Source organism: Trachemys scripta, chromosome 8, assembly GCF_013100865.1.
Source record: "Trachemys scripta elegans isolate TJP31775 chromosome 8, CAS_Tse_1.0, whole genome shotgun sequence".
NCBI classification, from domain to species: Eukaryota; Metazoa; Chordata; order Testudines; family Emydidae; genus Trachemys; species Trachemys scripta.
In genome coordinates this window covers 99,734,085-99,806,173 of record NC_048305.1, presented here as the reverse complement: position 1 = coordinate 99,806,173, position 72,089 = coordinate 99,734,085, and the positions used below count along the sequence as shown (strand labels likewise).

The 72,089-nt window shown below is 42.1% G+C and overlaps 1 long non-coding RNA gene across 1 annotated transcript; it reads right to left on the bottom strand.

Moving 5' to 3' along the window:
• Positions 1–36,480: 36,480 nt before the first annotated feature.
• Positions 36,481–52,458, bottom strand: LOC117881855. The gene is made up of 3 exons (XR_004646875.1): positions 49,162–52,458; positions 48,806–48,893; positions 36,481–36,655 (listed from the first exon to the last, which is right to left on the bottom strand). It is a non-coding gene; the product is annotated as an uncharacterized LOC117881855 (long non-coding RNA).
• Positions 52,459–72,089: the final 19,631 nt, after the last annotated feature.

The window sequence follows — 72,089 nt, the reverse complement described above, 5'->3', positions numbered from 1 at the left end:
TGCCTCAACTGGTTGAGGCCACTCCCCCGCTCAGAACTCCGGCATACTGGTAAGTCCTTTAAGTTACTTTCACTTCTGTTTATGGTACATGTTACAAGGGGGAAGAGGAATCTTTGTGTCCATCAGATTGGCGGCCAACCAAAGCCATTCAAAATTGTGAGTCAGGTCCCCAAATAATAGAAGGTTGGCTTAAAAATCATATGCTTTAAAAGATAAGATTTTTATTCATTTATTTGCCTTCTTAGGCTTTAAAGTTCTTGTTTTCAAGCTATTCTGTGCAACCATGAGTACTAGAAACTTACTTTTTTTTAAATGAAAGCTAAGATTCTCACAAAATAACATGACTCCAGGAGCTAGGGCTTTAAAAATAAAATAACACATATTGCAAGACTCACTATAAAAGAGTTGGCAATACTGCAGCCTACCTCTCAAAATATGAGATTTCATTGTCCCTGTCTTAGCATAAAACTGCAAATCTTGTTACTGGTCATAAAGTTACCTGGCCTCTTTTTAGATCCAACTTTTGGGCCTGTCACCACTGGAGCTTTATGCCAGTGCAGCTCCATTGAAATCAGTGGAGTTACACAAGCATAAAACTGAACTAACACAGTGAAGAATTAGGGCCAAGCTATTAAAAGCCACAACCCAGCGTTTTCTTTTGGATTGACCCGTATCTAGAAAGAGAACTAATGCTCTGTTATTTCCCTAAATTAGGGATGAAGATGAGTTCTCATAAAGCACTATTGCCGGCAAAGAACTCCTTACAGAGAAGGGAAGACATCCTTTTTTTTTATTTTAGAAGTGTTGGCCAACCCATATTTACAGGCGGTACCGAGTGCCCCTTGCTTAATAAAGGGATGTGAAATCGTTCCAATTTGTAAGAGTGCCAAGACCTTATCTGTGTTTTGAAAGCAGGCTACAACCTTGGTCAGACCATGATGGCCCACCAGAGATGTACATGTATGGTCCAGACCACCTAGTATCAATTCACTTAATAGAAAATCCCACAATGGAAAAATTTTCAGTGCCACCAAACCTTTTATTCACTAATGTTGTACAATTGTGCCCATTTAATATCAGTTGTCATTAAGTGATTTTTCTGTTTGACGTCAATTGAAAAATCACCTATTTCCTGCTCCAAACAACAATTAATGCCCATTAGCATTTTGCGGACGATACCAAGCTGGGAGGGTTACAAGTGCTTTGGAGGATAGGATTAAAATTCAAAATGATCTAGACAAATTGGAGAAATGGTCTGAAGTAAATAGGATGAAATTCATTAAGGACAAATGCAAAGTATTCTGCTTAGAAAGGAACAATCAGTTGCATACATACAAAATGGGAAATGACTGCCTAGGCAGGAGTACTGCGGAAAGGTATCTGGGGGTCACAGTGGACTACAAGCTAAATATGAGTCAACAGTGTAACACTGTTGCAAAAAAAGCAAACATCATTCTGGGATATATTAGCAGGAGTTTTGTAAGCAAGACATGAGAAGTAATTCTTCTGCTCTACTCCACGCTGATTAGGCCTTTACTGGAATATTGTGTCCAGTTCTGGGCGCCACATTTCAGGAAAGATGTGGAAAAATTGGAGAAAGACCAGAGAAGAGAAACAAAAATTATTAAAGGTCTAGAAAACATGACCTATGAGGAAAGATTGAAAAAAATTAGGTTTAGTCTGGAAAAGAGAAGACTGAGAGGTGACATAAAAACAGTTTTCAAGTACGTAAAAGGTTGTTACAAGGAGGAGAGAGAAGAATTGTTCTTCTTAACCTCTGAGGATAAGACAAGAAGCAATGGGCTTAAATTGCAGCAAGGGAGGTTTAGGTTGGACATTAGGAAAAACTTCCTAACTGTCAGGGTGGTTAAGCACTGGAATTAATTGCCTAGGGAGGTTATGGAATCTCCATCATTGGAGATTTTTAAGAGCAGGTTAGACAACCATCTCTCAGGAATGGTCTAATACTTAGTCCTGCCTTGAGTGCAGGGGACTGGACTAGATGACCTCTCGAGGCCCCTTCCAGTCCTAGATTCTATGATTATTGTATGCAGAACCATGTGGTGCTACAGGTTTTTCAATTTTCCACTTAACTTCACTATGTAATTTTTTTCTAGTGTCGTGGTTTTCAGCTCTGTGAAACAAGGACTTGAGTGGGCTGCAGTGGTGATTTCATTTTTGGCTGTTAAAGAATTGAAAGCGCTCAAATATTGCAGTGGTGGAGGCCATAAAAGTAAGTACTTAGACAGATGGAAAAGAAATGCCTCTGCTCTGATTATTTCTATTTTAACTTGAAGAAGTTCAGTTCACTGATCAGAAAATCCAAGATAAGGCCATGTTACATTGAAATGCACGGTAAGGCCCTGTTTACACTACAAATATAACATGACTACAATGCTCTTGTTCCTTAACCAGGCTACACACTTGGGGGCCCAATGCTAATTACTATTAACTTCAATGAGATTCCTTACAGTCATAAATTCTGTGCCCTCAAGTAAACGCCTTCAGGATCGAGATCGGAGCTTGAATTTGCAGAGATGACTAAACCTAAATGGTGTTTTGAAATGGAGCTAAAGGCTTGGTTTGACCAAGCCTTAGTCTATGGGTACATCTACACTACAGGGGGGAGTCGATTTAAGATACGCAAATTCAGCTACGTGAATAGCGTAGCTGAATTCGACGTATCGCAGCCGACTTACCCCGTTGTGAGGACGGCGGCAAAATCGACTTCTGCGGCTTTCTGTCGGCGGCGCTTACTACCACCTCCGCTGGTGGAGTAAGAGCGCCGATTCGGGGATCGATTGTCGCGTCCCGATGGGACGCGATAAATCGATCCCCGAGAGGTCGATTTCTACCCGCTGATTCAGGCGGGTAGTATAGACCTAGCCTGACTTGCGCAAGGCAGGGATAAGGGCAGGAACTAGAACCAGTTGAAATTTTTCCATCCAAACATTTTTTGATAGAAAATTGGTTTTTCGATTAAATGGAAATTTTCACTAAAAACGTCCTTTTTTGTCTATTTGGAGATGTTGTTTGTCAAAAACAAAAAGAGTTGGGGTTTCAGTTCATCAATGAAAAGGAAAGCATTTGAATTTTTGCTAAAATGTTTCAGAGAAAAAAATTCTTTTTCTAACCAGCCGCAGCTGGACCCACTTTGTGTTCCATTTGATGTGGGGTTGTGCGACTCATAGCTGCCTCATTTCCCCAGCTCTGTGCAGTGTAACACACTCCAGCCTATGCAGGGCAAGTTCTGATGCAGCAGTACCAGTGTACTGCAGACTGTGGTCCTTATACTTCTGGGAGAATTTCACCCTCAGTGTCTAAAACAGTGTAAACATCTTGCTTCAAAAAATTTTTTAAACAAAATGGCAAAACTGCAGACCCTTTCTTCATTCTGGTGGCTAAAGTCCAAAAGCACAATCTCTGTAAATAGAGTTGAACTTATTTTTTTGGTGATAAAGCTCTTTGAGCTCCTTTTCAAATAAACATGTACCGCTTTAAATGAATAAATCATGCAAATACATGTTAATGTATACATGAATTAACACAACATAATAAGGAAACCGAAGAAACAAGATTACAAATTTTCTGCACCTCCAAAATATGTGAGTGATATTTGCTTTAGAAAGAACAAATTCATTTAGAGGAAGAGCTTATCCAGATACAAACAAACACGAATCACCAGTGAAAGTTAATTTTATGTTCTGCAAAGAAGGAAGATGTGCTTCCCACTACAATAGGCAAAATCCAATTAAATTAGGCAAATTTAAAAACACAGAAACAAAATTTAGTTTAGTAAATAAAGTCTAAGGGCTAAATTCTCCTCTTATTTGCACCTGCATAACTCTGCTGAGAGAGCTGGAATAAAGGTAATTGACAAGAGAATTTGCCCCAAAGAGAAAAAGTTTTCAAGTAGATTTTACACAGAAATGAGACCTTTCTATTTTTTTGGTCCTTTGAATTGGTTTGAAAGCATTTAAACTAAGGAATGTTAACTCTCATGCCTGAGATACTTGGAGATAGCTGTTAGAAATACATGCTTTTGTTACACATTCTCAATACTCAGTGTTGTACACTGGGTGGAGATTTTCAAAAGTCTAACTCAGCACCCATTGAGATCAATGGTATTGATTTGAGCGGATGCAGAGGTCAGCGAATACTTTGTGCTTTTGAAAATCCTGCCCAGTCCTTCTGGTATAATTGCAAAGGTTACAGCCTCATTGATTTTAAGGCCAAAAGGGGACATTATGATTATCTATTGTGACCTCCTGCATAACACAGGCCACAGAACCTCACCCAAGAATTTCTCCATGAAGCCAAGTTCTAATATAGAAGTATGACATATAATATTTCTGTAAAGTATTACAGTAAATGATCACATAACTGATAAGCTATGATACTCCTTCTGTTGTTATTACATCCTGATGAGTTAGCTATATGTACCCTGTGAATTTTGACAAAAAACAGAGCACCCAGTTCTCGTCAGGTGCTAATTCTAAGGTCCAATCCAGTGCTTAATTTGTAATGGAAGAGGTGCCAGGGCTCAAAGAATTTTTTTGCATTCATAACTGATGCAGCAAGCCCAGAGGTGCCGGGGCTATGCACTGCCAAGCCCAAAAGGTGCTAGGGCACAGCTCTGGCAAGCCCTGGCACAAATTAAGCACTGGTCCAATCCTCCTGCCTCTCTAAACACATGCTTTCTGTTGCTTGGATTCTAGAGCCCTTTGGTGACAGGCATCAGATAGAATAACAAAGGATGCTGGACAGTCATGAAAGATTCAATAAAAAACATAACTTAGGTCAACTGGCCACATTGTGTGCTTTCACCCCATGCAATCCCACTGAGTGCAGTGCAAAATTTGGCCATAAGATTTCTTGATAATCTCGTGAGTTTGGAGAAGTTTGAACCTGGCAAGCAGAGTCTAAAGTAAGGATGTCTATCAAGTGTAGCTAAAGCTGTCTGTCTAATGCATTTATAAGGCTCTCATGACCTAGGTATATAGTATATGGAGCCACGACTGACTCCATATACTAATCAGTCTTGCTATATGGCCTCAGAACATAATTCTCCCTGTTACTCCTTAATCTCAGTGTTTATCCAGGAAGACCCATCCTGTAGAATAAATTCATTCTATAGATTCATATGAATGAATCACACCAGTGCCAAATACAGAGGTTAAATATCCTCTCTACTCCAAGATTCCCATTTATGCATTCCAGGATTACATTGGCTCTTTTGGCCACAGTGTTACACTATAAACTCATGGTCAGCTGATTATCCACGATGACCCCCAAATGTTTTCCCAGTACTTCTGTTAGTCTCAAAGGTGCCACAGGACCCTCTGTTGCTTTTTCCAGAGATGGAGATTCCACAACCTCCCTAGGCAATTTATTCCAGTGTTTAACCACCCTGACAGTTAGGAAGTTTTTCCTAATGTCCAACCTAGACCTCCCTTGCTGCAGTTTAAGCCCATTGCTTCATGTTCTATCCTTAGAGGCTAAGGTGAACAAGTTTTCTCCCTCCTCCTTATGGCACCCTTTTAGATACCTGAAAACTGCTATCATGTCCCCTCTCAGTCTTCTCTTTTCCAAATTAAACAAACCCAATTCTTTCAGCCTTCCTTCATAGGTCATGTTCTCAAGACCTTTAATCATTCTTGTTGCTCTTCTCTGGACCCTCTCCCATTTCTCCACATCTTTCTTGAAATGCAATGCCCAGAACTGGACACAATACTCCAGCTGTGGCCTAACCAGAGCAGAGTAGAGGGGAAGAATGACTTCTCGTGTCTTGCTCACAACACACCTGTTAATACATCCCAGAATCATGTTTGCTTTTTTTGCAACAGCATCACACTGTTGACTCATATTTAGCTTGTGGTCCACTATAACCCCCTAGATCCCTTTCTGCCATACTCCTTCCTAGACAGTCTCTTCCCATTCTGTATGTGTGAAACTGATTTTTTCTTCCTAAGTGGACCACTTTGCTTTTGTCTTTGTTAAACTTCATCCAGTTTAACTCAGACCATTTCTCCAATTTGTCCAGATCATTTTGAATTATGACCCTGTCCTCCAAAGCAGTTGCAATCCCTCTCAGTTCGGTATCATCTGCAAACTTAATAAGCGTACTTTCTATGCCAATATCTAAGTCGTTAATGAAGATATTGAACAGAGCCGGTCCCAAAACAGACCCCTGCGGAACCCCACTTGTTATGCCTTTCCAGCAGGATTGGGAACCATTAATAACAACTCTCTGAATATGGTTATCCAGCCAGTTATGCACCCACCTTATAGTACCCCCATCTAAATTGTATTTGCCTAGTTTATCGATAAGAATATCATGCGAGACCATATCAAATGCCTTACTAAAGTCTAGGTATACCACATCCACAGCTTCTCCCTTATCCACAAGACTCGTTATCCTATCAAAGAAAGCTATCAGATTGGTTTGACACAATTTGTTCTTCACAAATCCATGCTGGCTATTCCCTATCACCTTACCACCTTCCAAGTGTTTGCAGATGATTTCCTTAATTACTTGCTCCATTATCTTCCCTGGCACAGAAGTTAAACTAACTGGTCTGTAGTTTTCTGGGTGGTTTTTATTTCCCTTTTTATAGATGCGCACTATATTTGCCCTTTTCCAGTCTTCTTGAATCTCTCCTGTCTCCCATGATTTTCCAAAGATAATAGCTAGAGGCTCAGATACCTCCTCTATTAGCTCCTTGAGTATTCTAGGATGCATTTCATCAGGCCCTGGTGACTTGCAGGCATCTAACTTTTCTAAGTGATTTTTAACTTGTTCTTTTTTTATTTTATCTGCTAAACCTACCCCCTTCCCATTAGTATTCACTATGTTAGGCATTCCTTCAGACTTCTCGGTGAAGACCGAAACAAAGAAGTCATTAAGCATCTCTGCCATTTCCAAGTTTCCTGTTACTGTTTCTCCCTCTTCACTGAGCAGTGGGCCTACCCTGTCTTTGGTCTTCCTCTTGCTTCTAATGTATTGATAAAAAGTCTTCTTGTTTCCCTTTATTCCCGTAGCTAGTTTGAGCTCATTTTGTGCCTTTGCCTTTCTAATCTTGCCCCTGCATTGCCTATATTCATCCTTTGTAATCTGTCCTAGTTTCCATTTTTTATATGACTCCTTTTTATTTTTTAGATCATGCAAGATCTCGTGGTTAAGTCAAGGTGGTCTTTTGCCACATTTTCTATCTTTCCTAACCAGCGGAATAGCTTGCTTTTGGACCCTTAATAGTGTCCCTTTGAAAAACTGCCAACTCTCCTCAGTTGTTTTTCCCCTCAGTCTTGATTCCCATGGGACCTTACCTATCAGCTCTCTGAGCTTACCAAAATCCGCCTTCCTGAAATCCATTGTCTCTATTTTGCTGTTCTCCCTTCTACCCTTCCTTAGAATTGCAAACTATGATTTCATGATCACTTTCACCCAAGCTGCCTTCTACTTTCACATTCTCAACGAGTTCCTCCCTATTTGTTAAAATCAAGTCTAGAACAGCTTCCCCCTAGTAGCTTTTTCAACCTTCTGAAATAAAAAGTTGTCTGCAATGCAGTCCAAGAACTCGTTGAATATTCTGTGCCCTGCTATGTTATTTTCCCAACATATATTTGGATAGTTGAAGTCCCCCATCACCACCAAATCTTGGGCTTTGGATGATTTTGTTAGTTGTTTAAAAAAAGCCTCATCCACCTCTTCCACCTGGTTAGGTGGCCTGTAGTAGATTCCTAGCATGACATTACCCTTGTGTCAGACTAAGTGTCAGACTCCAAGCTATTATCATACTGTTATATATTGCTACTTCAGAGTCCAATCCTGCTCCCAAAAGAAGTAAATGGCAAAACACATATTAACTTCCAAGTTACAGCATCAGATTCTGGTCCTCAAAGCAATAAGCCATGAGGTTTATGATTCTCTGGTGCTCATATGTGTTGGTTAAGGATAAGCATAGAAAATAAAACCTTGCATTGCTTTACCCTCCAAGCCACCCAGTTTCCACCCATTCTCCTACCGGTATTAGACAAAGCTAATTTTGACATGTCAGAAATGTTAAAATATATTTATCCTGTGATACAAGGACTATACAATTTTCTGACAGATTTCAGTGCTGAACTGTCAACAAAAATATTGCTACAATAGAGCTGCAAAGTTAACAGTGCATTTTGTGATTTCTGGAGATGTCAGTAGTTATTACAAATGACTTTCCAGTTAATTACCTGTTCTGGAAATTAAGGAGATTGGGGGTTCACAGCTGCTCCAATAAGTAGCTTCAGTGCCCGCCTCATCCCACTGAGTATGATAAATAATAGATTCTCTACCACCCAGACTACCAGACAGGGGTTCTGTCCAACCCCCCGGAGAGCTGGCTTTGTCTGCCATGTGTTATGGGCAATATTAATGATAAAAGTAGAAATTAGATGGTGGTTAATCTTGCTTCTCTGGGTCTGTGTGGTTTGCTGGACAACTGTCAAAAAAATTACCTCAGCAAATTGCATGTGCATCAGGATACAGCACAGGGAATATTCTCAGGCAATGATTTTAGGAAAACTGAGCATTGGGCGTGCTCTTAAAAGAGAGGCTGAATGACACAGAAGAGCAAAGACTTTATTTTTTCCCTTATAAAAGCAAATATTACACTACAGTTAGGCCACAGTCAAGGAGTGAATTCATAGTGCTCTAGGTTTTTAGTTTGCTGCCTATTACTACTTAGACTATTTAGCTTCCATATCATAATGAGATACTCTGTTCTAATAACTATCCTCCCAGTATAACAAATAATACTAGAATGTACAGCAGCAATGGCCCTGAACTCTGCATCTCTCGTGAGATGGAGAGGGCCTGATTGTCATCTCACTTACATAGGCGTAAAGTAGGAGTAACTCCAGTGAAGTCACTAGAGTTGCACGATGGTGAAAAATCAGCATGACTGAGATCAGACTCAGTCGCATAGTTTGAGCCATTGCAGTACAAGTCAATAACAATGTACAACACCAGTGGAAGTTTTGTCTGACGGAGGACTATGCGACAGATCCCCAAATAAGCTCTTTCTACTTCTAAATCAGATTTGTTTCAATCTCTACAGTAATTTAAATTGACCCTGCCCAGTTCTGATTTCCCACTGTACATTTAAAAAAATATATAATTATAACATGAAAATCATACCAGATAACATCAAAATCACATTAGAATGTCGTAAAGAAATCTTCTAGTTGCAGATTCCATTCCCACCATATGAGGAGAGGTGGTGCAGCTATCCACCAATCAGCCTGTATGTTTTACGCTTCACACCACATACATGATACCGTTCCTTACCAAAAAAATTCCATTTACGGCTGGTGAAGCCACTCACTCTTTGTACGCCTGCTTCCCATAATGCCCAGGATGGGCACCAATGGAATGGAAATATAAGGCTAGACATATGTCTCACTCCATAGTAGAACAGTGCAACTTCTTACCTAGACTGTAGTTTGTCAATGGTTGTTCCCAGTGCTGCTCACCTTACCCATGTGAACAGTCACACTGACGTCAACGGGATTGAATGAGGGGAGAAGGTTTTGGCTCCTGGATGTTTTGCAAAGAATAAGAACAAATTAAATTAACATCGATCTGCGAACTGCGGGTTGTTGTTATCCTTCACAGGAGTTCAACAGGAGGAGCAATGGGAATTTGTGCCTTTACTCAACTGAATTTTTTTTAAATTTTCAATGACTCTCAGGAACCAGAACAAAAGCCAGTGCCATGCTTGGGAGACAGCTAGCTGAAAAAACTAAACCGCTCATCTAAGGACTGTTACTGGTCTATTCTACGGTCCCTTAAAAGGGGTGAGGGATAGCTCAGTGGTTTGAGCATTGGCCTGCTACACCCACGGTTGCAAGTTCAATCCTTGAAGGGATGATCTGGGGATTTAGTTGGGGATTGGTCCTCCCTTGAGCATGGGGTTAGACTAAATGATCTCCTGAGGTCCCTTCCAACCCTGATATTCTATTCTATGGTGTTGGTGAGGTTCTTTCCATTCCTGTGGGGCTTTTCCAAGTTTTCTCCTCTCCTCTGTAATGCCTGCATATCTGGTGGTAGGGGCAATGGCTTAGCACAACTGTCACAACCACCCCATTTAGAATGACCTTAACCACCCAGCTAATGACTTGAAAATTTAGCATACACCTCTAGCCTTATACAAAAGATAGCTTTGTATTTTATTACTGAAAAGCAACTATCAGCTCAGTTGTAATGAACACACCGAGAACCTTATGTACACTGCATCTTTCACTCTGAAGAGGCAAGACTTGGGTAGAATGGGATTTGTGCTCCTAAAGCCCTTTGGTTGTTTAGAAATCTGCCCCTCAAGCCTCAGAGACTATATAAAAATAATCTCTTAAAAATAGAGGATCTGGGATAACTAAAAATGTGCTACAAACAAAGCCACCTTGTTGATACAAAGGCTCAGCATAAATTTCCTCGTAGAAAACATGCTTGTTGCTGGAAACTGTTCAGGAATAATTACAGTTTATTTTATTATGGGACAAGGTTAAAGGGTTGTACCTTTTAAATAATGCTCTGCTTGTTACCCTGAAATCTGTTCATTAATTTTCATTAGATAGATCTATCCTTGCGCCCTTCACTGGTAAGATACAAAATTTCCATTTTTGCTTTAATTTCACAACATAAGGACTTTAGCAAGGTTGACAACTTTGGTCTCTAAGACCGTAAATATTTATCTATTCAAAGGCAGTATTTATCTTACAAAAGCACACATACCAGTTTTGCCTCTGACAAGTGTCTTGTTTATTTATTACTCTAATAACAAATAGACTGTCATCCCTGCTGGGCCTCACAGATGAACTAAATCTGCTGACACAACTGATTGGGAGCGGCTGCAAATTATTTTATTAAAAAATGTGCAATAGCAGATTCGTGTTAGGGGAAAAAATGCTGAAATCATTATTTCTGATAGTGACCTATATATTCTGGAGTAACAATGTTCAAAGAAGCTACAAACGCTTTTGTAACCCGTGTGCTTATACTGCAGTATTTGGTCTTTGTTTTGTCCAGGGAGGGGAGAGAAGCAGTGGGGAGGAGACATGGATTTTTTGTTGTTGTTGTTGTTGTTGAATCCTCTGTCTTTGTATACGTGCAGAGACTAAAGCAGGGCAACTTAGATAAAAGGGCCTGGAGGTAGAAGAAAGGAGTGGTGGGTGGGCAACAGCTGTCTCTGAAGCTAGGGAGAGAGTTTCCATTAAGGGCAAACAGTCCAGCAGGTTCCACACATCTACCATCTGAGAGCTGAGCCAATCAGACCTCACTGGGGAAAAGCTTATAAATAGGAGTTGAAGACTCAGACAGCCGGGTGGATTTAGCTACTCAACAATGTAGGACTAAGATGTGTCTGCTGTGAGGGCTGCATCTCAAAGCCTGTGTCACTTTAGATCCAGGCTACAAACTCGCTAGCTCAGTGGAAGCTGGGGAGACCAGATACTCAACACAACATTAACAAGAAGATGAAGGAACGTAAGCCAAAATAGGGAAAGAACAGGTTAAAGCTGTGTTCAATTGGCAGGGCCTGGTAGAATTCATCCCATGGTACTTAAGGAACTAGCTGAAACAATCTTGGAACTGTGAGCAATTATCTCACGGAGAATGGGTGAGGTCCCAGAGGACTGGAGTAGGCAAACATAGTACCTATCTTTAAAAGGAAACAAAGGGGACCTGCAGTATTATAGACTAGTCGGCCTAACTTCAATACCTGGAAAGATACTGAAACAAATGATTAAACAATCAATTTTAAGCACCTACAGGATGATAGTGTTATAAGGAATAGCCACCATGGATTTGTCAAGAACAAATTGTGCAAAATCAACCTAAGTTCCTTCTTTGACAGTGGATGAGGGGCAACCAATACATGTGATATAGCTTGATTTTAGTATGATTTTGATACAGTCCCACATGATGCTTTCATAAGCAAACTAGAGAAATGCAGTCTAGATTAAATTACTTTAAAGAGGGTGCACAACTGGTTGAAAAACTGTACTCAAAGAATAGTTATCAATGGTTTGCTGTCAAACTGGGAGGGTGTATCTAGTGAGGTTCTGTAGGGATCAGTCCTATGTCTAATACTAGTCAATATTTTCATTATTGACTTGGATAATGGAGTGGAGAGTATGCTTATAACATTTGCAGATGACACCAAGCTGAGAGGGGTTGCAAGCACTTTGGAGGACAGGATTAGAATTCAGAAACAACCTTGACAAATTGGAGAACTGGTCTGAATTCAACAAGATGGAATTCAATAAAGATAAGTGCAAAATACTTCACTTAGGAAGGAAAAAATATCAAACGCACAACCACAAAATGGGGAATAAGTGGGTAGCAGGTAGTACTGCTGAAAAGGATCTGGAGGTTTTAAATGGATCACAAATTGCATATGAGCCAACACTGTGATGTAGTTGCGAAAAAGACTAATATTCAGCAGTGTATTAACAGGAACGTCGTAAGACATGGGAGGTAATTGTCCCACTCTACTCAGCACTGGAGAGGCCTCAGCTGGAGTACTGTGTCCAAATCTGGGTGCCATACTTTAAGAAAGATGACAAATTGGAGTGAATCCAGAGGAGAGCAACAAAAATGGTAAAAGGTTTAGAAAACCTGACCCATGAGGAAAGGCCAAAAAAACTGGGCATGTTTAGTCTTGAGAAAAGAAAACTGAGGGGGGAACCTGAAAATAATCTTTAGATATGTTCAGCACTGTTTTAATTAGGACTGTGATCAATTGTTCTCCATATTCTCTGAAGGTAGGACAAGAAGTAATGGGCTTAATCTGCAGCAAGAAAAATGTAGATTAGATATTAGGAAAGTCTTTCTAATTATAAGGGTAGTTAAGCTCTGGAATAGGCTTCTAAGGGAGATTGTGGAATCCGCATCACTGGACGTTTTTTAAGAACAGGTTAGACAAACACCTGTCAGGGATGATGTAAGTTTACTCGATCCTGCCTCAGCGCAGGGGACTGGACTAGATGACCTCTCAAGGACCATTCCAGCCCTACATTTCTATAATTCAACGAAAGAGCCAATTATTGATCCTGGGACTAGAAAGGGTGCTGGCCATGAAGATCTTTAGATTGTTTTTGCTGCGAAGATTCTGAGGAGTTTGGAGGGAACTGTGAGGCAGCTATTCTCCCCCGATTCTGAGCAGGGCTCCCCAGAGAGATGGGGGGGCAGCAAAAGGGGCAGTTTGCCCCAGGTTCCCCATGTGAGTGGGGACCCCAACCTGAGTGGTGGTGTGTGCTAGTGCACAGGGGCTCAGCACCGCTCAAGTTTGGCCTGGCTGCCCCCCTGTGCACCAGGTCGCAACATTGCTCACTCAGATTTGGACCAAATTTCTAAACAAAGTATTTTTGAACTGAAAAGTCAAAATGCTGCATTTTGCAAATGCTGAAACAAGACATTTTGTGGCGGCAGTTCCCACACAAGCAATTCGGCAAAACCAACACAAATTCCTGATGTCACTGAATATGCATTTCTATCCAAAAATTTCAGCTGAAACTTTTTACCCAGATGGAATAATACATGCCCAGGCGTGACAGCGAGTTCTTGGAACTAGATGGGTTTACTCACCTCGTCAGACCCTCCTGGTCAGATGGTCTTTTCAAGAGCCTTACACTGCCTGATGTTCTGTGCTGGAATGAAATTCTTGGTCTTTACATTTGATTTAAGCAACTGATCAGCCAAATCCTGCTCACGCTGCACATTGAGTAGCCCTGGACTAAGTTGTGGTTTGGACCCCCCCCCTCGACCCCTCCCCACCCCACACACACACAGCATGGGCGGGGGGCAGAATCTTTTTTATATACCTGCAGGAGCTACTCAGTCTTTGGGCCGGGGCAACAAATGCTACACAGCTGTTTACTCCCTACATGGAGGAGGTGGGTGGGTAACTGGACAGAGCCATGGTGCTGAGCCAACTTGGGGAGGGTCATCGTTTGCTGCTGGCATAGGCTGACAACAAATTACTAGCCCCTCCCCACTGCCCCACGCAGCGCTAAAGGGAAGTAAGCAGAGGATTGCACCTCCCAGGCATGCCTCGGACTCATGATGGCTTCCTGGCATTGGGCAGTTTCTACTCAGGGCTCTGCCTACAGGCACCATCTAACCATTAACTTAAGTGGAAGTGCTCTTGTGAGTAAGGTGTGGAATTTACTTGCATGTAAGGGACCAGCACAAGACCTATGTGCCACTTAGAGCCACTCGGCCATTTGTTTGAGACATTTCCAAGCAAAACTCTCCATAATACTCAAAGAAGAAATTCAGTTTCTTAGCATGTCAAAAAACCATCTTCTCCACATACTTTATATTATAACCATTTATTCTGCAATGTAATTACATGTTGGCACAGACTCTGATTAGGGCTTTAAACAGGAACTATCAGCAGCTATGTTGAATATGTTTATCTGACGATGCACAATACCATTGATTGGATGTAGATTATATCCAACATTAACTCCAGCTATATAAAAATATCACAAAGGAAACTATCCCATGCATAAAATACTTTTAATTGCATGGAGAATCAGTACATGTTGTGACTTTGCTTTAAAAAAAAAATCTGGTTAGACAATAGAAGTCATGGGCTGCAGGAGAATCATTAATCCAAGTAATTATTAAGCAGTGTTTATTTTTCCTCACAAATGCTTGCAATTACTTGGTTCTGACCCATGTTGTATTGCAGGGTTAAAAGTGCTGAAAGAAATACTAGGTCATTGTCCAAAGATGCAATTTATTAGCTCCTATTAGGGCTCATAACCCTTATTTCACTACAAAGGTCTCTCACCAGCCACAGGTCGGCCGTAGAGGTCTCATATTTTTTGCCTGAGTCTGCAATGCCCCATGAGAGCCACGTTTATACTACAGATTAAACCTGCCTAGCTATGGTCCCCATTCCTGAGCACCTCAGCTCTTTAATGTGTTTATCCTCCCAACACCTCTGGGAGGTAGGGAAGTATTATCCCCATTTTACAGACAGGGGAACTGTGGCTAAGGCCCAGATCCTCAAGGGTGCATAGGCATTGCTATGCTTAGTGTTGCAACACGTAGCCCGTAGCCCTGAGCTGGACGCCCAGGCTGCACATACAATGCATGGGGCACAGTAGGCGCCTAAGAAAAGGATTCTCAGAAGCTAGCAAGCTGAGCAGGGAGAGCCTCATAAACTAGCCAGGAGTGAAATATCAAGGAGAGAAGATGGGCTTAATGCCTAAACAGCTGACTTGGCACTCCTGGCTGACAGGCCAGGGTGCCTCCCTCTGCTTGGCCTCCTTAGCCGCCAACCTGCTGGCAGAGTTGGGCACCTAAACCAGGTCAGCTGCTTAGATAGCAAGGCCTCCAGCAACCAAAACCAAAACTCTTTAATCTGGGCCTGAATTAGCTACTCCTAATTACCTCCATATGTGGATGCTTTTATTCCAGAATCCGACTCCAGATTAAGATCATTCAGACTAAGGCACGATTATTCCAGGAAAAGGGCATCCATATGTGGAGTTAATCAAGAATAACTCCCCCTGTAGACAAACCCGTACAGGCGCGAGCCCTGCCCATGCAATAGGAATTCCCTCACCTAATTTGAGACACCTGTTTTAGGGCCTTCGGGACTTCAGAGAGAGCTTGGGCTCTGAGCAGCTCATCAGCTATGGGGCAGCCTCAGGGCTGAGGTAGCCTTGCAACTGGTGACTGGTGGAAATGTAGGCATATTGGTGATTTAGGAATCTACAGGGTTAGATGGCAGCTGAGCGGCAGTGTAGGCAGTCAGTGGTGCCTGGATGAGTGGATGGAAGGCACGAAAGTACCTGTGAGGATCTGGGCCTGAGTGTATAACTCAGTTACAAATATTTATTCCAGGGTTAACGTTGCACTACATGTCCCATAGGGTGTGGTTCCCAGCACAAGTAGACAGACTTGCACTAGTTCAGCTCAAGCGAGCGAGCTGACAATAACAGTGTGGATGTTGTGGTTCAGGCTAGCCGCCTGAGTTTGGACCCTAAGGTCAGGCAGACTTGGCCGCGGGTGGCTAGATAGTTTTGGTTATCAACCACATACACATTCCTTCGAACCTGGCTATCACAGCCAAGCAATCTAACCATACCACCAAGAAAGGCAACTGGGCCAGGCTGTATGTTCACCACTCCTTCCCTAGTGTCATTTCAGCCCCAGGGGAAGTCTCACAGCATGCTCAGCCGTTACTCTGACGATTCATCCTTGGGTTTGAATTGTGTTTGGATGCTAAGGCCCTCTTCACTGCACACAGACGCATAGTGCCATTTTCACAGAGCCTGTTTAATAACCATGCAAATGGCACTGCAAGGTCACTAGTTTGTTAGGCAACTTAGATAGCACAGTGCAAGCCACCTGTGAAATACCATCAATTAGATTAGAGGAGATACAACAATCTGGCTAGGCCTGTGTGAATGGAGGCCTCGCCATATTAACCACACGTTTGACAACAGGTGGGCTGGTGAAACTCCCACGAGGCACTGGGAACGCCCTGAAGTCCTCCTGCATTATTCTGTCCAGTGACACCACATAGTAGCTATTCAGCCTGGCTTTTAAGAACCAGAACCAGATGTTTTCAATGGGTGAGAAGACGGAAGGGTTTAGCACCAGACTGCTGCTTTCATTGCACATACATTCTATCCTGTCATGGATAGACTTAGCTCAGGCTGCGAAATTTCAGCCAAAGAAGCAACGTTCTCTCTTATCCAAAAGTTTGTTTTGCTGCTTAGGTATGGTAAGAAATTGAAGGTGTTTCACTTTTACGCCTTTTAAATACAGGTCTTCCATTTAAAAGTGCTTGGAGGGAAGGGAGGAAAACACAACTAATTTGTGACACAGTTACAAAGTGCAATTAAGGTCAGTTAGGTACGTCTACACTGCAATAAAAAAAACCCTGGCACCGTGTCTCAGAGCCTGGGTCAATTGACTTGGGCTCGTGGGGCTCAGGCTGCAAGGTTAAAAATTGCAGTGTAGAAATTCGGGCTGGAGCCCAGGCTCCAAGATCCACCCCTCCCTTGGGTGGTTTCAGAGCCCAGGCTCCGGCCTGAGCATTGTCATCTACATTGCAATTTTTAGCCCTGCAGCCCAAGCCCTGCAAGACAGAGTCAGCTGACCTGGGTCAGCCACAGCTGTGTCACGGGTCTTTAATTGGAGGGCAGATGTACCCTTGGAATCAATATGTATTGTAGTGCCGGAAACTACTGTCACAATACAGGAAGGCCTTGCCTATGGTCAACTCCATGTGCATCATGTTCTCTACAGAGGACATCATCAGATGACTGCGACAAAGGGAATAGTGAGGAATAAGTTCCAAGCCTCTAATGAAACTATGTCCATTTCATTATTTTATTTTTATTAGGAATGGTGAGTAGGCAGCTGAGAGGAAGACAAGACTTTTTTCCAGCTAGAAAAGGTTTAAAGTTGAAATTTGACTACTGTTAAAGGTTACGATTTCCATTGAAACCATGGTGTCCATGCCTAGTGACATGGTCAATGGACCAGAAGGGAATGATTTTCATTGAGCTTTACTGAAGGACAAAGAAGTGCTTTAGAAAAGACATTTTTTAAATGTATATCTCATGGAAGGTAATAAAATATTAAATTCACAGCTGAGGGATGGAGGACCTTGGGACGCGTTCCAAGACTAGCTCCAGTGTAGGTGATTATGAATAGGCCCTCTGCAAGGTTTCTAACTGTCATAAAGATAGCAAGCATGGATAGGCAGGGGCAGCAATGAAGAGAATCAGCAGTAGGCTATTAATAAGTAAGAGAGAAGAGACTGATATAATGCCCAGCTCAGGACGAGCTAACAGTGCCATCATGGTAACAGATGATTGTGTACTTTATTACCCTGTTGATACAAGCCTTTGTTTAGACATTGAAAGATGACAATCACATGGTTCATAATCATAGAGCAGACAATGGCAGAGTTTTTTTTCAAGTGGCAATTAAAGGTAATTTAAATCTCATGAAGTGGGAAGGTCAAAAGTCAGTCACTGAATTCTTGATATATACTAGTTCGCTATACTTTTTCATGTATGATTCTTTGTCTAACACGCATTAACCAAACTACTCAAAACACCATCTTTAAGGACTATCCTTGGTATTGCACTGGACTGTAGACTTTTTGCAGACCGATTTCTGATTGAGAGAAAATTCAAATCTGAGAGGATCAGCTCTCCAAAGGCTATTTGGCCTCTCTTTCCAACTCTTACAGTGAATGTAACTGAAATGGGGTCAACGTTTTTTTTCCTGGCAACAGGTTGACTCAGATAGTTTTGATTAACTTATATATCATGAACCAGGACACTGTTCTGCTAGGTGCTGTATTGTTTGTACCCAGATTTTACTTAGTTACTGCAGTTAGCTCATAGCTTAAAGAATCAAATTGATTTCATTGTGGTTGAAGAAGTCAGTTTCAAATAGAGTCTTATAGTTCAGTTGAAAGCTGAATGTCAAATCAATTGTTCTTCCATTCCTTTATCTTCATTTATCATCATGGACTTTTTGAACTTTCCATCTTCTTCCCTGATTCTCAGGATAGGTTTCTTCAGCTGACTGCATAATCAGAACTTTAATAAGGACCCTAAGTAATCTGTATGCAGAGTTTCAAGTTATAACATGTCCTGAGGTTCACTCCTTGAACCAAGTGCATCAAACACAAGCTGCAGTCAATAGTCTATAATATTAGTCATCAATGGCTAAAATATGTTCAGTGTAGCGCATGGAATCTAGAAAATATTCTGTCTGACAAGAATACTGGCATACTGATTGCAACTGCTCACAAATGAATAGATTACACAAAATATAGAGAATTAGAGGCAGGTATTCCAATCTCAGAGGAATTTTAGAAAGCTGCAAGAGAGAACAGTATGATGTGTGAATTAATTACCTGACTTCATATCACAGTCATTTCATTTTATTAAAAGATTGTATAATCATGAGCATAATCACAAATGCAACCTTTAAGAAAAATTTGGTTTGGCCCTTTGTACTCAAGTCACACCTAATATAACTCAGATTTACTTGCTGCTTAATGTAATTCAGATACCGAATTCAACAACGCAAAAATACAAAACATGGCGGAACAAACCCAGTTCTAAAAGAGCAGTAACTAATTAAACCAAAGCATTTCATGGAGACTGGTTGAGTCACTGACCATAACTCAGTGTCGTGTTACCTGGTAAGATGCAGAAGCACTGAAAATCTTAAGACCAGTGTGATACTTCCTGGGGGTACTCGGGGTTGTCAGCACCTCACTACAACCTGCCCTTAGCATGAGGAAGCCTTGTCTGTACCTGCTGCGGGTCAGCTCCCTGACTCAGTCAGCCATTGGCAACACAAGGACTCCCCTCCAGGCTTACATGGGCCCTGCCATCTCTCTATGGGTGAGTGATGGACACACTTCAACAGCGAGCCCTCTGTGGGTCCCCCTAGAGCGTCCAGCCCTATGTCCACTAGACCCACAGCATTCACAGCTTCATTGCTTCCAAAGCAGCAGTACACTCCAGCTTACAAGTTTCACCTCAGATCACTGCTTCGTTTAACACACAGATAGGGTGACCAGATGTCCCGACTTTATAGGGACAGTCCCAATTTTTGGGTCTTTCTCTTATAGAGGCTCCTATTATCCCCCAGCTCCGTCCCGATTTTTCACATTTGCTGTCTGGTTGCCCTACACACGGAGCTTAGATAGGTTTAAAGTGAAAACAAGTAAAAGTTTCTTTCACAGAGCATAGAGATTTGAGCAGTAGCAAGTCAAAGTATTGGAGACAAATGGTTACATGTAAAGTAAAATCCTAACACTCATTCTAGGGCCTAGACTTAATTACCAAGGTACTCTGCTGTCTAATGATGTGCAGCTCACCCAAAGTCTTTGCGGCGTTTTCCAGCCAGGTTGGTTGTGACCCTCCTTTCAGAAGACAGAACGCGCTGACAGCTGTCTCCTGGGTACAGCTCAGTATCCCCAGTTATGCCCCCTAAAACCATTGTCTTTACCTGAAAACAGGGTATCACCTTGGCTCTTTTTGTTTTTTCCTGCCAATCTTCTTGCGTGATTTTGCAATCTGTTCATTAGCATCAGGGTCAATAATGCAAATAGACTTACACTGTGGGTCGCACAATATACAATGACCAGCCAGAGAGAGAAACATCTACTACTGTCTGCCTGCTGGAATCTGTCTACAACTACAGTACTTAGCCACAAGTCAGAATAAAGGGCTGTGTGGAATCACACTGCTCTAGGGGAGCACTGGGGGCAATCTTTTTAAAAGCACCAAAAGCCTGTATGCAGATTTCTTGTGAGCGTGTGTAGCAGCCTACTTGAATGGATGCATGGTAACGGTCCTTAGAAGTTAAAGGTGAGGCACAGAAAATAGCCATCCAGCAGAAGTGAGTGTAAAAAGTCCACAATACCCATGTGAGACTCAAGTAGCTATATTGCTGCCTGGAGCTTTCCAGCGAGCCAAGTGTCTCTGGGATATGCATCCTCTGATTGCCACTTAACCTCATCTGTGCTCATAGAGACACTGCTGATAAAAGGAAAGGGTAGCTTAAAGCATCTTCACCCTTGTAGTAAATACCAAGGGACATTATGCAATGCAGGAGGCACCATTATATGTAAATTAGATGGGATGAGTGTGATACAGGCTTTTCCAGATCATGTTTTGGACCTAATCTTCCTCTTCTTACTCACATGAGCAGTTCTGTTGATTTTGGCCCCTTTGTAATGGTATCACATTAAGTTAGAGAAATGGCATTTTTCAAGCATGTGTGCATGTTTCTAAGGCTAGTGTGAGGGGCTGAAACCTCATTATTCCTTGCTCCAATGCAGTATTTATAGCAATTCTTCACCAAGCATTTGTCAGCTCATCTGCTTCTTGGGTAAATCTGCAGGAACATATTGTTTATGCACTAGAGATAACTGTGAGATTCCTTGGTTGTTTTCCATTTAAACAGCATGCTGCGAATACCTGCATATGCTCAAGTGTTATGGATACTTTGCTCGCGTTAGCCCTCCCACTAGCGGATGTGGGACTCCTTAATCTCCTGTGTGCTACCAAGCTGCGCTCCCTTTACCTCAACATTCAAGGAGTGGGTGGCTGGTGCAGGGAAAGGGTCAGGATAGGAGTGAGAGACAGAGCTTTTGCACCCACAACTGTGCATGCTGGCCCCATTGCCACTTTGCAGCTGATCAGGGTGAGGATTCCTTTCCCACCAGCCCACACAGAGCTCCAGTGAGCCCAGCCATCTACATGATGTCCTGTATTGAACCAAGTTCTGTTCACTTACCTCGGTGCTCCTCCCACTGAAATCACTACAGGCACTGGCCCAGGAAGGGGGCCGAGTCCCACCAATCAAGCAGGAGCAGAGAGTATCAGTTTGGCCCATTGTTTACATATAGAAAGAATAAATCATATGCATTAAGAGTGTCCCTTATGACTGCTCACCTAAAAGCTGCACAGCAGATTCCGGGGAATTTTCTTATTGCTTTTTTGAACCTGGTGAAAGAGGGGTCTAGGGCACAGGCAATAAAAATGAATCCCTGATTCGTTGTGAGTAAACATTGTGAAAATAGGGGACTAAATGCCTAGTTGGAGAGTTTAATATTTCAAACACCGTGATGAAAAATAGCTGCAACATTGCCTCCTGTAGAGTAGCGGTGGAAATAAATCAGGGGAGTAATTTACTTCAAAGGTCTCTGTGTTTACCTCTCCCTGTCTCCTAACCAATCTTATTGACTGAAACCAGGAATGTAGTCAAGGAAAAAAATATCTGCAAAGTGCTCAAAATAGTCAAGCGAATATAGAGGCTGATGCATTTGGAATTGGTTTGGTCCTGACAGCCTTGCATTACGCGACAGTTTCAGGTGTTAATTTTCATTTGTGTTTGCATTGCCTGTCACAGTAGGGTCCAAACTCTGCCTGACTGAGGGCCCCATTGGTAGCTTGCCATGAGCCCCTTGGGAACCACAGGCAATTGATGTGACTGGGGCAGGCCCCCTTCCTAGTTAATACATAGACCCGGCTTTCCAAGAGCACGGATCCCAGCATGGCTCAAGCTGGCCATGCTGGTAGCTAGAGTTGCTATTAGTGATGGGGGCAGCGACACCGTACAAAGCTGTGGGCTGCAGTTGATCCCTGAGAGGCACTTTGGCCACCTTAGGTGTTGGGGGAGGGATAGCTCAGTGGTTTGAGCATTGGCTTGCTAAACCTAGGGTTGTGAGTTCAGTTCCTGAGTGTAGCTCTGCTTTAATTCTCAGGTCAATCACTTAAGGTTCTGAGGCAAAATCAGTATTTGGTCTTTCTAGTGAAGGCAGGGGGCTGGACTCGACTCAATGCCCTTCCAGTTCTAGAAGATAGGATATCTCTATTAATTTTTCTTTTTTTATCTTTCTTCTCCTTTTTATTCCCCACAGCCCCTCTCTGTAATCTCCAAAGGCATACTCAACAGAGCGATAACAAACGATTAGAGTTTTCCATAGTCAAAGAGCAACAGACCCTTTTAGTCAGAATAATCTTATTTTCAGACAAAGGAAACACCCCACTAAGAAAGAAAGAACAAAAGTAAAGTCTTCGAGAGTATGCATGTATACACCCAGTTTTGTGTGCTAGAGCGGTCTAGCAAAGTATTCCCCTCCTCAAGAAAATTTTGGGGAAATAATGTACATTTTTGTTGTAAATTTTCTATGCAATTTTTTCATGTTTAATATTTTCTTTAAAATCCCAGTATTTTGGGTGAAAATGTATTTTTCTCCAAACTTTTTTTTTTTTGAGAACTCCCCTTTTTTACTTAAAAAAAAAAGGGTAAAAAAAAAATCTGGCCAGCTTTAGTATCCATCTTTTTTGGGAGCCTCCCCGACCACACAAAAGAGCTGCCCCATCACTCCAGGCAGCAGAATCTTTAAAGATTTGAAAGTACAGTTCACAGAAACTGAAGCCACAAAATAACTGAAGGATTCTCTAGAGCAACGCGGCTGTGCATGGTCCCTGCTGAGGTAATACAATCATTTCCATCTCTCACAAGGCAGAATTAAACTCAGTGTATCTCTGCTTTAATTCTCAGGTCAATCACTAATTGTGATAACTGATCCAACATCTAGCAGGGTTTGTTCGTTAACCTTCCCACACCCGGAAATGCACCAAATCTCTCCACCAACTCTGAACAGTACTTCATTGACAGGCCATGTCATTTAAAAGATAATGTTTTTACCTACATTAAGAAACTCACAATTGATGTGAACACTTTTAAGTGCTTTTACACCCCAAAAAGCTGTTGCAAAATGTATCGCTATGTGAAAATATATCGAGTAATGTTTAGAAACAGAACTCAATATGACATCTGTGACTTCTGCTCTGGCAGGACGAATTGCTTTTATATAGCTCCTGGTGAGGGACGGGGGTGAAACCATATACTTTAACTAAGAGTGCCTTTCACATTCCCTAAAACTAAGTTAAGCCTTCAAATACATTGCTCAGATTCCAGGTCAAGCTTTTTGGTTAGAAACCTGTTTTGTTTAAAACATAAATAAAACTCAGTTCTAGCTTTATTCTACTGACTGAGACCTTTTCTAGCATGTAGAGGAAATGATAGCCCTAAGTCTCATGAGGTTTTGCAATAATTAATGCAAACCATTTAAATCAGTGGTTCTCAAACTTTTGTACTGGTGACCCCTTTCACAGAGCAAGCCTCTGAGTGCGACCCCTCTAATAAATTTAAAATACTTTTTTATATATTTAACACCATTATAAATGCTGGAGGCAAAGCAGGGTTTGGGGTGGAGGCCGAGAGCTCACAACCCCCCATGTAATAACTTCACGACCCCCTGAGGGGTCCCGACCCCCAGTTTGAGAACCCCTGATTTAAATCTGATTCCAAAAGGTAAACCAGGGAAGGTAAATTACTTTTTCGCAGTTTTACACCTTTTCAATTCCTCAATCCGGGTCAGAGCTGACACCCGGAAAATGAAATGGCACACTGCACAAAACCACTCTTAGCACTTGCCTTTCTGGCGATACTACTTGTGACTAGGACGGTACATGAGTTTCATTACTATGTTTACACTATGGTGAATGGAAGCATAAGCAAGAGATGTTAAGCATTTGGTGTGTGGAGAAAGCAGAATGACGTTATTAAAATACAGAGCAAGTGGTGTAATTGGCACCCAGAGCAAGACCGAGTCCAGCATTGTTATTATAAAGATAAAATTCACTGGACAAGTCAGGAGGAAGAAGTCTGAAAAGAGTCTGATTGTAATAAAGTCTTTCAAGAGCACGGGTCACAACACCAACTCTAGTTCTATTCAGCTCTTAACATGGGTCAAGTTCTGGCAGTGCTGCACATAGGGGCTTGCCAGAAAATCAGCGCCCAGCAAGGGGAACGTGGGTGATAGATTGTCTGAGTAATCTTGTCTTCCAATACAAATTGATGGAGAAACTGCTCTGTAGACCCTTTGTAAGAGGTCGTGTGGAGGACCTTACTGGGTCAGAGCCAACATGTCAAGTAAGTTTCTGTGCAGCCAGCCTCTGACTCAGCAATGACGCCTACCCACAATGCTTATTCATAGTGCTCGTTAAAAATTATCGGCGGAAAGGAGGGAAGCTGGGTATTGGGCTGCTGCAAGCCACAATAACATGTATGCTTAATGCTGCTTTTGCTGTGACGGGGGCCAATTTAGGGGCAAGTCAACATTCAGCAAGAATTGGGTCCTACAATTCCATAGTCACTGTCCCTCCACTCACCCAGAGCTAATTAATTGTGGGGCTCCCCAGCTCATGGCAGCAGGGGGTCTTTTCCACATCTCTGCTGTGGGGGGAGAGAGCACCCCTGAGCCATGCAAGGGATCCCTCACCTGTTTCTTCATTCAGGATCGGGGAGGGGGGGCTATCTACAGTCCCACCAATCCCTTTCATTCTCCCAGGAAGAGAGCAGTTTTCATCTATGTGGTACCTTTAAAATATTCCTAGGGAAGAATCTCCCACTTGCTCACCTGGGCCAACCCATGCTAGTACATCAGTGCGGGATACAGTAAGAATACTTAGTGTCTCCCCTATGGTGTTCTCTTGTATTCAGCTGCCCTTGGCGGCAATCAGACAGGACAGAGCCCATAGCTCTAACCCTGGGAAGGAGGTGGTGTTGGGAGGTTTCATAACGCTAAAAGGGATTACACGTTGTTAAGCGCTCTTGTGCAGGGAACAGGGTGGAGGGGATTGGGACTGTTTAAAGGACCACAGCCCAGCTGCAGCCCTCATTCACCAGATTGTCTTAAGGTATGTCTACATTGCAATGTGAGCCCAGCGTTCAAACTCAGCCTCAAGCTTAACTCCTCTACACACAAATCAAGCTAACCCAGGGGGGCAGAGGGTCTGAGCCTGAGTCAAGCCACAACCCAGGCTTCGAGCCCTATTGCTTTCCAATGTAGGCAGACCCTAAGGTATTCCTGCCCTGGGAGTCCACCAAAAGTATCCCACAATCCCACAGGCCAACTTTCTTTGCCCTCTGGCCAGTCAAGTTTTCCCACACTGCTTTGCAAACAAAAGGCTAGAGTGGCCACATTTTGGGAGGAGCGCTAGGAAGGCTGAGATATGGGTGGTTGGAAACTGGCCTGCATAATGTAATGTAGATACTGGAGCCCTAGGTTGGGACCCAGAGTTCAACAATTCCTAACCTGGAGCTCCAAATGAGTGTAGATGTTCAAGCCCAGGGTCTGCTAACTCAAGTTCTACTAACCCTGGGCTAACACTGCTGCATAGCCATACCCTTGTTGTCATTCCTACTCACAAGTTTAGCTATAGAACAAAAACTCAGGCAGTAGACGGCCATGTCAACTCTCATGGCAGTTTCAGGTCAACCATTGCTTTGGTTTCTGCTTTGTCCTAAAATGTAGGCACAGTTTCTTCTGGTCAGCCAGCCTATAGCTTTGAATTTACTTAAAGTCTTACATATGGAACCACATGTCCAAGTTAAGTTTTATTGACCCTGTTGTAATGTAGCTCCTTTGTAAGTGTTAATTTTATACCTTTCTACCTTCTTGATCTTGGTTGGATTTGTATTAGAATGTCTGTGCTGGGGAATAATCCTGGCCGAAGTTCTGGAGGGATAAAGATAGAAGCCAGCAGGGTTGTTGCTTTTGGTCAGGATATCACTCAGACCTACAGGAAATGCTTGATTGTCCAAGCACAAGGTCAGGCCTTTCTTAAGCATCAGGCATTGCTATGATGTTCTCACAAGGTTCCCCAGCAGGTTTTTAGCTCATTACTTTGGGTGACCCTCTGGTCCCAGGTTACCAGTATACTTGAAATGAGTCTAGGTCATCCATGGTCCTGAACGTTGCCAGCAGGGCAAAACAGAAGCATGATGTGCAATTATGCTTGCAGCAGAGCAAAAAGAGGGGAGAACAGAGACCTGGCTGGTTCAGTGAATGAATCACTGACCTACTCGAGTTGACGAATTGTTTGCGGTACAATGTAAAATAGTTGGGGGAGGATTGTCTCAGTGAGCTGAACCAGACCCACCTTGACACATGACTTGGGACTGAACAGGGTGGGGAACATTCCTGAGACTGCTAGCAGTGAGGCCAATAATTATGCCATTTGAGAGGCCTTATAGCAGTTGTCTGCGCTGCAGCTGGATGGGAGAAAAGAACATTGACAATTGCCCGTCATTTAACATTCAAGTAGAAAACATTACAAATGTGGAGGAAGCGTACATTATATATATTTCAAAAGTCATTAAGGAGTCAGTTAGATTGATTTAGATAACAAATTCTGTTTAAATCTTTATTCAAATGCTTTTAAACACTTAATATTCTTAAAAAAGAAACGCACAGTATGTGACAAATATTTGTAATTCTTTAGCTCATTTCAAGTATCTGACTCATCCTTTGGTCCCATTAAAAACCACTCTAAAGGGCTTCTTACAACCAGCTTTGAGGCTCTGTGAGACATTACCCAATCAATAGAGAACTTTGAGGGGGTGAATACGGTACTTAAAAGTTGCTGCATCAACAGCCCTCAGGGATAAAAGCCTCTGGTATCACAGAACAGGTGCAGCATGGCCAGAAGTAGCACCCACTTACCCATACTGCCCACATGATGTATCCCAAAAGCCCAAGCTAGTGGCAAGAGCAATTCACTCTCCCTGGCCTCTGCACGCACACAGTTTCTGTTTACACGCGCACACACACACACACACACACACACTCACGTCTCCCCCACCCCTACACTTCAGTTGAAAAGCAGCTAGCAATCTAGTAGAATGCCCAGGGAATTATGGGATTGAGAACACCTTTACTAACTGGCATCAAGTGAAGCTGTGATTTTTGTGATGTGGCCACTTGTCACTAAGAAGTGGAACAAAAGCACCAAGCATAACCAGTTACTCTTGTATTGTGATAAGGAACTGCAGACATAGGTCCTACAATAGTGCAAACAACACCTTGTTCTATCCAAACATCCAAAGAAACCTTGAAAATAAAACCTTCAGGCAATAGTAATAAAATAATTATTTCCACTTCTATAGAGCTTTCCAACTCAGGACCTCAGAGAGCATTACAAACATTAAATCTTAAAGCACCCTTTGTGGGATGTGGAAGTATCATTATCTCTGTTTTATCTCAGACAGGCAAGCTGAGGTACAAGGAGATTTAGTGATTTGTCTACACTACAGTTTTGCCGACAAAACAGTGGAGGTGTTCACACTACAATGCTACTTTTGGCAGTAAAACTGCTGTTTTGCTGACAAAATAAAACCACCTCAACGAGAGGCATAAAGCTTTTGGTGGCAAAGTTAAAGGAACGTAGCGTCAGTGTAGACACTGCCGTTTGTTATGTCACCATAACTGGCCTCCCCCAGTATCCCACAATGCCTGTCGTGACCACTCTGCTCAGTATTTTGAACTCGGCTGCCCTGCATCTAACTACGCATGCATGTATTCCTCCCCTCTCAAAGCTCTGGGAGGTTCTGACATTCCTCAGCGTGGAGAGCTCACAGAGCTGCTGAGGGTGCTGCTCCCGGTAGTTGAGGAGGCTGTGGGAGAACTCGAAGGGAATCACAGAACCATTAATGTGGAATCGGCGGCAGGTAGAGCGGGCTGCTACGGGGAGTGAGAGAAGGGGGACGGCAATGCTGTGCAGAGCCAGGAGCTGATGTGGGGGTGGGGTGTCCCCTTCCCCCAGGATTGCTGAACTGAAAGAGACAGCATGCTGACATACTCTTTCCTCCCCCCCCCCCACACACACAGAGTCTCTCTCACATATACACTCCACACACACAGTGTCTCACACACTTTACCAACACGCACACTGTTTCTGTTTATACACACACACACACACACACACACACACACACACTATGTCACACACTTTCCTCTCCCCCGCCCCTACACTTCAGTTGAAAAGCAGCTGGTAACCTAGTAGGATGCCCAGGGAATGATGGGATTGAGAAACCTGCATCATGTGATGCAGCACCTGCCCCATGTAGTATTGCAAACCCTTCCCAAAGAACCCTGCAGCCAGTTGCACAGTGGGATAGCTACCCACAGGGCACTGCTCTCTGTGTCAATACAAGAGCTGCTAGTCTGGATGTGCTCTGCCGACACAAGGAGACTAGTGTGGACATGCAACATCGGTTTAATTAAAGTGCTTTAATTAAAATGGCATAACTTTTGTCAACAAAACTCTGTCATGTAGAGAAGGCCTTAGTGACTTGCCCAAGGTCCCACAACAAGTCTGTGGCAGAGATGGGATTTGAACTCAGTTCTCCCATTTCCCACAGATAACCCAAATAAAATGTCCTCTTCCTTTTTGAGCATGGGCCAGAGGGCATTAAATGTCAGGCTGAGTGATGTGTTACCAAGAGAACATAGTGTTTTGTTCAGCTTTGACATATGCAATGAGTAAAACATTTTGTATTCATAACATTATTTATCCTCTAATCTTAACTACAGTGTTCAAAAACCAACATGCACTGCACCTTTCAGAGCAATGCAAGGGTGGCGTCCTACTTGTCAAAGCTCACAAAGACACTGCTGATAGTGCAAGCTTTGTTTAGGAGACAGAGCACACTTTCCTTTTATGCTGCAAATTTCTGGACAATGTCAATACCAGTTTAAGAGGCCTTGAGCTCTATAGGCCCTGTCAAGTGCTGACATCTTCTAGGAATCAGCAGATTTTATGCCTCTATTCAATTCACTTGACCTGCCTCCAAATATGTTCCCAGCATCTGATGAGCCATTCTCCGTACAAAGATACGGTGAATTCTGGATCAATAACATAGGATAAAAACAAGCTCACTAAAGCAGGTCTGAAGTCTAAACAGATGCTCCTAGCTGGACAGTTCAATATGATGTTCTGAATTGTACACAGCAGGATTTCATTTGCTACAAAATAGCTTTGCACCGATAGCTCCTTCAATAATTTTGTCATGCTCTCTTTCCTACACAGAGCAATAATTCATTTAATAAACAGCAAATTAAAACAAAAAACAAACAAATATAGTGAAAGCATGTGTAGATTTGCTTCAGAGTTTTAAAGAAAATATTGATTTTTTTTGTTAGTACTTCTGTGGTAGCTCATAAGGTCACCTTCATGACAATTCCAACAGGGGGTTATCTTGTACTGCTCATTCTGACATACAGACCGATGATTTATTATTGCTTAGTTCTTGATACTGTTCACTGCACAATCCAATCTAAGAGAGAGACATATTTCTCAATTCAGGGACTTTTTATTTTATGAAAAAGCAGCTTGGCACTTTGTGGTAAAAACTAGAGCTGGTGTTTGATCCTATTTTCTTAAGTATTTTTTCCATTCTGTGTTCCATCTTTGCTTGTTGGGGGTGGGTTTTTTCCTCTCCATTTTGTTGTGGTTACACCCAAAAGGAAAGATTAGCAAGGCTACAGCTTCTAGCATCATAGAATCAAAGGCCTGGAAGGGACCTCGAGAGGTCATCTAGTCCAGTCCCCTGCACTCAAGGCAGGACTAAATATTATCTACACCATCCCTGACAGGTGTTTGTCTAACCTGCTCTTAAAAATCTCCATCATTGGAGATTCCACCACCTCCCTGGGCAATTTATTCCAGTGCTTAACCACCCTGACAGTTAGGAAGTTTTTCCTAATGTCCAACCTGAACCTCCCTTGCTGCAATTTAAGCCCATTACTTCTTGTCCTGTCTTCAGAGGTTAAGAACAACAATTTTTCTCCCTCCTCCTTGTAACAACCTTTTATGTACTTGAAAACTGTTATGTCCCCTCTCAGTCTTCTCTTTTCCAGACTAAACAAACCCAATTTTTTTTCAATTTTCCCTCACAGGTCATGTTTTCTACACCTTTAATCATTTTTGTTTCTCTTCTCTGGACTTTCTCCAATTTTTCCACATCTTTCCTGAAATGTGGCACCCAGAACTGGACACAATACTCCAGCTGAGGCCTGATCAGCGCAGAGTAAAGCGGAATAATGACTTCTCTTGTCTTGCTTACAACACTCCAGCTAATACATCCCAGAAGGATGTTCACTTTTTTTTGCAACAGTGTTACACGGTTGACTCATATTTAACTTGTGGTCAACTATGACCCCCAGATCCCTTTCCAGAGTACTCCTTCCTAGGCAGCCATTTTGTATGTGTGCAACTGATTGTTCTTTCCTAAATGGAGTACTTTGCATTTGTCCTTATTGAATTTCATCCTATTTACTTCAAACCAATTTTCCAGTTTGTCAAGATCATTTTCAATTATAATCCTATCCTCCAAAGCACTTGCAACCCCTCCCATCTTGGTATCGTCCGCAAAGTTTGTAAGTGTACTCTCTATGCCATTATATAAATCATTGATGAAGATATTGAACAGAACCAGACCTAGAACTGATCCCTGCAGGACCCCACTCATTATGCCCTTCCAGCATGAATGTGAACCACTGATGATTACTCTCTGGGAACTGTTTTCCAACCAGTTATGCACCCAACTTATAGTAGCTCCATCTACATTGCATTTCATCCAGATTCTCTCTTTTCATTTAGGGGGATATATTTAAACTGAGGGTTATTTTGACATAAGGTTGCCACCTCGGTCTGTGTTTTCCCAGAACCATCCCTTTTTTGCGGTAGTTATCCTGGGAAATCTGTGAGGGTGCTCTGCACATACTGCCAGCTGTCTAGTTTAATGGGCTCAGGATCATGCCGGATGTCCCAGTTTTTAAACCGTATTTGGAAGTTAGAAACACAGTTATTAAACACCACCGCAAGTGCAGCTTCATTGGGGTTGTAAGTGAAAAGAACAAAAAACAAAGATACTATCTAATGTGGTATACTAGTTTCTCTGTCCTTATATTTGTGAAGTAAGACAGCTCCTGTCTTCATATGTCATCCTTCTGTCTAAGGCCTTATGACAGTGCTTCTTAAACTCTGGTCACTAGCAAAGCTGCCTTCAGTCTTCCAACAGACTGTTTAAGCCATGTGGTATCATTAACCCGCATGTACCAGGATGTCCAGTAAACAGCTGTATTCCTGAAATTCTGACAGTTATTAGCTGGTACGTTAAGTAGCTAATGGTGCTCTTACAGTAGCTGCTGCATCATGCAGGTGCTAAAGAACAAACATTTTTAAACTGCTCCTTTTTCCCATATCATTAAGGGCCCCAATCCTGCAGTGTCTTACACACTGTAAATAAACTGACTTACCTGTGCAATCCCCCGTAATTCAACTTGCGTGTTTAAAGCTACTTGCTCGCAAGTTTGCGGAATATGGCCCTTAATAAGTAAAATCAATATCAGACATTTGGCTAAAAGCTTTTAGAGAGTCATGCCAATCTCTGAAAACACTCTCCAGTCTGCATTGCCTTTTAGTGAGAGATGTTTACAACACTGATTTTTTTTTAAGAGGGAACAAAGATTAATATTCACACCTGCTATTCTATGACATCATTACTTTTCCACTAATTGATCAGTATTAAAAAAAAAAGTCAAGGCACTATGAATATTCCCCTACTAATTGGCAGTTTGTAAGAGAGATTAACTGAGGGTATGTAAATTATTAAAGCCATAAACTACTTCTGGAGCCTCCCCCACTCTCTAGGGTCAGGTTGGGGGAATCGGCTGGCTGTCCCCAGTGGAACTGTGTTATAAGCAAGGTTAAGTAAGCAATCCTCATCTCTACATCTGCATCTATTAAGACACCTTAGTTGGATCTCTGGCGCCAGGAAGTCAGGCGCCACCCCCTACATTCAGCACCAGAGAGGCACAGCAGGTTGCAAATGTTACATTTGATACCACAGCAGGAGGTGCCATTTACAGTCCCATAGGAGAACAATTTCACTCCCTTCCCTTTCATGCTCATATAAACAAACTGAGGCTGATGTAATTTCAAAAGCTGCTTTGTTTTATTTTTTTTTAATGTATTTAAAACATAATTTCCTTTTACATTTAAAATCTGCTCACCTTTCATATGGAAAAATTAAAGGCCGGAGATTTCATCATTTCTTTCTTTTTTTTATCCGTTCACATCACTGTTAAATTGCAAGGAGGATTTGAATTTTATGAAACCATTAGCGCACTGATGAATAAAGGCAAAAACATTGACTAGTGAAAAGCCAGGGTGATAACTTTATTTTTCATTTTAGAAGGAAAGATTAAGGTGTGTGAATGTTATAACCATAAGCCAGCCAGCACGTTTATGGTATTACTTTTTTAATTTGAAAGATAAATGCAGAATCTTCCTCACCCCCACTTCCCCACAAAACCCAAGTAAACACATTATGTGCATTTGCAAATTATTTCTCTGTATTTCCTTTGCAGTATTTTGACATGCTACAATGAAATCTGTTTCTCTTCATATTACAGCAAATTACCAGGTGCCAGATTCTGTTCTCAGTTACACTTCGATAAATCTGGAATAACTCAGCTGACTGCAGTGGATTTACTCCGGATTTTTAGTGGCATAAGTGAGATCAAGATTTGGTCCTTGATTTACTTTAAAAAAAAATTTGCAACCGAGCTAAAGCATCTCAGCTGTACAAGATATACTTAGGCTATTTTCCCTATATCTAATGTATTGATTTAATTCAGTCTTAAAAACACAGTACATTAAGGGGGCGAAATTATCAGTTTTTCAAAAAATTAGTCACAACTGTTTAATTGTTCTGGAATAATTCTTGCAAATAGATACAGAATACCCAAAAAAAAAAAAAAAAATAACCAGCAAAGCTGGTGAAATTCATCTCCTCTGTATAAATCCCATATATGCAGGCTCTGTGAGGCTGGAGCAATGGCCAAGAACTGAAGAATTTATACCCAAACCTTTGTACAAGCATAAATGGGAGAAATGAGGTACTATGGCAGAGTTGAATGTTTATAATTGCTATTGCAATGAAATTCAGACGTCTTGCAGACTGGTTAAGGTGAACGTAAAAACAAAGACTTCAGCAGTGGAGAAAGGAAAAGGTGAGAATCAACCACAAATTAACGAAATCACAAAGGTTTTAAGACCTGATTTGAAGAGCAGAAGCGACGGTGTCTGTCAGAGAGAGCAATTAGATTCATGATTTTAAGACTGAAAAGGACCTCAGTGATCATCAAGTCTAAATTCCTGCCTCACACAGACCAGAGACTCACTCAGTCATTCCTGCATTGGGTCCAATCATTTGTGGGTAGTGATTCTTACCTCCTCCTTAAAGCTTTCTTGGATGTAAAGTGCTAGGTATTATTGTTGTGGTTGGAGCAAAGCATCACTCTTAAAAAGCTATCCAGTTTTGCTTTAAACAGCAAACGCAATGGAGAATCCACCACATCTCTAGGTAAGTTGTTCCAGTGATTAGTTACCCTCCCCCTCCCCCCATCGATAGCATAAGTGAACGAACAGGCCAGGGCAGTGATGACTGACAGAAGGGAAAGAGAACTGGCCAAAACTGCAAACTGGAGTGAACAGGTATATAAACTGGCTATCAGGAAGTTTAGACTTGAAATTAGATGAAAGTTTCTAACTATCAGATGACTGAAGTTCTGGAACAGCCTTCCAAGGGGAGTAGTGGGGGCAAAAGACATATCTGGCTCCAAGACTAAGCTTGATAAGCTTATGGAGGGGATGGTACAATGGGATAGCCTAATTTTGGCAATTAATTCATCTTTGACTACTAGCGGTAAATATGCCCAATGGCTTGTGATGGGATGTTAGATGGGGTGGGATCTGAGTTACTACAGAGAATTCTTTCCTGGGTGTCTGGCTGGTGAGTCTTGCCCACATGCTCAGGGCTTAGCTGATCGCCATATTTGGGGTTGGGAAGGAATTTTCCTCCAGGGCAGATAGGCAGAAGCCCTGGGGGCGGGGTTCGCCTTCCTCTGCAGCATGGGGCACGGGTCACTTGCTGGAAGATTCTCTGCACCTTGAAGTCTTTAAACCACGATTTGAGGGCTTCAATGACTCAGGCACAGGTTTGATACAGGAGTGGGTGAGTGAGATTCGTTGGTCTGCATTGTGCAGGAGGTCAGACTAGATGATCATAATGGTCCCTTCTGACCTTAAAATCTATGAGTCTATGAGGTAGGAGGAATGTGTGCATATAGCAAGTCTGTATTATAGATGAACCTAGTCTATATTCTGTCTGCATAAGTACCTCAAAAATAACAGTTTTCCCACTGACTGTATACGAGGTCTGTGGCTCAGACTCTGTACCATGATCTAATAGAGCATGCCCACTGGCATCATGTAAGATCATCAGAGAAACTGTTACAATTGTATCACACCACATATACGCACTCTGACAGAACTCCCTGAGAACCAAAAAATATGATCAAATTTGTTTACAGCATGAAACATTGTAAGGGAGGGGAAAAGCAGACTCAAGAGTGGTTTCCAAAGGCCACAACACAGACATTTAAATAAATAAGTAGGGTACATTTTTCAAAATGCCTGAGTCACTTAGGAGCCTGCATCCCACGGATTTTCAATGGAACATAGGCACTTTTGAAATTTTTACTCAGTCACTAGTCCATACCTGTGACCAAATGGCCTTCTTAATTTTTTTTATTCAACTTGCATGTGTGAATTTGCTGCTAGCATAGGAGAAGGACCAATAGCACTAGATAGAGCCAGGCATAGCATGGGTAGGTGCTGTGGACGCTTTCCCACTTGGTGTCAATCCTGACTGGCAACGCTGCTTTTCAAGAGAGTTTGAGCTGGTACAGCCATTTAAACAAACACTGATTCAGCGCCGTAGCTTCACTTGTGACGAGATTTGAACTCATGTATCCACACTTCAGAAAGTGGTTCCACTTTGCACTTATTCTTGCCCCCTGCCTGCAGCAAGGATACAGGACCAACCCCTCCATTAGCAAAAAAGAGAAGACTACTATTTGACTATCTTTGACACATGACAAAAACATGGAACATTCATTAAAGATTTATGGCAGCAGCAAACATTCTGTTTTACTTTCAAATTTGTCATAAAATTCCATTAAAATGGTGACTTAGCCATAGCTATTAAAGCTATTTGTCACTGATGGTTCCTTCCTGTGCACTTACAGATACTGAACTACCACAAGCCAAAAAAATGAAGTCAGTCTCCACTGAGTCGGTCTCCTCTGGCAGAAGGACAAAGGTGGATCCCCCCACAGGAATCAAAGCTAATACATAGCTGCTACTCATTGTCTCACCAAATACAAGTTTAGACTTTTAGGTAAAAAAATAAAAAGAACTTCCACATAATGTTTTAGCATCATTTTGTTACCCACAGATGTTTGTGGGACCAAATGAGAGGGTACAAAAAAAAAACCACAAACGTACATAGCCATACTAATATTAATATTGTATTAGAACAGAACTTGTTCCATCATCTTGGTTGAAATTAGAGCTGGGCAAATAATAAATTCACCAAAAAAACACAGGCTTTTTTGGGGCAGGGGGATCAACATTATTTGTAACTTTGAGTCAAACTCAGGAAACCTGGGTTCAGTTCCCTGTTCTGCTACAGACTTCCTGCGTGACCTCGGACAAGTTACTTAGTCTCTGTGCACTTCAAATTCCCCCACTGTAAAACTGAGACAGTAGCACTTCCCTACTTCCCAGGAGTGTTGTGAGGATGAAAACATTAAAGATTGTGATGTGCTCAGATTCTATGGTATAGGGGGCCAAATAAGACTGTAATGGAGATGGGACAGCAGCTGGGGAAGAAGGTGAGGTGAGTGGTAGATTTCTCGATGATGGAGGAGACTGGCGCACACCGGGATAGTAAGTGAAGGGAACTAGAGGAGAGTGATTTGATTAAAGGAGGACTGGATGCGAAGGAGTGACAGAACAAAGCACTTTATGCGACAGGAGGGGCTGGAGTCAGCAGGACAAGTGGAAGGGTTAGAAATAGAGAGTTAATAGGAGAACTTAGCCTCTGTAATAGGCGAGAAAATATGTGTATTCTAATTTCCATTGATTCAATACATCACCTGTTACCTTGTGTCTTTTTGGCCCTGTCTTCATCCCCATCATGCTCTTCAAGATCTCTACCATCATAACTGTGGTCCTCCTCCTCCTGTGTCAGAATTTCAGATGTCCTCCTCCTCTTTTCATTCCAGAATGTCTGTTCATATGGCACCTTCTTCACCAACTCTCAAAGGTGTTTCAAAGCAACACCCTAAGGCAGGGAAGAGAGATCTGAGTTGGCTCTCAAAAGGCTACAAGGAGCTGTCATAACCAATAGCAGATGTTCCATTTACAATATCATTAGTTTGTGATCCAGGGGGCTTGTCTTATAAATGGCTTGGTCAGTGGAACAAAGTGCCTATTGGATGATGCATTACCATGAAAAATGTTTTTCTTTCACAAAGTTTAAAGAGGGCAATCTTGCAGCAGGAATAGCCGAATGCAGACCATTTTCACAAAACTGTACAGAAAGCTAAAATGTAAACTACTGAATGGTTAGACCCACATTCACTTCCTATTGCCTTAAAATATGATTGGGTCTTCCTTTTAATTTTTTTTTTATTTTCTTTAAGTGGTCCTTGTTTACGATGGAAGGAAAAAACTAAACTGTTTTGGGGAAAAAGACTAAGCTGATGAAAGAAAAATCTTTTTCATATCCAGGGATGTCAGGTTACATCATGCACACGATTGTGCTTTCGGGGTCCCTTCCAGTTCTATGAGATAGGTGTATCTCCATATAAAAAAAAAAATGATAGTCCCTCTTAGGCAACACAAAACATCAGACATCTGCTAAGCTTGACTGTTTTTAACCTAACATTTTACTTATGATTTTATCTAAAAATGGGGTGTCATTAATAATTTTTGTTTGCATGAGCAATGAGAATGTTTTCCCTTGGTGAGTTATTTTTTCTAAGCAGTCTAAGGGATTGAAACTGAAATTAATGGAAGATATGTCTAAATCCTCTAACAATTGCTTCAACGTCAGCCACTTAGTATCCAAATAGCTACATGTTTGTAAGACTGAAAGGTAAATTTGTAAAACTTACACCAGTTCCATATTGCCTATATCTCAGTGTAGCGGGGTGGCCACCCGCTCCTGCCCTGAAGGGCTTAAAACAGCCCTGGGAGAGGGCTGTGGTAGGGGAAAACATGGGCTGATTGGGGAAGTAGCCACAGCTGGGCCATGCCCCAATCAGGCCGCAGCTGGCCCTATAAAGAGGCTGTGGGCTGGGAGCACAGGCAGTCACTCTCTCTAGGCGCAGAGAGAGAAAGGCCTGGCATTTGAGTAAGGTGCTGGAGTAGAGCAGTGCTAGGGAATAGGGCAAGGGAGCCGGGGAGCTCCCGCCTGGAAAACCCCCAGGCTGTAGGCCTAGCACAAGGCCTGAAAAGGTACTGGGGTTCAGAGGGGCAGCCCGGGGGGTAGATGGAAGCAGCAGATTCAAACCCCTCTTGCCGACGATGAGTGATATGGCCTGCGGTCTGCCCCAGAGTGTGGGATTAGATGAGGACTGGCAGTGAACACTGAGGCAAGGTGGGGATAGAGGGTAGGGATTCCCCTGGGAGGGGAGCCCAGAGAGTGGGGGTACTGCCAGGGGGCAGCACCCAAGGGAGAGAGGCACCAGGGTCTGGGAGGGACACAGGGCCAGTGACAGCAGGACATTGGCCTGCAGAGGGCGCTCCAAGGCTGGAGAGCTAATTCCCATACCGGATCAGCAGGAGGCGACGCAGGGGTGAGTCCCACATCACTATACTCAGGCTTTGTCTACAGGACGGAATGGCACAGGGCACCAAAGAATTGCACGCTAACCGTCCCATGTGGGCAGCTGGCGTGAACTAAAAAGGTACACAGTTTGCATTAACGTAGTCTTCTTTCAAACAGGACTACACTAACATGAACTGGGCACTGTTTAGTTCACACCAGCAGCATCCACATAGGGCAGTTAGCGTGCCAGCTGCAGTTCACACTCCTTGTAGTCCGCCCTGCAGTGCAGTGTAGACAACCCTCCGTTTTACTGAGAATGACCCCTGTCCCTTTTGTCTCCTGATTAACCAGACTCTTGTACAATTGGCTCCTTTTGGTCTGCTGACAGACTTTTTCAGCACTGTTCTATCGTAATGAGCCAGGGCCTGGCCTGCTCTAAAAAGCGGTTTCTTTTAACTATCCAGCCAGGGTTTTTGTGCACACGTATGTGATTTTCAGAGTAAATTTGTGTACGCTGCATTTTCCATGTATGAATCCTTCATTTCTGAGGAGCTGTATCTTCTCAGTGGAGGCATTCAGTGTCCTCCTAAGGCAGCAGGCTACTGGTTGCCGCATTGTTATGTTTCAATCTTAGCTGACAGCATATTTTTCAAGTGTCCCTGGATGTGCCTTAAAATTTCCTCTCTCTCAACCTCTTCACCAAAAGCTGTTCCTAAACAAGCATGAAAATGTCAGATAAGAAATGATAGTTTAGCTTTCCTCCAAATGCCTTACTGGGGGGGTTAAAAAAAAAAGAGCCCCTGATATTTGCTCCTTGGTATTAATTACCAGTAATAAAGATACCATGTAGCAGTCTGGACTCCTTTTTCCTTTGTTAATTTTCGTGCTGATTGTGATTATTTGCTTAAATGCCTAGAACCATATCAGCTCAAGGCATATTTAAGGAGCTGAAGTACATTAATTACATAAAACTATGATACAAAGGAGGAACCAGAGTTAAGCAAAAGCTGAACTGAGTAAATATGCCTAGTTGTGCCATAAAGGTTGCTGGACTTGTGCTCCAGCTAAGTGCCCAAAGGCAGAGGCCCTCCACTGGCCCTGAGGGAACTGATTTCAAGGGTCTCCTAGCTGATTTTAACTGCTATGGCAGGGTACAGGACGAGAGGCGCTAATGATCTAGGATCTGGTTATGGGCTACATATGTAGTTACCAAGACCTTGAATGACAACCAGATGTGAACAGGAGACTACATGTCTGTCAGTCACCTCTCCATACCTGCTGGGGCATAGAATAGGGAAGGAACTGCCTGCCCAGACATCATTCTGCAACATGTCCACTATCATATGTGGCAAGTGGGAGATGGAGACATGAATACCCCTCCTCACAATCTGGGAAGGGCTGGACAGCTGCAAAAGCACAGTATGCCCCAGAGTATGAGTGACATTGAAGGGAGTCCTCTCTCTCAGAATCCATGTTTTCCTCCATGACCACTGATCTTAGGCAACCTTTGCAGCTCCTGAGATTTCAGGTAGGAGGTGAATCATGGAATAGAACTTGGCCCATAAAGTACTTTGATGTCCAGCCTTCACACAGGTTCATCCAATTATTTTTAATTATTCCTTCTTTAACCAAACTAAATATGCATTCTACCTTTTTGATGACTATCCCTTTTCAATTCTTTACAGGTAGTTCCTGTATCAATGAAAGGAAGGATATGAAATGGAAGGATACCGCCAGCACTGAATTTCCAGATTACCATGCTTTCAAAAAAGTTATCTTTAGAAGAGTGAAGGATGCCTCTTCTGACTGTTGATATCTGGGCAAATTCTGAAAACTCCAAACAAAGGATTTTTTTTAAAAAATAAGTCATTTTACATTACCATATCAATGTTAAAGTCTAAAAGGGAAAAAAATCTACACTAATTTTGGCAAAGTTAGTAAAATATGAACACATATTTCTGATGTAGTAATATGTCCTATGCTACAAGTCTGAGGGTTCACTTATTGCAGATACAGCTTATTCCATAAACATGATTGTGCCCTAACGATACCACTGTCCTTTAGCAAAACCCCAGGGCCACACAAAGTATTCAGAACCATGGACAGCAGCTAATGGTTTGCAGACTGCCTAAGGCCTAAACAGGCCTTTCATATACAGGCCAGATGTTCAGTCTTTCTTAGGCCAGCTTAAGGCTAAAACAAACCTTTTCAACCAGGGTTTATCAGAGTTTCTAAATTACATACTGGGAAGAAATTTAATTGGTTTAATTAAGAAAGTTTATTTCATGGTAATTCAGTTTTGTTATGCTGCAAGACTTAATGTGTCCTCTGGTAGAAGTGATTTGTTATAAATATTCATAGCATCCCTCTTCTCTCACACACACAAAGTGTAAAGTTGCTAGTAAAAAAAATTATACCTTCAAAAGTCACAAAAGTGACTGATCAAATCCTCCCACAATACTGTCTGTGCTTATTTAAGTCAATATAATTAAGTGTTATCTCTTTGTATAGCTCTGCATTGTCCTCATTGATTCTCTGTATACTATACACGAAAGTCATCAAAGAGCATCACCCAGCAAGGTTAGAACTTGCCTGACTTCCTTCCCATGAAATCAGAGTCATTACTTTTCTCCTTGTTCAGCTGTGCTAGCAACTTTAAAAATAAACCAACCCTTATTTACCAAAATAGAAAAATTGTTTAAACCCTCCTTTCACCTGTTTTGAACTGGGGTATGTTGTCTAAGCTGCCTGGTAGGTGGTACCATATCAGACACACAGCGTTAGAGAGACATGGTAAATATTATTAATTCATTTCACCTGTTAAAAGTTATGATTTAATCCTTCCCACTTAACTAATAGCAAAACTTAGCTAAAACTCCAAGTTCAAAGGCATTCAGTCACAAACATAACAAACGGTAGGCCAGGCAAGACAACAGAAGAAGGAATGCTAATGTTGGTTCAGCTAAAGAATTGTTTCAAGATGCAGTCATTCTTCCTCATGATGTTTTTACCCTTCATCACTAAGAATTTTCAAAATGAGGGAGCTCTGAAGAAACTTTGCACATTGACCACACAGACAGAGAGCCAATTGAAGCAGTAATCTATATGGCTCAGTAATCAGGTCATTCTTTTGCCAGTGACTTCTGTGCTGGTGAAAGGTGCCAGCTAACAGCTCTGGAGTCTACTCAGTCCTCTATTCAGGCTAGGTACAGCATGGGTAGCAGCAGCATTCACTCCATTCTGCCCTGCCAATGAGCCCCCACCATGTCTTTCACCTCTATGAGAGGATAGCTAGGCAATGCAGAAAGGCATTTCAGAAAGAATGGAGACTAATTGTGATGGGTTGGAGCTCATATACAATACATTACAGTAGCATCCAAGCACCCCAGTCAACTCCCTTGTGCTGAATGCTTTTCAAGCACAAGGAGAGACAGTCCCCACAATCTAAAAGACAGAAGAACAGAAGACGCGTTGCAGGTTGCCATGCTCTCCTGAACGCATAACTTCCTTGCTTTAGGGATCTGGCTCAGTCTGTTTTAAACCTGTGTTTTGGTTTAAGAAATATTAACAAATAGGACAAACACTATGGATCGAAACAGCCCAGAGTGGTCAGCTTCCCAACCAGTTTTAAAATCCTCAACTGCTTGGGAGGTGAGCAAGGCAGAGTAGCCCAATGGGTAAACTAGGCGAGTAGGCGGCATGACTTTCCCCAAACTCTGCCACGGATTCTCTGTCACCTTGACCAAGTCAGTTGCTCTCTGTGTCTCAGTTTGGGCCTCTCTAAAATTAGAATAAGAATCCCAGAATCCCATGGGGGTTGGGAGGCTTCCTTAAGTTTTGTAAAGCATGAGCCTTCAGCTATTGGACACTGTAAAACTGGATGCAAAAAATATCCGTATTAAGGATTATGGCATAGAACTTTGGGTATGGCCAAGGAGTGCACAGCACAGCTCAGAAGGCAACTGAAGGTGCAAAGGCAGCCTGTGTGTTGCTCTCATCCTGATCCCACTCTGTGTTGGGCCACTCCCCGTGGTGTAATTTACAACAGTCCACATGCTGCTGTAACTTATGCTAGCTAACAATGGGGGCTGATACGGCACTGGAGCATGCGGAAGGCATGGGGAAGCTACTGACATCTTTTGTTTCCATTGACCTTCCCTTTACACCAGCTCCAAAGAGGGGTGGTGGTATAGGAGCTGTAATACCAGCACTACGCCACCAATGAGTCCGCCCCGCCACGCTGAAGTAATCCTCCGTGGCCAGCTAAACTGTTTTTAGGGCCACTTTCTGGTCATGGTGTGATGCAAAGCAGAGGACCAGGGTCTGTATGTGCTGCTAAAAGATTCAGGAGACTTAAGAACAAATCAGGTATTCAAAGATTATATTAAATGAATTTTGACTCTGTTCTTTTTGCACTGGGACTGTGCAGAAGAGTTTACCACTCAAGTCTCCTCCAGAGACGCTGCAGTGCCTGAATTCATGCCTGTGGAATTCATGCCAAACAATATCCATTCCTGAGCTGGCAGGACATCTTTTTCTCAATTGGTTAAATTAGGAAGAATGATGATCCCCTCTCCTGATTACTAAAATCCATAAATAAGACGTCTTGACAAAGTATCTCTGCCAGCTCAGAGAAGAAAAAAAGGCACTTTGCTTAAAGAGACAGCACTGATGCAAGTGCTATTTTCTTTAAACTCCTCGCGCATTTTTTATAGGTATTTTAGGGAGCACAAAGTTGAAACAAATACACTTTTCTAACATGGAGGTGTATATATTTCACAAGAGGTAACACTATCCAATCCTATTATGCCACTAGAAAAACAACAGCAAAACAGAGTCCAACCTTATCATCAAAAGTTGGCACAGTAGCAGCAGCAGTGTGGAGCTGGCAAAAACAGCAGCTCTACCTTTTTCAGGTGGCATGCCATGTGGGGGGAGGGCTGGACGACTGTGCTAGGAGCCACTCTCTTCAGCTTCTTCTTCCAGAAGCAAAATGATTGCAGGCATTGCAGCGATCATGTCTTGGCCTTCTAGGGCTACATCCACACTAGAGGGTTACCTGGCGAGTCACTCCCTGTTTGAATCAGAACTTCCCCTGCCCCTCTTGGTTGAGTTCTCAGGACATTAGCTCACCACATCTGCCCTTGCACACAGGCTTATGGAGATGTGTAATGAATCACATCCACAAGCAAACATTGTAGTCGTCAATGGAGACTGAGCCTCAGTATCCAAAACACAAGCCTACACAACTTGAGCTAAGGGAGAGCTCCTCTAGCTGTGATATTGCAACAGGCTGTACAGTTGCTAGGATCAGTCTCTGGGAGACCTTCCCCCATCACACCCTGCACTCATGTAGTATAGCGGCATTCAACAATCAAGCATTTTCTACCCAAAGAAACATATACAGCCCCTGCCCCTAAGGGCATACGATCTGACATACAGATATACTCTCCCCTGGGCCTCCCAGTCTATTCTTCAATTGTCTTTTCTTTTTCTCTCTCTCTCTCTCTTTTTTTTTTTGGCATTTCTGAGCCTCTCAACACTGATTTTTAGGAGGGATTTGAATCAGAAGAGTGCTGGGGGACTCATAGACAGGGATTAGATGAGGCTGAGTTAAAGGAAGAGTGAAAATGGGAAGGCAGAAACAGGACTATAAAGGCAAGAGGGCAAAAGCAGATGGTAAGTAAAGAGATCATGGATACAGGCTGGGGTGGGATTATCGGTCCTTTGAAAGAAAGGGTAAGAGATTTGAACATAATACGATAGGCAAAGGGAGAGGGCACAAAAAGGAGTGACATGGTCATTACAATGGGCAAGGAAGATCATTTCTGCCTTTCTATTTTGGATGGACTGGAAGGAAGAGATAGACATGTCAGGATGGCCAGAAAAGAGGAGGTTACAGTAGTCGAGTCTGAAGTACCAGTTCGGGTATAAACAGGAGTAGCTGGGATGCAGAAGACCTCAGAATTTTTGTTTTAAGCCAACTCTTAGCTTTCTGAAGAGTCTCCACTTAGGGCCTAATGTACCCCTGTGTTCCTCCACTGTGGTTAATTGAAGTTACACCTCTTCTACTAGAATGAACAGCTTTCCTATGAATCACCTACCTCAAATGTGCTGCACATTACCTCACATCACCTGCAGTTTTAGCTGGGGGGGGGTGCGCGGCGGAAGATTCTTTAAAAAGAAATCCATTCTTCTATTTTCATACATTTGTACTAATCACTTTCAAAATAATTTGCTGTAAAATAGAGTCTCGGCTATGCATCCTGTCACTCTGAGGGGAGACGCGCCATTCAACCACAAATTATTTCCACTTCTCATTACTAATATTCATTCATTGCATTCCAGGGAGAAGCTTACAGCAACATCAAGCCTGTGTGAAATTAGAAACCGAAGATTGTACACTCCTTTCGTTAGCCACTTTTTTTTTTATTTGATGCAGACCATGCATGATATTTAGACTTATGTTCATACCCTGTTCTAAGCAGTAATTCTTCCATTCACTTGCTTATGTGGGGAAAAAACAAACCAATTAAGAGCATTAAAAATGCTAGTGTTGGGTGGGGAAGGTGGGGAGTGAGTGAGTGAGAGAGAGAGACACAGACAGACAGACATTCAGCTAACCTAAGAATAAAGGAGAAAAAAATCTTACTACAGGAATTATCCAGTTTGACAACTGAGGTCATTTCCTTAATCAAAATAGTAATGGTAACATATTAGACTTTTTTCAGTGATAAATTACCATTTCTAGCTCTTTAAAATCTACTTAACTCAGTGTTGTTTTTCTCCCCATTTGCTATACCATATTACTTCACAGACATGTTTCTGTGCATTCAGCTACCAATCCTGACACAGGCAACTTAAAACACCTATTTCTGGGTGAGCTGAACATGGAGTATTTTCCTGTTTTTAATGTGCAATTATTTAAATGAGAGTAATATGTTTTGAGCATTTCAACCGAGCACATACCCAGGTCAGAAACAAAAAATTCAAGTTTTGCAGGAGATTGTGCTTTAAGTAACTGTGCTATAAGTAATGGAAAACTTGCCCGATGGATCTGTGTCATGTAAAAAAAAAAAAAAAAAAAAAAAAAAAAAAAAGATAGTCGCAGGTTTTCTCACTATGCAAAAGAACAGGGGGACAGCATATCAGGGGAGCTTTCTGGGGGCTGCCTATGATAAAATGGTGAAGAATAGCAAGGAGGGAGAATAGGTGGCACTTGCCTGACCAAGCAAAGTACAGAAATATTCAGAACAATTTTATTCCAAGACAGATATGCAAGTTAAAGCTGTCTCCAGGAAGCCTGAATTTATGTCACTGATAACTTATTCAGACATTGACCTTGGTAATACTGGGACCCTACCATGAAATATCAGACACCGGTCACCAATCACTATCTCCTTAGACATGTCTTTGTCTTTTGCTATGTACCTTCAGGGCAATTAAGGCCAGTCAGGTTAGGGCTGGGAGCAGAGCCTCTTCAGGTCAGGGTCCCAACTATGGAATTGCCTGTGTTCAACAGAGTCCCTGTGTGACTGTCTTTGAGGCTCAGACTAAGTTCTTTCTATTCAGGTCATCTCACACTTGACTATTTTGCCTGCTTTCCTCATTTGCTTTTCCTTTCGGCTCTTTTGCTTTCATTCTTCTTCTTAAGAACTACTGCTCTCATTGGGCCACTAGGTCCTTTTATATTTGTGCAGTGCCCCAAAGACACATAATTGGCACATGAGACAACAACAAAATAAATAAGGAACTTCCAACCTTCACCACAAAGTCTCATAGTAGAACTTCCATACAGAACATAGGCCTGCCTAAGCATCCAGTCATCCTTTAACTACATCAAAAATCCAGGCAAGTCACCCAGCTCCGCCTTATGCCAACAACTATTCAGTTCTCTGGGGGAAATATTAACTATGGTCTTCAACTATTTGTCATTAAGTTCTGGTAGGAGGGCTCCCATCTGTTTATAGTTACAGAAATCGAATCCTTATCCTGTCAGTCTCTAGGCCTGATCCTGAACCAGCAAACTCCCATCAATTTACTGCTGCTGATTCAACACCCGCTTCCTTTGTAAGACCAACTGGCTTGAGCAAAGGGAGAAAGGTGACTGCTCTCAGAAAGCTGAGGGAAATCCATTTTTTACATCGAAAAGGAACCTTCTGGTGTAGAATATTGCTACAAACTACCAGCTCCTCTTTGTCCCAGTTAAATAGCTCCTGCATATTGGCTGAGATTATTTTCCATCTTGCCGATTACTGTGCAAAGCACTAGTCACTTTACTTGGTTTATGCAGCTCCTTTAGAAAGGCAAGAGAAAACCTATCTTCTATTGAGATTTCAAATCCACACTCAGATCAGACATGATGGGGTGCACACACCAGGTGTTTTGTTTTAACTATCACGTATGCAGGCTTTTTCTTCCACACAGAGAAATCACCACCTGCCCCAGATTAGTCACATCTTAGTAAACAGAGCCTCCTTATAGCTGTCTAAGCCTAGCCATGTTGCTAAACTGACCTGAACATTCCCACCCTCGCTTAGCCCAGGTCTTGCTGCTTCCAGGTGCATTAGCAAGCTCATCAGTTTAATCACTGATACAATAGATCATACACAGTGCGCAGTCCATCATGCGAGAAGGAGTAAAAAAAAGTTATTTCACCTATTAAGGGTCATTTCCTAAGGCTAGAAAGCTGCTCAAGCACTCTCTTGGCAGACCAAGAGTCTATTTACCCTTCAGCAAGGAATCATTTTTCCTCTGTTCTCTAATCTCTTCAATATTATATGAGATAACTGATATTATGCAATAGTTTTTGCAGACCTTTCCACTGGCTCAGTTTTCTTGCAGGAATAATGAATGTCAAGAAATATGTATTTTTCCCCTTGTTTTCATTTGAATGGCAGATCATATATAGCACAAAAATCCAAGGATTCCCTAGTGCTTTCATACATAAAACATTTTCTTTTTAAACAGTACTAAAGCAATAACATTTGTGGGTAGGCTACTTTAAAATTTCTATTGGACACCTTTTAATCTGTCTTAAAATTTTCATTAAAAATTTTCCATTTGCTTTATTCTTTTTACAGAAGTCCCTTTTCTTTAAACTGATGAGATTCCTACCAACATCCAAGAATTTGTTACAATTAAACAAACAAACAAACAAAAAAACTCAATTAGCAACAAATACCTTGCATAATATAAAAAAATATATAATATAAAGTGCTCTTACTTCTATGGATTAAAAAAATCTTATATAATGCAAGGTATTTGTTTATTATCCCCATTTTATATCAAATGGGGTAACTGAGGTACAGAGAACTTCAGTGGCTTGTCCTAAATCACACATTGCAATGAGCGAACTGGAAAATAGGAATAGAACCTACCACTCCTGCTTCCCAGCCCCATGCTCAGTCCACTATAGCACAACTGCCTTGTACTTATCCAAGACATTATAGGGAGCTATAGGGCATCAAATTGTTGAGGGTGGAACTAAGAATTAGGAGATTATTCCCTCCCACCCAAAACACACAGAGTGGCTATTTCTTCCCTGAAAGATGCAGTAAAAACTCTGCTGACACTCATGACCCCAGGAAGAGATTCCTTCCTTATCCCAAATCCTGTGTAGAGCCTCAGTCCTGGGCCCATAGGTTTGGTCTTCTCCCATGGTGCAGGCCTTGGCTGGGGATCATTATTTACATATAAGCATCACAATGGCTTTTTTATTTTAAACTGAGTCTTGATTTTCCTCCTGGATTTTTTTTTATACAGCACATCATGTTAGTTTCACATTTCATTTGACCATGATGATGTGAAACTGCTTAATTCACTAGGGATATAACAGGATGTGAGCCTAGAACAGGCTGAGTTATCTTTCAAATATCATTCAGTGTTACAAACAACAGCACTGGGCTGCAGAAAATTATTACATTTAAACAATGACAATGAAAAATAAGTAGGCGGAACTGGCCTTCTCACTTGGATGTGATACAGGATTCTATGCAATGACACCAGACATTACAGGCCAAATGGAAAACAAATTTTCTGATGGAGCCATAATATGCAGAATATTTCAAAAATAAGTTTTAACGCCTCGACAGTGTACGCATTTTAAATCACACAAAGATGAAGGGAATTTTTCAAGTTATTAATAAGTATCAGTTGGCATCCCTGAAATCTGGCAGAAAAATATATCCCCCTGTTTTGTTCACTAGCACAGCTTTTGCAAGGAGCCTACTCCTGTGAATAAATGAGTTGTATTTCATGGATATGGCAGCTATCAGACCTCTCACTCCTCCATTCACTTTCCACCTTAGTTGGGATACACAGATGAAACCAGAGACAGTGGTGATTAAATAAGACCTTCACACATGGAAGGAGCAACACATTTTTTGGTATCACTCAAAGGAAGTATCACCTATTCACGCTTCTAATTATCTACTTGCTAACGCTATTCTTTTTCTTCCCCTTTATTAGAACAGAACAGTTTGGTCTAATTGTTATACCAAGGGATTGAGAGTTTGAACTCCTGGATTCTAGCTATTCCCAGCCCTGCCAATGACTGCACAAATTCTGTCACCTTGTCCATAAATATTTAATCCTTTTTTGCCCTCCTTTCCCCACCCACATTAACCACCTGCAGTTTTCACATATGAATTGTACTACCTCCAGGGGTATCTCGGAGTATAATTAATAAATGTTTTCAGAACTTCTGGTAGAATATGCCGTGTGAGAACTGAAGAAATTCAGAGGTCTGTAAAAATAGAAAATGGAGGAGAGGTTAGTGTTCCATCCTTCAAAGTAATGGTTAGAAATCTGGCGAGAGAAAAAAGAAAGTTTGGGCCTCAATTCTGCATGGTGCTAAGCATTCTGTCATGACCCAGCAAAGCACTTGTGCATATACAGAACATGAGTAGTCCCACCGGAGCCAGGAGCTGACCCAGTATTGAGATGATTCAAAATGGCGTGTTTGTAATAGGAGACGGGTCAATCTTACAAGCTAGTTCGGTTCGGTTTTTTACTCTTATTTTTTTTCCATTTGGGGATCTCTGCTGAGTGCAGTGTGCAAGACATAACTCCATTTCATTTCTTGCTTGCTCTCGAACGACTTATGGTACATTCCATAGAGAACAGTTTCATCCTTAGGCAAAGAAAAAATGGAAACTGTTTAGTTCACATTTCTGTCCTCTGCAAAGCTCCTAAGGAAACTGGGCAAAATTATATCATTTGACTAGAAATTAGCCATAATTTTCTGCCACTGGATTTGAGACCCTACTTCTATAGACATTTACATCTCTGGTTTATTAGTACTAGAGGCAAGAGGGATGGCTACAGTGGAACATTTTTCTCTTTGTCCATATTGCCTATGTTAACACGGTCTGCTGTGTGATCAATATCTGGACCCTGGCCCTGCTCCAATCCCCATTTGCTGAGGAGTTCCAGGATCTTGAATTCCACAATAGTGTTGCTCTTCTTACCATCTTTCTGGTACTCTTTCACTTTCCAAGTTTTCTTGAGTGTCACCACAAGAGTTAAAAAACTCAGCATATCCCAACTCTAACACAGCTAATGGAAATCGAGCCTAGAGCTGCTCTTCCTGTTGAACGATAAAGACTGTCTGCCTTTAGAGTGGAAAAAGTATTGTCCAGATGACATTTACATTCATTTTTGAAACATAGCCTGCAAACATTTCAACCACAATGGAAAAAAAAAATAAGTGTGTGTCCTGGGTGCCCCAAAGTACCAGGAGCAAACGAGTATTAGGTACCCAATTAAATTTTACACATGCCATTTTTATTTTCATATCTCCCCCAACTTCTGGAAGCCACCATCAGCTACTCTGACACCCCAAAATGCATCATTCTGTCATGTGACAGCTATCAATGATTCCACAGGTCGAAGAGCTGGCTGGTAGGTGGTCAGGTAAAAGGCAGGTTTTTTTGTTTTGTTTTTTTAAACCATATAGTGAGTGCAGTGTTGAGAAGTCTTATGCTCTGTGGGATATAAAAAAAAATAAAAAAAACAAAACTAAGAACTAGGCTTATACCAATTAAGCTACCACTTATCCAACCCTACCAGACAGCTCGTCAGTAGGTCCAATGTCACAGGATGGTGCTTCCCAGGGCCGCAGAGTGGGACAGAATTGGCCGGCTCACCCTCCCCTGGAAGCGGCTGGAATTCTGAAGGGATAGGAGCAATTCACCTAATGTGGAAACTGCTTATAATTCATTTCTCCTCGCTCTCTTTCCAGAGTTCATTGGCCATAACAAGCCGTAGCTTTAATTGGGAACCCTCGCCTCCCTTTTCACAGCCCAAGAGGCCTGAAACACAGTAGAACTGGCATGGTTCTGCTACACAGAGTGAGGGACAGGCAGCGGGGGGACTCTGCACCTGTATTAGCGCTTGGTGGAGACTTGTGCCATGGCTGCAGAGTATGGGGTACGTGGGCAAACTAGAGATCAGTGCAACTCTCGCAGCTGCTGCCCAAACCCTTGTAGAGAGGAAACAAAGCAGGTTGTGGCATTTACTGCTTCCTGTGAGCTATAATAGCAGCTAGGAATAGCTAGGGGATGCTTTGTGGGTTGGGAAGAGTGAACTTTCCTTCCTTCACTGCCCATATATAGGGGACCCACACAAAGCCTCTCACTCAGCCTTTGCACAATTGATGAGAATTTCACCCTCGTGGCCTGATCCAAAGCTCAAGGGAGTCAGTGGGAGTCTTTCCCTTGACTTCAGGGTATTTTGGATCAGACGCCATGATGACCATCAATAGAACAACGATCAGGTGACTAGGCCAATGAATGGGAAATGTACATTAATGTCGATAAATGTAAATTAACACACCTAGGAGCAACTGACCAAACCAAGGGACACCGATTAAAATGGAACAATTGTGCAGCATGCTGACAAGGAAGAAGCTGTAAGAGTGATTGTGGAGAATTCCTGAGGGCCATCAGCCTAATACACGGCTGCAGTTAAAAAAAAAAAATCTAAAAATAAAAAAGGCAGAAAACACTGAAATGCATCAGGAGCTGGGGAGACTTCAAATCAAAAGAAAGGAGGCTGGTGCTTTAGAAAGCACTGTTTAGACCCACAATGGAACACTGTATTCAGCTTTAATCACACTCTCAATAATGGAGCTGCCCCGAAAGTGGTGCAGTAGTGAGGAGCCAGGATAAAGCCAAGTTAGGGTGGCAGAGTGTACTTGTCATGTTCGCAGATATCACTAGCATGAGCGTAGCCCATTACTTGATTGTTTATACAGCACATTATTTTTTTCTTCCCCGTTCCTCCAGCATCAGAAGTAATCAGGATTCCATCCAGAACATGGAAAATAAGGGCTGGAACCTTTGGGCTCTTTCTATGCCTAGCTGAGCTAAAAATAAAGGGAACAAGCTCGTTGAGCTAAGTAGCGTCTCCATTCTAACAATCTTTATGCCCTTGAAATTCAGTTTGAAATGGAGCAGGCTGTGCTATTTCCTCACCAAAAATCAATACAAGCAACAGGCTAAAATGTTCTCAGTTACAATCAAAGAGTATCTGGGGAAATGATAGATATGTTAAACATCACTAAACTTAAGGCCATAATAAAACAGGAAATCTTTTTATTTGCCTGAGAAAACAACATGGTGCAGTGGATAGATACCATATTAGGATCCAGAAAACCTGGATTCTATTCCCAACTTTGCTACTCTCCTTCTGTATGACCTTGGGCAAGGCACAATCTCTATATGTCTCCATTTCCCCATCAATAAAATGGGGATAATAATGCTTACTGAATTCATAAAATGGTTTGAGAGCTACATATGGGAAGCACAAATGTGCTGATTATTCTAAAAAGCAGGAATATCTTCCAGGAAGAAACTGGTCAATTAGCAATATACATATTTCACGGAGAGGGATTTCATTTAAATTCCTCCTACTTGCAAAAATATTTATTTAATGAAAATATTTTTAAAAAATCAGAATACATGGACAGTAGAATAAAGAAATGCCATATAATGCAATGCTGTACCGCAAAAGAGTCTCCCACAGATCTGACCTCTGATTTGTACTAATTAGTTCAAGTGATGTCCTGGAAAATATGTAAACCCACATTAGAGGCCCAAACCTCTAGACTGTAGTCATGCAAAACTGTTTTTAAAAGGCACAAATGTATGAAATACAAATGGAGTATTAGCCTTCAAGCCCAATTTCTTGACTGTAATAATTGTTTTGTGTTAAAAGCGTAGGAGTTCTATGTAGGTTTTTGCTTCCATCAAACCAGTCTGTAAGAATTTGTCATTTTAACTGTTCCCTGAACACACACACACACACACACACACACACACACACACACACACACCTCGCCACCCACCCAGCCAACATACAGTTTACTCAGTAGAACACATTTCATTGTCTGAAAACGAGAGATTTGCAATTAATATAATGATACAACTTTACGCAGGCACTCAGGAGCCATTGAGCATATCTTAAAGTAAGATGTAACTCCTCGCAGCAGCCAGCCTTTTCAGGTATCTCCGCTGCCTCAGCTGGCCACTGGCACGAGTAGGGTCTTTCTCTGCACACAGAAAGAAGAAAAGGGTCAGTGCAATGTCCCCTAAAAAGAAAATAAATAATTTTTAAGAGACCAATTTTTGCCATTTACTCACTGTGTCTCTTATTTTTTTATGAGATTGGCACTTTTAAAACGCTGTTGTCGGCTAAGGAATATATTCTAGATTGTAGAGATTCCTAACGTGTTTTTTAAAAGTTACACCACAGCCCCAGTTTACTTTTTTTAAATAACCAATATGGGGGGGAAGGTGTTATTCCAACAAAATGGACATGAGCTTCCCCTACTGAATCCGCAGCTACAAAAACAGATTCTTCAGAGGGCTCTGTAAACCTAATTTATGACACCGGTTCAAGGACAAAGAAGAACAGCAGAAGAGGTTATGTTAATCACAGCTCTGTGAGAAACAAAACAATGAGAAAGGACAAGAGTGCTACCAAAAGACATTCTGGGCCTGGTTTTGATCCCACTGAAATGGTTTTACACTGGTCTACCACTTCCCACCTCTGTGAAATTATTCTTGATTTACACAGGGGTTAGGAGGCGAGCAGAATCTGGCCTGTAACATCAAACTTCTTTAAAAAAAATAACTCCACATAATGGGGAGAAACCCTGAACGCTACAAAAATGTACGTGATAGTGTCCTTTGTTTTACAGAAAGATTGATGTCTTAGAACAACGTACACCACACTATACAGACATTCTCACCAGCTGTTTTATCTAATGGAACCACACACACACACACAAATAAATGTATTATTGTGCCATTTAAAGGAAAAAACTCACGTTTTAAAAGCTGCAATACAGTGTTCCAATGAGCTGAAATGTGGCTCAAAATATCCCAAAACCTGGAGTAGCAAAAAAAGACACATTTTAAAAAAATAAACTAAATCAAGTACAGTAACATTATTTGTTATTTTAAAATTACTGTCCATTTTCTACTGCCCCACTCAAAAAAATAAACAGATGATATGGGGCTGCCCATGATCCCCACTGGCTGAATTTTACATTATTCTAAAGTGATTTTTGGCCAAATGTTTTTTTTATACTGCATAGAAGTTTGGAGGGGAACAAATATATTCATTTATCATTAGGGTCTCTTGCTATTTCAAAAGCAACTGCTGACATCTATTGGCAGAAATTTAGAAGGACGCTCATTTTACAGACTAGAAGGGATTGGTTTTTTTCCCTTCTAGAGACATGCAATATATTATGTTATTATTTGTATTATCGTAGCACCTCTGATACAGAATGGGACCGATTCCTGTCTCAGGAAATCATCGCAATCAGAACTCTATTGAACTTGATGGAGTTAAACTGGTGTAAAATCAGAGTAGCTGAAATCAGAATCAGGTTAAATCCTTCTCCTTCCCCCAGTATTCTGTGTTTCTTGCGAACATCTGAGTCTAGAAATAAGCTTTTAAACATGGGAGCATAATGTTTAAGCATGGAACGCTAATAGAAAGTCCAAGTATTACATTTGGATGGTCAAACTGGCACAAAGTAACCCTTAACTTCCACAGCACCTGGAAGATCTCAAAGCACTTTGTAAACACTGACTATACAGAGATGGCTATGTGATATTATCCCCATTTCATAGAGAGGGAAACCCAGGGACAGAGAGGCAGAGTGCCTTCTCATAGAATATCAGGGTTGGAAGGGACCTCAGGAGGACCAATCCCCAGACAGATTTTTACCCCAGTTCCCTAAATGGCCCCCACAAGGATTAAACTCACAACCCTGGGATTAGCAGGCCAATGCTCAAACCACTGAGCTATCCCTCTCCTGCCAGTTTGTGTAGAGCCAAGAATAGGACACAGCTCACCCACCTCACACTCCTGGGCTCTCGTCCAAGACCACCCTTTCTCTTTTATACCATTTTACACTCCTAAATGCAGGAAGCAGAATTTTTACATCCTACCAAAGCACCCAACATTTTGCTTATATTAGCAGTCTTGTTCATTGTCAGATCAAGTACCCTAAAATACGCATTGCTGACACCCATGCAAAGTAACACCAAGTAGGCAGGGTGGTGATAAAAATTCCTCTGATTAAGTGGCCACTGTTCGAGATGCAGAGACTTCACTGATAACATTTTCACAGGTTAAAGTCAAAACATTGTAGTAGTCATAACTAAAGAAAAATGTAGGAGAGCTAAAGAACCTCATTAAGGAGAGCTGGAGTCCAGTTATTTTTTTTCCATGAAGAAACCACCACCCCACCCTCCCAGCATAATGCAATTAGTATTTCAGGCTGAAGAGAAGCTCACTTCTCTGCACTGTTCTAATGAATGGGACCAAGACAGAGAAAGAGCAGACACACTTTTCCCCCTAATTTTCGACAAGCTCTGGAGGTAGCTGACTTGGGTGAAGAACATGAACTCAAGGGAGAAGCAGGACCATACTGGGCCACAGCAGAAATGCAGTAAGGTCTGGGATGACCTGTTCCAATATGAAAGCCATCAAATCTTAAGTAAAATAACTGCAAAGCCATAATGAGAAAGGTATAAAAACACAACACCAGACAAGAGGAAGGAGTCCTCAAAGCTGATTCTGGCCATAGCAAGGAAGGTTCTGTATGGGTCTCCACTGACTTCTGCAACATTTGCACTGATGCTAGTGTAATATGGAAGAACACACTTAGAAGATGTTCAGCAATATAGTGGCAATGGTTTAGCCCAGCACAACATTGGTTCAGGAGAAATCCTTCAAGAAAGGGACAAACCAGAGTGAAGCTGCCTTGGTTATTCCGATTTTCTCATCCTTGTCATATCCTTCCCATTTGTCATAATTGTTGATGGCAATGGACAATGGATTCTCATGTCCACAGCCATAAGCAAGGAAAGAGGAGAATGAGACAAGGACAGTGTTCACCATCTACAGAGCTAGAAACATCTCCAGGATAACTCAAAGTAGGTCTGTTGTAATGACTGTTACTCAGAAGGATGAAATAAAGTTGGGGAGTGAAGGGGACTGAAACTTAGAGAAAGGGAGAAGCTTAATTTTAGGCCAAGGAGGATAGAAGGAAAGGATGGTAAAGGATAGAGAGTGCACTTTCACGGTTACACAGCATAGACCATATTCACAATAACCTCTCATGGCCTATCTACTGCACACCAGCTCTCAGACAGCCTGAAGACAATGTGCTGGCAAAATAGTAGTGACCAGAGAGACTCAAACATGCATTGTTACACATGTAGTAAACTGCACATAGAGCACTAACTTTTTATGGTGATTTATAGAACATACATAGAAGAGATGATCCCTTTTCTGAGACTTCCCAGTATAAAATGGACAAACCTAGAATATGAGGATAGACGAAAGAAGAGGCTAGAGAAAGGAGGAACAAGGGTTGAGTATTGTAGAGGAAGTGAGTCATATAGGTTCTAATTTTGTTTGTTTGTTTTAATTAGAGACTGGGGTAGGACAAGAGAAGAGGAACCATCAGCAAGGAAGTGATAGTTAGTTAGTGCCTCTCTCGATTGGACAATTGAGTTAGCTACCAATAGTGGGTAAAGTTCACGAATGGTGATTCTAGAATAGATAAAATTGCTTTCCTGTTTCTTGCCAGTGTATCCAAATCATTTTATGTCAACTTGAAGTAGGGTAGTGCAGAGAGAGAGAGGGCCGCAGTAATGAGATGTTTAGCCATTTGTGAGTAGTTTGAATAGAGATGGGCCCAAGCTGAAATGTCTGGATAAAAGAGTTAGACTCACACTTTTCCAGAGTTTGGGGATATTCAGATCTGAGTTCATGGATCAACCCAGTGTACAGGTTTAGACAAGCTGGAAAGTTCAGATCCAGATCCAGAGTTGTAGAACCTGAGGCTTTGATCCAAGCACATCTCTAACTTCTGAGGCATTTTCTGTATTCTTTCTGTGGATGCTGATGAGACAATATGATTTAAGATCAGCCCTCAATTATTTGGATTGTCCTCTATTTACAGGCCCATTAAACACAACATCTTTGCCAGGAATTCATATCCAAAAACAGGGAAATTACTACAGATTTTGGAAAAGGACAAAATGGGAGGCCGTAGAGAAGAAATATTTTGGAGAGCTGAACTTATTGGATTCAGTCAAAATGGAATCATATCTCTGTATATACAATATATAAAACTTTCAGAGATGCTGGTGCATGCATAGCTGTCCTCCACAGACAATGTGAGCCAGATGCGGTTATTAATTGGCCATTTCAGTTTTGCATTCAGTTACTCGTGTAGATAAGTGTTCTTATGCCATTTGGCTGCATACGCAGCAGGGATGGAAGGATGTCATTGTTTCATCAGGATAACAAGACAGTGGAAACAAGATGTGGCAGTTTGGAAAGAAATTGTAGAAAATGTTATTGGCAGTGCCATGGCATTGATGCCAACTGTTTCCAATAAAGGGCTAGTTATTCTCAGGTACTTACCATATGGCAGGAAAGTAAGAATTGGAAGCTTTATTTTGGAGGCTCTATTCTAATGCAGCAGAGGTGCGGTGAAATTAGCATTTGTAGGAATGTGGCATTCTTGGAACATTGCTCTACAACTCTGGCACTCATGAGATGGAGCAAGTGACTTTAGAGACAGGAAGGCCGAAAGCTGTTGAGCATTTCATTTTGAAGTGCTTGATACTGAAGACATCCTTTAAGGCCAGGCATATAGTTAGGAGTCTGAGAAAAAGTTGAAAGTTCTCTCTCTCTCAGTTCCTTGGCAGACTTGTCACAGATAGCTGGTGCTGAATTCAGAAATACATTGATAGAGAATTCTATTCATATTCTGAACATTTACTTCCCAAAGAAGGTGGGGGGGGGGGAATGTTATATGATCAGCAGCTCAGCATTAGTGTTTTGGAGCTATGGGTGATTTGTCTGGCACTTCCCCTATTGACCAGCATGTGTTTGTCTGTTGCAATAAGAGAGCATCTTTGGCAACTATCTAAGAAAAAGTGGGCACCAGGTGTTGACACCTCTCAAAGTAGGTAATGTAACTTGGGTGCTAAGTAGACTCCTACTAACTGCCTTGAGGGACAGCATGTCTTCAGAGGAGGGAGACTATCATGGTAGGTTGGTAAGGAGTGCTTCAAGAAGCCAGATAAAGTATTCCTACCTCCTCTCTGCAGTACTCTCTGCTGGGCATATCTGTTGCCTTTCGCTCAGGATGTTTGTTTGGAGAATTGGAGGAATAGTGACACATGATAAAGAAAAAAGGGGAAATTATTTACCTGTCACTGTTTGTCACAGACTAGCTCTTCCTCTCTCTGTTGTGGGAGATTTGTCTTTGCGAGCATTGTCATTGCTTTCTGATCTGAGCAAGATGTGGGTTAACTGGTATCTTTATTGCAGCTATGCCTGACACTTCTCTTCAACTCCATGCTTTCTTCTAGGTGGAGATGTACCATTACCTGAGATATTCCCTGCAAGATGAAAAGGAACAGGTACAAGTGGTGGCAAAGGACAAAGTGGACAGAAGAGAACTTCAGTGGCTCTCAGGATGTGGCAGGCTTTTTACCAATTCTGGGGCAATTCTACCTCCATCTGGAAATATTTAAGAGGAAAATAATTGAGACAATACCAGTGAAACAGGTGCATGAAGGAGGATCCTTGTTTGAAGGAGGCTAAACATATTCATAAGATGAATTCCAGAAAAAAAATTAAAGCCCAGCAGAAGAAATCAATTGTTTATTAGATACGGAGGACTCTTTTAAAGGTTTCAGGCAGCATATGGATGAAGTGGTACCCTTGCCAGCATTAAGAACTTTTTGCAGTAGTCTTCAACAAGGCCTGGGCTTCTTGTCTTTGCCTTGGTGAGAAAGCACAATGTTGGGGAGACAAACAACTGCACTTCAGAAAGCCAACTGAGATGAATGGGATTCCAGCTGAAAAATCACCTCAGCAGACCTAACTAATAGTCCATTCTTACCCTGCCCCAAATGGTCTTGGGCTTTGCAAAGTGAAGTCCATGGGCTTTGCAAAGTGAAGTCCATGGGAATTACAGTATATCTGCTTATGTCAGAGCTGAATAGCCCCGGGTTTTTATTCCTGCCTCTGCCACAGACTCCGTGCAACCAAGGGCAAGCTACTGAACCTCTATGTGCCTGCATTCCCCATCTGTAAAGTGGGCATGATAAGTCTCCCACTGCACATGGGGTTGGGAGGCCCAGTTCATTAATGTTTGCAAAATGCTTTCAAATCTTAGAATGTACAGTGCCCTATAAACACATAAATTATTAAAATCTGGGCATGACATTAAAGCTTTCAAGCTCTCATTTCATTCCTACCCTCACCCAAACGCATCCTCTGAGGTAATGGGTACTACTGATGCACAATTTACTCAATGCTTAGAGGTCTCTTGTGTTCACAAAGTCATCTGATGCCCTTTTCTTGCCCTCCCTCCCCCACTACTTCCTGAGGCCAAGCCTCAAAAAGACAAAGCTGTTTGAAAAGAACAGCTGCCATGGTGCTGAGTCAATACAGACAGAGACAAAATAAAACACCCTGCATCTGTGGCAGTGTTTTTTTCAGTCACAGTATCACCAATGCAGAAAGCGCTGATGGCTGTTTAGTAAACAACAATGCAAGAGTGGGGAGAGAGGAAAAGAAGGGGGGGGGGGGGTTCTTTCAAAGAAATTCGCCATATCCTGAAATCTTGAAAACAATATGCTAATTCCTGCAATGGGGCAACCAAACAGCTGATGCTGCAATGCTTTGCTTTGAAACAATGATATTTCACTGATGTTCCACTTAGATGACTACTTCTAGCATTAAACAAGGGATGGAATGAGAGAAAATGGTTTGATTATTTTTCACTGTTAAATGCAACAGGAAGGGCAAAATACTGCATGGTCTTTTTCAAGGACTACTTATCAAGAAAGGTATAGTTCATCTTATTCTGTACCTAGTAAAAGTTTGCAGCAGGGAGACCTGTCTGTATTCCACAATATTTCTCCCTCTTGTAACTATTTGTCATAGCATGATATGGGCTTGTCTACACTGGGAAATTACATTGTGTAAGAACACGTGTTTAACTAAAATAATGCAAAATGGCTTATCACTTAGTATAGACAAAGACTAACCTGTTTACCATTGTCAGCTGCTGACAATCATTCCTAGGGTGGGTTACTGATTAATGCTGGGATGGACTCTAGGGTTAACCATGATAGCCCTTGGCCACATTGAAAGTTTTAACACGTGTTCTAAAAAGATATAATTTCTCAGTGTATGAAAACCTCATGACAGCATTGAGAAATATTGTACAAAGACAGCAGGGACATTTTGGCCAACAAATTTAGAAACTTGGACCAATCCCTTTGAACTTTTGCTTCATTTCAATCCTCTGATTTCATTCAAGGCTGGAGAATGTTGTATTGATGTAAAAGACACCTGCAAAAAGCTTCTTTTTAAAAAGGGTGAAACCCCCAAGCCATGTGTTCAAAAGCAAACTTTTAAAATGGCAGCCTCGCAAATTATATGAGCTGTCAGCCAGCTTTGTAGATGTTATGAAAAACAAATGTGCATGAGCAAATTGTGGCATTCATCATCCGTGAAAGAGATTCTGTACAGCTGCAGATTTGTACATTTGCTCTACAAAGCTGCAGAAGGCCAGTTTTTCAGAGCAACAAGCCAAATTATTTAAAAAAACTCTTTGCCTAGGAACATGTAATTTGTGGGTCTTCTAGAATTTTATTGTCCAGCAAACTAAGGATTTGTGATGGGGTATACTGGACGCTGGACCCTCTTTGACCCACTCACATAGTTTGAGCCATTTGGTGTGTTTTCTTCTCCATTCCTCCCTCCCTGTGCCTCATAGCAGAGGGAAGGTGATTTTGCCTCCTGGCTTCAGAATTTTGCATTTTGCTGGGAATATGTGTTTCAGACAAAGTGAAAATGAGGAAAAAAATATTTCAAGGACATAAATTATGACACCAAACCTATAAATAAGATGTCAAATGCAATAAATTAGCACATAATCGAGCAATCTCTATTAAATCTCCTTAGTCCATAAAAAGTGTTTTCTATTGCACAAAAACTTCACTGCTATAAACAGAAAAGATAATATATTGGGCCTGATTATCATTTATTTTAAGGCCTCTTTATATTGCCCTGGCAGCTTAAAGGAGCCGTGTAGTGGCTATAAATGTAACTTACACCTACATTAACACCTCTTTACATTGCCAGAGTTATGTAGAAGGGTCTAGCTCAAAATGACAATCAGGCTCCTTGAGTTTACACTAGAAGCTATTTAGTGACGCATTTTAATAATTAGGCATAACCACGTGCTCTATATTGCAATAAGGTCAACCGCAGCAAAAAGATTTAGGATTACATTTTTAAAATCTGATTTTTTTTTTTTTTTTTTTTTTTACTTTCTGTACATGTAAACCCCTTTTTTAAAATAGTTTTGCCACAGACTATATTTAACTTACTACACACTTGGCTCTCAAATACCACGGTGATGAGCATGGCATAAGCAGAGTAGAAAATGTAGATGTTGTATGAAGTATAGAAATCTTGTGAATAATTCAGTAAGAGCTCAAGTGTGCTGAATCTCTGACAGAGGCACTGCAAGTGTATTTGGTAAACTGCAGTTATGAAATGCATTTTTCCAGGACTTGTTATAACTTGGTAAAATTGCTCAGGGCTGAAATGCTTTTATACACAGTTGTCTTAAAATTGTTTAGAAAAAAAAAATCACCAAATATCCTCATGGCTATTTAAGTTCTAGAAGTGGATTAAAGCATTTGAGTTTGAGGCTTTATATTTTTGATCATCTCTAACTAGAGTCCTTTCTTTTTTTCCAGCTCTCACTTTTTACCTTATTAACAAAAGGTATTTTCTTTGCAAGCCAGCCACTACTTCATACAGCTTGCTTTTACAGTGAAACATGTCAAGTCTTGGGTTTCAATCCTGCACACTTATACCCACATGTAACACCACAGAAGGGAACGAACCTATTCAGCCAGGTACATTTACTTGGGTGTTTGCAAGGTTGAGATCTTGATTGAGAATAATCAATGTTGCTTCTGTGTTCTAGACTCTCTTCGCACCCTTAACACAATGAATGAGGAGTTCTTCATAATCAGCCACTGTATATACATACTAACAATTTCCCCGGTATAGTTTTTAGTAGTGTGATGACACTGGCAGAGAAGGGGGTAATAGAGACCTGGGATGGCTGCATGGGGCGCAGCCAATAGAAGAGGGCCTGTGAGGAACAGTCATTTGGGGCTCAGCAGGCCCATATAAAAAGGGAGCTGCAGGGTCAAGTTCAGTTGCTGCTGGGAGCCCAGGGAATAAGGACTGTGTCTCTGGAGGGCTGAGAGAACTGTAAGCACCTTGGACAGAGCAGTGGCTGGTTCCGGAGACTGAGCGGCTGAGGCCCTGAGATAGGGGTGAAGAAGGTGCTGGGGCCATGGTGAAGTCACCCAGGGAAATAGAGCTGCATTGACCAAGGTTACAGAGGAGCCACAAGATGCTACTATTAACAGGGTCCCTGGGTTGGGGCCTGGAGTAGCGGGTGGGCCCAGGTCCCCCACAACTTTCCACTGGAGAAGTGGCTGGACTGTTGGGAGAAACAGATGATGACCTAGCCGGAGGGCTGAGTTAAGAGGAGGAGGCTGCGGTTCTGAGAGCTGAGAGAGGAGCCATAGGCAGAAACAGAGACAGAGTGCTGGTGTGCAGTCTGTGGATGTCTGCCTCGACCTAATCCCCAGCATGACCAAGAGGAGGCGCCAGTCTAGCGATGAGGGCTGTGTCCCGTGACAACTGGCATCTTCATTATCATTTTAATAGTTCCACGCAAATCTGGCTGACAACACAACTCCAAACGTGGAAGAAAACCTGCACAAAGCAGTGAAAGAAAACAGCAGAACTTGACTGCCCTGATTGTACTCGTTCTGGAAAGTCACAAAAAGATTGTTTATAGGTCCTCTGCAACCAACATTATGATCATCAGGGAAGCAGGCCTGGTCCATATACCTATGTATCTTCTGCGCCTGTGAGACTGACAAGAGCAAACAATGATCCTTGTACACTGTCCCTTTGGCAAATTATTCCTTATGCTAGCAAGAATGGAATGTCTGAGATGCAAAATAAGAGCACACATTGACTCTGATTTGCAATGTATAAGTGTCTGTTTGGGGTGCTCTTGACACTTTCCTTGCATTAGCCAAAATTTAATCCCACAGACAGACAAACTACCACTTCAAAGGGAAAAAAAGATAGAACATGAAATATCTGTTCAATACTCCAATACATTGTTTTTCTGCATTGTCACAGCTGAAACCATTATAATGTGCTGGATCAATATTTAGTTTGCTCTTGGAGAACCTGATATTTTAGACCCATCAATAAGAGCAGGATTGGCTTTAATCACCCAACACATTCACACTACTGCAGGAAAAAAAATCTGTTTTAGATCATAGGAACAGACAAATTAAACTTCAAATGTCGAGTGTTACCAATGTAATTCAAATGTTGCAACCTGCAGTGAATAATTCTGTGCCCCATTTAATAGTGAGAACATAAACGACTTTTACTATGGCAGCACTGAAGCAGTGCAGCGATATGACAAGCCAAGTATCTAAGGGCAGGCCAAATCTTGCATTCCTTACTTATACAAGTTAGCTCTATAGAAGTTAATATGATTACTTGCATGAATAAGATGAGCAGGATTTGGTCCAGTATCTATATTCATCAACTACTCCTGGGAAAATTCTGCACCCCGGCACGTGTGCAAAATTAATGAGCTGTGCATATTTTTAATTTTTTGCACAGAAAAAAAGCTTCTGCCGGACAGTTGCTGCAGTTATTCCTTTTTCCCCCACCAGAAACAGAGCAGCAGCTCCCAGCCAACTAGGGAAGAGAAAGAGCCTGCCTTCTTCAGAGTGTCTGTTGGACCAGGTCAGGAGCCTGGGGCAATGGGAAGACAGACAGTGTGGAGCTGCTGGGGGGGGAGGGGTGTCACATAAGGGCTAGTGGAGGACAGACTGGGGCAGGAGCTGAATGGGAGTGGAGGCACAGGGCCAAAGGGGGACGGAGGTGCATGGCCACATGGGTCGGGGGGAGGCAGAATGGGGGCACAGAGACACATGGGGACAAGGGGAGTGGTGCAGGGCCACATGGGGATGGGGGCAGTGGGTGTCTGAGTGGAGGTGGAGGGACACATGGACAGGGGGTACAGGACACGTGGGGATATAGAGACACATGGGAACAGGGGCAGATATGCCTGACTGAATGGGAGATGCTAGTAGTCAGCCAGGGTCTGCAAGGGGGAAGCTCCCTAACAATCCCTCCCCCACAAATCCTGTTCCATATTTTTCCCACCCATACCCAACAACCCTCCAAGCTCACACACAGGTTCCTTCCCAGCAATTACCTCCCTCTCCCTCAGCTCCTGACTCTCCCAAACCTTTGCACTCAGGGGCAGCTCCAGGCACCAACACAGCAAGTGCATGCCTGGGGCGGCACACCGCGGAAGGTGGCCTGCCGGTCGCTGTGAGGGCAGTCAGGGGGCCTTCTGTGGCATGCCTGTGGGAGGTCCGCCAGTCCCGTGGCTTTGGCAGCAATTCGGCGGCAGATACGACGAATCCGCGGGACCGGCAGATCACCCGCAGAAATGCCGCCGAATCCACGTGGCGCATGAGGCAGCATTAGTATAAGTGAAAGAATCAACAAGTTAAGAAAGGTTAATAAAAACCCCTTGTAAACTTACCCCAAAAAATCTGATAGGGATATAAAAGCAGCACATAAAATACAGAAAGACATAATGTCTGCCGGAATCTAGACACAAATATATTTAGGATTGGTTCCACTTTGTTTTAGTTCCGCTATAATGCCCAGATTTGCCTGGAGCTGATTCTCACTGCTACTGAAAGGAAACAAAGTTTAACATGTCAATTGAAGATTGGATTGCCATGGATCTCTCTGACCAAGCAAAATTGTCTGATTTTAAAAATTCTTGACATCACTAACATCCTCTCTAGAGGCACAAACACCTTGGTTAGCCTGAATTATCAAAAGTGGATAATCCTGCAAAAATATTTAGCAAGATTATTAGACCTTGCATATTAACAAAGGGGAAATAACCATCTCCTTAAGCATTAGAGGCCCAATGTAAAGTATTTCTCAAATGTAGTTACAAGACAATGGAACCTTTTATCACTCTTTGTTTCCTATTCCTGTCACCAAACTTTCTCCATTCACCTTACCAGCCTCCATTGGGACCTGATCCAATATCCACTGAAGTTAATGGGAGTCAGAGCTTTAGTGACCTGGCAAAATGCCATGGGGACAGACAGGTCTTTGGCACATGCCTTTGACAGAGTGCTCCAGGTTCAGGTACCTCTTCTCCTCCTGCTGTATGTCCTCAGGGTGGAGAGACAAGGACAGGCTGCATTGACTTATTGCAAACCACTTTAAGACCCAGTGAAAACAAAATAAGAGAAAATCATATCAAACAGAAAACAGACAGTATGAAATCAGATCCAGCCTGACACTAGCTAACAGCTTAACCAGATAAAGTACTATTTTATTATTAGATTACGGTGATTTCAGCAGGTATTCACTTGGATCTTGGGGCTCAGATGTTCATGGCTCATTCCATCAGGTCTTTTCCCTTTCTCTCTTGCTTCTTTTCAGTGTTCCAGCATCTCCATGGCATACACTGAATCAGACAACCACCCCGGTGTCCAATTCTTTTTCTTCTGGACCCCTGAAGTAGCGAGGGGTTAAGTCTTAACTTGCTCATTAGTTAAGACAGGAAGGAAGACATCCTTTGTAGTAATATTTTCACAGTAAGGTTAGCACTTACCACAGATGGTGTCCTCTCTCTGGCTGCAAACTTCTAGTAAGTTCTTATTTTATTCCAAAACATATAGTCCTGTTCACACTTATGTAATAACATCAGAAGAGCCATATGGGTATATACATTTATCTACCATCACCACCCCATGGCTTCTTCCCATATTGACAGAGCCTATTAACATGTAAATCTTCCTTATCCTGAGCTCTGCAGTGTTGTTGTAGCCATGTTGGTCCCAGGATATTAGAGAGATTATCTATTATCCCGACCTGACATGTGAATCTTTCAAAACAATTTAACATTCCCTTTTCCTCACCCTGAAGGTGACTGTTTTCCCTAGCCAAGGAGCCTTTTAAATGCTAATTAGGCATTCAAAGTCTTGGCTTAAAGTGTTAAACGTGAAGTCATTTATCTCTCTCAATTTTTTAAAAAGGGACCAAACTTTGTTAATTCCAATCTGTCAGTAACTCCAGTCAATAGCCAAGGATGGTATCCCTATGGTCACAGGCAGGATGCACCATGGCATAGTGATAGAAAGGTTTTATCAACACTTGTTTGGGAAGAACTGTATAATTCACTCATGGTTACACTGCTCATGAGTAAATAGTCATCCTGGTTAGATTTGTAAACCAACCAACACCGTCACATGCTTATATAATACCATTGGAGCAGGGAAGAGGGTCATTCCAAATGAATGATGATAAAACCTTTATGCCACACCAAATCACATATTCGGTTGATGCTAGGGATGAAATTCCATTTGACTCCAATAAGGCTAAGCTATTACCCTATATATTTAGTATATGTGCAGGAGCAGACGCATGCATGCAACGTGCATATGCTGAGTTTAAGAATTTTGTTAGGCATTACTTGTTTAATCAGTGGATTAAAGTACATTTCCGATACAGCTTCAAAGAAAATAATTATATCTACACTTCAAACTACAAGATATGCTAGGAGCTTCTGTTATACTGTGTAAGTTGACAGGTTTTAATTTAAGTAATGGCAAACAAACAGAGTACTTAGCCATAAAGCCTTCAGAAACCCTTTTTTAGGCTTCAGAGAGTTGTACTGCAGTACAAAAAGCCTTGGACAGCAAAACAGTGTCTGAATAAAGACAATGTCATCAGTCTCTTATTGATCAACAAAAGGTTCAAAGATGTCAGACAGTGTATGAAGGTACCAGGAAAACTAATGTATATTCTGTCAGATGAGCCAGTATATTGAGTTATGCTGCCCATTAAAAGTTAGTTTTAGAATTTTTAGCCCAGTATCCTCCTTGATAAATATGATGATCCGTACATTGTTGTTGAAAATCTTCCTCGTGTTATTCAGCATTAGGATGGGGATGCTTACAGCTGAATCTACTAGCTAGATAGGGATACTAGCTCTTGCTAGAAGCCCTCTGGGATATTTGGGTGTTTTAGAGCATTAACTATATGCTATGCCGCAAGACTGTCAGTCTATCACTTTAGAGAGAAAAGGTGGGTGAGGTAATATCTTTTATTGGACCAGCTTGTCTCTCTCAACAGAAGCTGGTCCAATAAAATATATTACTTCACCCACCTTGTCTCTTTAATATCCTGGGACCAACACAGCTACAACACCACCGTACACGGTCTATCACTTTGTTATAGCACACAGTTTGAAGTAGATGCCATCTTAATGATGTGATGGCATCTTTTCAAGCCATGTACTCTAATACACAAAGTAATACACACACAGAGTATAATTTTGCATCAGTATTGAGAGTATACCTAAAACAGCTTTGTTGGTTATTACACAAAATAAGATTGGCCTGGAAGCAGTTATGGACACTCGTCTTTGACATGGGCCAGTTAATTCCCCATCAGAACTGAATAGCTCATGGTGGAGCCCACAACTGCAGAGATTACTAATTAATTTATAGTTTTAGTCAATTCAGATTAGGAGAACCAGTTGGCCTCTGTCTCAGGCAAATGCTACACAATAGCAAAGCCCATTAGAACAGCCATTTTCAAAGCAAACCTGTTTTCCTTTTGAGGAAATAAATTAATCTGCCACTTGCAATTCTACTCGGTTTGTTCATTAGAATCAGTCTCTCTTTGCTGCAACCTCTGCCCAGCAGATAACCTGCCTCACTGTGCTCACATTCATCACAAAAGCTTGAGAGGCATAACTCCGGTCATGGTCCATTATGTAGTCATTAGTGCCTGCAACGATGGGGACTTTTGCAAAAGCAGCTATCACAACAAAACCCTGTGCTGGGATGCTATCGTAAGCCCAGCATATCTGCTGAGATACGGGTATTGCAGAATGTGAGGAAATGCCAGTTTATGGCTGACCTTGGAAGAGCTGCTCCGGTTCTGTTCCCAGAGCCACCTGACAAGTCTGGAATCACAGCTGCAAAGCAGGGAGTTTTGAAAGTCTCCAAGCACCAGGTGAGGCGATTGTCCTTTGACACAGCTAGCTTCTAAAAATAGAAAGCCAGAAGGATGATTTCGGCATGACCTTGCTCACTGAGCCGCTGCGAGCCTAGAGAGCAACAAGAATGGCTCTCACTACAGGGATGCTAGAATATTTCATGGCTTGTCAGTACCTCGATATAAACTGGGGTAGTGATAAAAGACAAAGGAAAGTAGCATGAAGATTGGAAAAGAACAGACGTTGTCTGCTTCAGCTTTACGGATAACTTATTTTAAAAACCCCACAACACATCTTCCCTATTATATTGTTAAGGGCCGCCAGAAAAGTGGTCCCTCTGCAGCCAAGTTGGAATATGAACTTTGCCATCACAACCTTCTTGCCCCTCCAAGGAACAGGCACATTCAACGTAAATATGTTACAGGTTAGAAATTAATGAGCTGTATTTAATTGACAAAGAATTAGTAAAATTCTAACAAGCTGACCAAAAAATCAGCCACATGAGAGAGGAGGATGTAACCCTTGAGCCAGTGACCCTGGTTTCTACATATGCACAGATGTAGACTCCACCACTGCCCAACTCTACAGCCATCAGGCAGTGCATTAGCGGCTGAACTATCTTCGTTCAGCACCCCTGTCAGGACTGGCCAAACCCTGGCTTCCTTACAGAGTGAAAGCAGCCAAAGTATTGCTGCCTTTGCCTTTCAAGTGATATTTTGCATGGCCTTCCACTCCTGAGCAATTTCATCCCAACTTGAACATACAATGTGACGCCAGAAGAGTAGCACAAGATTATCAGGATCCTGGAGTGGTTTCTGTGGCTTATAGGGTTGCCAACCCTCCAGGATTGTCCTGGAGTCTCCATGAATTAAAGATTAATTTTTAATTAAAGATTATGTCACGTGATGAAGCCTCCAGGAATTCGTCCAGTCAGAACTGGTGACCCTAGCACTGGTTTACAGTTACTGTTAAGTGTGTAAGAATGAGGAACTGCACTGATCTGAAAGCCGAAATAAAAGAACATCTTAAAAGCCACACCCATAATAGATTTGAATGAAAAGTATTGAAAGCCTTTGTACGGGAACGGTTGCAACCAACAATCTAAGGGTCAGATTAGGTATTAAATGATGGTGCATGCTCTGCTCTTACTTGGGTGTAACCCATTGAGTTATGATTAAAGTGTAGGTGAATAAGCATTGACAATACACCAAGGAAATAGGAAGGATGGTCCAGTGTTTAGAGCACTAGCCTAAGACCTAAGAGATCTGGATTTAAGTCCCTCCTCTGCCACAGACTTACCTCTGTGGTCTTGGGAAAGTCACTTATGTCTATTTTACAGATGCGGAACTGAGGCACTGAATGGATAAAAGCACTTTCCTAGCTTACAGGGGCATTGAGGATAAATATATTAAAGACTGTGAGATGCTCATATACTATGGTAATGTGGTCCACATTAGATAGGTAACATCACCTCAAGCAAAATACAGCTTGCCTACAAAGCAAAATATGGTACTTTTAGGCAACAGTTTGTCACTGGTAATTTTTAAACAAATGATGTTCACTAGTCCTGAAAGATGGTCCCAAACCAAACCTTTACATCTTAGGAAAGTTTCAGTCTTGATCATGAGCCAAATTGGATCCTATCTTCATAACTGGTCAAATCAAAATCTTAGCTGTAAACATGTCCAAAGTTTGGGAAGGTTCAAGTCTTGATAGCAATGATTTGGACCCACCTTTTCAATCCCCTACTGTTTTAAGACCGAACTAACAAACATGTCACACACTTTAAATCTACGGAGAGGCAAGAATTGGGCTTTGTCACATACAACAAGCAGGGGAAATAGCGGCAATCAAGGAAAAAGAGCTGGTGACTCAAAGTGTAGAAGCAGAAGTAAACAGAGGAGCAGATAGTTTCATAGGGCATTGTCTACACAGCCAAAACAAGGGGCAGCAAGTCTCAGAACCCGGTCTGCAGACTTAGGCTCATGCTACGGCACTAGAAATAGCTGTATAGAATTCAGACTCAGGCTGAAGCTTGATGTTGGCTAATGAGTCTATAGATTAGAGGGTTCTGAAAATGAAAGGCAAATTGGCATAAAAGCAATTCCACATTTCTTACTGTTATGGATTGGTTTATACCTGATTGAAGCTGATGCGCGCAACAGCTGCCTTTCATTCAGGGTCAATGTAAAAAGCAATTAAGCTCCTGTATAGAATATATAACTGACATGTGCCTGCATTTTGGATGGTGGCTGCTATTGTACCAACACCCAAGACAGAGGCAGATATTGGTGGAGGGGTTTGGCGGCATATAGTTGGGTGAAGGTTTACGTGCCTGTGAAAGACAGAAAAAACTCAAAGAAGGAGCAGGACCAACCACCCAGGACACAACCAGATTAAGCACCAGGAGAGTGGCCTTAAAGAAAAGTTGACAGAGGTTCTTGTGGCCAAGAACTGGCTGAAAGAGGCTTGGAACTTTGAGCAAAGAAACTCCTGTTATTTGATTTTAAGGAAACAGGACTTTGTATATAAATGGGATTGCATCAAAGAAAATATCCGACTCCATCATCCCTTTCTCCTCCTAACTGAAACAACACACAGGACTCCAAATTTTGGCTAACTGCTCGGGTCAAGCTACTGAGATAACGCGCAAAACCACCACAGACTGTGGGCATCGAGTCACCTTCACAACATTACCTCAGGCTCCTGTGTGTCACTGTGATAGGGGATGTGTCGCGTCATGGAAAGCTGTTATATGCATCAGCAGGCACTTTGGATTTTAAAAGATTGTCGTTCAGGGGAATAAGAACCAAAGGGCCAACACTTTACAGCTAAAGATGATATAGTAGCAGGGAGTTAGAAATTCCCACAGGGTATTCTCAGTTGAGGAATGTAAGTGGATCTGATGAAAAGGTTAATAGTTTAAAAAAAAACTGAGAAATACTCACCATAATTACATGAGCAAAATGTGGATTTTTGTTTAAGAAAAGAGGAAAGTTCCTTAGGCTCTGATTTAGCAATGTAGTAACCACATGCCTAAGTTTAAGCATGCAAGTAACCTCATTGAAGGGAGCATGTACTTGGGACTGGATTGGAGCCCCGGTTTCCATGTGACCTCGAGATGGTCCTTCTTTAGTACCCTTGGGACTGGAAGCTGCCCCAAACTAAGCAGAGAAGGCAAGACCATTCCCCTTCTACCCAGACAGCGAAGTCAACCAGGCACAGGGAAGGAATACTAGGGAGAGCCTAGGGGACGGTGTAGCATCTATGAGCTGCCAAAAGGAGTGTGTAAAAAGACCCAGACAGGACTTACTGAAGTGAAAATGTATAGCAAATCATCAATATTGAAATGAGCAAATCCACCTACAATATTGATCTCCTCACTTACAGCTTGTCTCAGTTCCAATGCTCCATGTTAGCCTCTCTTGCCTGCTGCATTTGTCTCCTTTGCCCATCCCAGTTCTATGGATTCCTCCATGTCGCACCAAGCGACTTTCACAAGTGCCTTTCTTCTCCTACTTCAATTCACTCTTGAACTCCCCCCTCCCCAACTGCACTGGAATCCCTGTGACTACACTCTGTGGGGCTGGTCCTTGGTCTCATCTTTGGATACGTGCACGTTGATGGGTGAAATGCAACCTCTGGGGTTGAGAGAGGGTACCAAGCCGTGAAAGTTAAACAGATGGTAAGATCATGTGGCTCTCTGACAGGCTATTCCTAATGGGGGATGATTATGAGCTAGTCTGATGGTGGGCCAACGGGATGGGTGTGTTCAGGGCTAGACAAGAAGGGTGCATGGCACGTGCAACAGATATATTGCTATGGTACAGCCACAGATCTTAGCAGCCCCAACCTAAGAGAACTTACCGAAGAGGAAGAACAGTGCAAGTCATGCACCTACAGATTCTGTCGCTTCAGTGCAGCCAACCCTGAAACAGCTCACACTCTGCCTTCCCACCTTCTAGACCAGTGGTTCTCAACAAGGGGCACATGTACTCCTGGGGGTATGCAGAGGTCTTCCAGGGGGTACATCAACTCATCTTGATATTTGCCTAGTTTTACAACCGGTGACATAAAAAGCATTAGCAAAGTCAGTACACACTAAAATTTCATACTGATTATGACTTGTTTATACTGCTCTATACACTACGCACTGAAATGTAAGTACAATATTCCAACTGATTTATTTTATTCATTATATGGTAAAAA